At 41.7% G+C, this 71,394-nt stretch overlaps 7 protein-coding genes across 7 annotated transcripts in view; 5 read left to right on the top strand and 2 right to left on the bottom strand.

Annotated features, from left to right (window-relative positions):
* The window catches only part of LOC106600817 (eukaryotic translation initiation factor 1b), a 2,364-nt gene extending 1,696 nt beyond the window's left edge, over positions 1–668 (bottom strand). Inside the window, exon 1 of the mRNA XM_014192513.3 lies at positions 437–668. Within this exon, the coding sequence (XP_014047988.1) occupies positions 437–467 (31 nt within the window). The 5' untranslated portion in view covers positions 468–668. The remainder of the gene's footprint in view (positions 1–436) is intronic.
* A 15,379-nt stretch (positions 669–16,047) lies between these two features.
* On the bottom strand, positions 16,048–18,399 carry LOC106600818 (eukaryotic translation initiation factor 1b). The gene is made up of 4 exons (XM_014192514.3): positions 18,204–18,399; positions 17,057–17,220; positions 16,860–16,961; positions 16,048–16,665 (listed from the first exon to the last, which is right to left on the bottom strand). Exons 1-4 carry the CDS (start codon positions 18,232–18,234, stop codon positions 16,621–16,623), a joined length of 342 nt encoding a protein of 113 aa, XP_014047989.1. The 5' UTR covers positions 18,235–18,399; the 3' UTR covers positions 16,048–16,620.
* A 14,844-nt stretch (positions 18,400–33,243) lies between these two features.
* LOC106600778 (keratin, type I cytoskeletal 19) lies at positions 33,244–36,032 on the top strand. The gene is made up of 7 exons (XM_082973109.1): positions 33,244–33,642; positions 33,963–34,175; positions 34,672–34,754; positions 34,965–35,121; positions 35,289–35,450; positions 35,545–35,670; positions 35,808–36,032. The coding sequence occupies exons 1-7, from the start codon at positions 33,388–33,390 to the stop codon at positions 36,030–36,032; spliced, it is 1,221 nt and encodes a 406-aa protein (XP_082829235.1). The 5' UTR covers positions 33,244–33,387.
* Positions 36,033–36,143: 111 nt separating this feature from the next.
* Positions 36,144–40,094, top strand: LOC145850513 (uncharacterized). Its single transcript, XM_082973639.1, has 2 exons — positions 36,144–39,241; positions 39,478–40,094. Exon 1 carries the CDS (start codon positions 38,135–38,137, stop codon positions 38,507–38,509), a length of 375 nt encoding a protein of 124 aa, XP_082829765.1. The 5' UTR covers positions 36,144–38,134; the 3' UTR covers positions 38,510–39,241; positions 39,478–40,094.
* A 13,517-nt stretch (positions 40,095–53,611) lies between these two features.
* Positions 53,612–56,170, top strand: LOC106600816 (keratin, type I cytoskeletal 50 kDa). The gene is made up of 7 exons (XM_014192512.3): positions 53,612–54,119; positions 54,565–54,647; positions 54,757–54,913; positions 55,081–55,242; positions 55,359–55,484; positions 55,600–55,820; positions 55,928–56,170. The coding sequence occupies exons 1-7, from the start codon at positions 53,667–53,669 to the stop codon at positions 56,055–56,057; spliced, it is 1,332 nt and encodes a 443-aa protein (XP_014047987.1). The 5' UTR covers positions 53,612–53,666; the 3' UTR covers positions 56,058–56,170.
* Positions 56,171–58,906: 2,736 nt separating this feature from the next.
* On the top strand, positions 58,907–60,426 carry k1c1 (Keratin, type I cytoskeletal 50 kDa). The gene is made up of 2 exons (NM_001146363.2): positions 58,907–59,578; positions 60,331–60,426. Exons 1-2 carry the CDS (start codon positions 59,338–59,340, stop codon positions 60,357–60,359), a joined length of 270 nt encoding a protein of 89 aa, NP_001139835.1. The 5' UTR covers positions 58,907–59,337; the 3' UTR covers positions 60,360–60,426.
* A 9,223-nt stretch (positions 60,427–69,649) lies between these two features.
* The window catches only part of LOC106600815 (keratin, type I cytoskeletal 50 kDa-like), a 3,502-nt gene continuing 1,757 nt past the window's right edge, over positions 69,650–71,394 (top strand). Inside the window, exon 1 of the mRNA XM_014192511.2 lies at positions 69,650–70,281. Coding sequence (XP_014047986.1) covers positions 69,811–70,281 — 471 coding nt within the window. The 5' untranslated portion in view covers positions 69,650–69,810. The remainder of the gene's footprint in view (positions 70,282–71,394) is intronic.

Consider the following 71,394-nt stretch of genomic DNA (forward strand, 5'->3'; position numbering starts at 1 on the left):
ACAGACAAAGGCAAAAACCTACATTTATACTCGGTCCATTGTTGATAGCTAGTGCCAGAAATATAACCGACAGTAAGAACGAGTTAGACTCCCAAATCGGTATTGTACATTGATCAATGTATCCACAATAGACTAGTTTGATATACCGGCTAGAAATCCGCGTTGGGGCCTAAAAAAGGAAGTGAACTTCGGCCTAGTTGAAGTCTGATGGATATTGGCCAACATTTGTGAGAGAAAAAAAAGCTATTAATAGAACTTATTTCAATCGGGAGGAAATGTTCTATAAATAACCAGATGTTTCCTGAACATTAAAATCAAAACGTTATATTTTAGTTGGAACGCCGTCAAAATGCTTACAAATGCTAGCTAAAGTTAGCAACAGCCCTTCCCCCACTTTTTCGACCCCGCGTTAGCCGAGATGGTTGAAATGTCTTACCGAAAGTTTGGAGGTTCTGGATAGCGGACATACGATAAGATTTCCTTTCCTTTCGGATAATAATTGGTTAGCGATAGACTGGTCTGCTTAATTTGTTTCTCGTTCTTTGAATCTTCCTTTTCACTGGGACGACGTTTTAGTCAGCTGAAAGGCTCTCACAAAATGGAGATTGTTTAGCTTGCAAAGTAGAAAACAACCCTTTATAGCGCCTCCCCGCACGTAAGGACGTGCATCACGCCACACCCTATTTTACTGGAAAAATTACGTAATAATCTTGGTATTTCAGAGGGGAAAATATCAACACCTGGAACCTAGGCTACATAAAAACTATAGCACACATATCTAAATTAAATGTGAAGATCTTAGTTAATAAAACAATGTTCTTCGTCGATGAAACAATGGTCAGTGGTACATTATTCAATTTTAGGAAATATATTGAAAACAGATGTTTCTGTTTTTGTTATTTCTACACCTGCATTGCTTGCTGTTTGGGGTTTTAGGCTGGGTTTCTGTACAACACTTTGTGACATCCGCTGATGTAAGAAGGGCTTTATAAATACATTTCATTTTATTTGTTTTTAACTGACTAACTAAAGGCTTCTCCTAATGTGTAGTTGACCGAGCCCCCTCGAGAGAGTTGCAGATTACAGTAAAACATTCTTATGCCGACTATAAAATTTGTTGGCACCTTTAATTAATGCACCTTTTCTCATAAAGTCAATTTCAGCACCCCTCTTGATGAAGGCAGATTCAGAGGGGTTGGGTTAAATCAGGTCATTAAATCAGGTTAATTCAGGTCGCAATTGTAAATGAGAACTTGTTCTCAACTTGCCTACCTGGTTAAATAAAGGTGAAATAAAAAAATAAATAAAATGCGGAAGACACATTTCAGTTGAAGGCATTCAGTTGTACAGCTGACTAGGCATCCCCCTTTCCCCCTTTTTATCTCAAATGTCAACACGACCTCACTTGAAAACTCTAGCTGCTGTTTGTCTGTGTCTGATGGGACAGTGCTATCCGGCATCCTTGGGACATCCCTACTCTAAACTGTAATCTTAACCCCTTAACCTAACCCTAACCATTTAAAATGTCAACTTCAATGGGGTAGGGACGTCCCAAGGATCCCTGATAGAACTGGACGTGTGTGGTGAACTCCCAATGACTGAAATAAGGAAAATATCTGTTTTGCAGTGTACTTGAAATATGCAGCATGCAATCCGAATGGTCTTGATCGTATGAAGAGGTATCCTGTTGACCATATTTAGCCAATTTATAGAAAGCTAGCCAATGCTTAGAGTTTGACTAACCTAGACTGCTACTGTAAATGTAAATTTGCCTGCTGAGGCTAGTGTTTCATTAGCTATCTCTCTGTCAGTGAACACATTTTTGAATCATGATTTGGCATGATTATGGGGTGGTTTTGTGGACACAGATTAAGCCTAATCCTAGACTAAATTGCACTTTTAAACTGGACTAACTGAAATGGAATTTCTCAGACATGGTTGAAAATAGCCTCAGAGTTGCTCTAGTCAAGATTAAAAAAAATCGGATTCCCAGAAGGACTATTAGAGTAAATTTAGATTTAAGTGAAGGCTTAAATTAAACCTGTCCAGAGTCAGGTTTAACTTCAGATTAATGGATGTTGGCCCCCAGGGTGACCTTGGCAATGGAGTAAAATGGATTACCCTGGACTAATTCGATGATGATCAAAGAGCACCACCAAGGCCAGACAAAAGGACAGTTATGGACAGGAGCAACCCACTGAATGATTTTGATTAAATCAAATTTCCGTGACTATTTCCTTACGTACAAAGAAAATGCAGCTAACATCATTTGTTTGCTTGAGCCAAGGCTTTTATCTGACTCTCTTAGGGGAAAGCCCATTCCTCCTTCCCTACAAGTACTGATCACCTTGATGTTTTTTGGCATCTGCAACCTTCCTCGTGAAACAGGAGATTTGTGTGGTGTAAGTGAATTGACTGTATGCAGAATAGTCCACAAAAGTCTGCAATGCTATATGTGAACTGAAAGACAATTACATCAAGTTCCCTGATGCTGCTGCCCAAGCCAACTACAAGGTAGAGTTATATGAATATGAGAACTTGCCTGGAGTCATTGGCTATATAGATTGATGTCATATTCCCATTAAGTGTCCCTCTGCAGCAGATGCTGAGGAGTACAGGAATCGTAAATCTGGTTCTCAATAAATGTACAAAGTGTGTGCACTCCCACTTTGCAGTTCTCCAACATTGTTGCACATTGGAAAGGTACGATTTATGACTCAAGGATTTCCCAAAACTGTATGCTCAGCTTGAAGGAGGACAACATTGTGTAATAATACTTGGTGACAGTGGGTATGCACAGAAGAAATTCTTGTTCACCCCCTATCTTCATGCAATAGGACCTGAACAACAACTGTAGAACCCAGCTCATATCCGCTCCAGAGGTGTAGTGGAGCGCATGTTTGGTGTATGGAAGAGTCCTTTCCAGTGTCTCAGAAACACTTTGCGCTTTCAACCAAGAAGATGCTGCATTGTCAGAATTTCAACAGCAGAGCTTCACAATTACCTCAAACAGCATGGCTGCCCAGATCCTCGCATTGAAGATGAGGATGATCCAAACGTTCCCATGGTTGAGGCAGACAACAACACAAATGGACTAGCCTGCAGAGATGCTTTTGCTATGCAGGACTTCTTAAAACAAAGATAGCTCAAGTGATTGAAGCAAACAATAGCCAATATTGGGACCATGAACTGGTGCTGGTTCGAGAATAACATTGGCACTGCTGCTGCTTAATTTCTCTCTCCTCCTTCATAGTGTAAGGTTAAAATTGATTATGGGGGTCTTCTAAAGACCCCCACCATTGATTATGTTGTTATTAATTTGCTTATGTGCCATTGTACTTATGCTCACTCTATAGCTGAATATTGAGGCCTCTGTCTGTGTCTAGCTCTCTGCCAAAACCCGCAGCCCGGCGTCTGTGAGAAAAGGGACTGAGGGTGACACAGTGTCTGTTTTTCTCTGAAACAAAGGCAGATTTGCAGGCCACTGAGACAGGTTCTCAGAAACCTTGTGTTAAGAATAACTTGTTATTTTAGCTGCACATGCAGGTTTTGACATAGGAGATCACACCATCAGGTGCAATCTTGGGTATATAAGATCCTGTCTTTCTTTTGTTCGGGGCAGAACTCAGGAGAGGCATCAGTTGTATGTCTGATGTTTGATCATTGACTTCTGTCTACGGCTGTATTCTAATTAAAATTGTTAGGATGTATATATGCGCATTTTGAGTCTTCCTTATTTTTTAAGTAAATAACGGAGCCCAGAAAAGTGGAACCAACATTAGACAACTCAACATAAAGGATGTGCATCTTCATATCATGATCTTCTTTTAAATACATTAGTTTGCGCTCATGAAACTAATGTATTTCGCACCAGTTTCTCATGCATGCTCAGCCTCTGTCTTTGTCCTGCTGCCCATGTTAGTGACACAATCTTCCCTCCTGGCTGCTGCAGATGTAGTGAGCTGACCTTCATCCTGTCTTATCCCCTCCAAGCTATGGTGACCATCTGCCTCTAGAAAATGATTACATTGCTCCATTAGATAATATTATTTCTTCAAGAGTTGCATTCATTACATCATTTTTATTATGGAAGTGCAAGAGATGACTGACAACATTACATATTCCCTGCAGTCCAGGGATGGCACATGTTGAATGAATGTGGCCTACCAAATGAGGATTGGAACGGTCCCCCATCTGAACTGTCCAAATGGTGATCATCGGGGATATCTTCCAGGGGTTGCTGGCTCTCAATGATCCCGTTCAACAAGTCCCCAAGCTCATCTGTCTCTGGTCTTACCAGTCTTAAAACACTCCCCACGAGCAACATTTGTCTTTAAGTTGATTTCTATGTTTTTCCACAGGACCTTAGAAGACAAGACAATATAAAAATTATGTTAGTTATTATGTGTGATATTATGTGTTACATTTCTGTCTCACGAATACATTTAGGCCCCACTGTGTTGTTACACAAGAAAAAAAATGTAAAAGTGACTGATTTGTAAAAGTGGGCCAACAATAAATACAGTATCTTATCTGAAGTTGCTGTAGCGTCTTTTCGTGAACTTTTTAATTTGTGTTGAATTAATTACAAATGGTAGTCCAGACATTATTATTCTTGTTTTCTGTTGATGAATCATGCTATTTGTTCTCGATAATTGGGTGCTTTGACACAAATCACTTCAAGAGGGTTTTTTCAAAGTCACTGAAAATTATTTTAACGTTTTCATTTACCTCCGTCCATCGTTTGGTTTAGGATACTTGTTCCAATTCAACACAATGCTTATGTATTAGTGTCCCATCCCTGGTTTTTGAAGCATCCTCAGGTCAGCACTAAGTGCAAATTGTTAATCTAACAAGGCTTCACGTCAATAAAAGATTGACGAAGGCGAGAGACATGGACTGGAATCGAGGAAGGGAGTTTGGATGGCTAACAAAAAGCAGCATTCCTCAAGAGAGAGGATGGCTTTCACTTCAGGAGTGATGAATTCATGAACTTCTTTGACGAAAAGATCATTATCATTAGAAAGCAAATTACGGACCCCTCTTTGAATCTGCGTATTTCTCCAAAGCTCAGTTGTCCTGAGTCTGCACAGAACTGTCAGGACCTAGGATCAATGGAGATAATCAAGTTTTTAAATCCTGTATCTCTTGACACATTCATGAAAATAGTCATGGCCTCTAAACCTTCAAGCTGCATACTGGACCCTATTCCAACGGAACTACTGAAAGAGCTACTTCCTGTGCTTTGCCCTCCTATTTTGAACATAATAAATGACTCCCAATCCTCAGGATGTGTACCAAACACACCAAAAGTAGCATTAATGAAGCCTCTCTTGAAAAAGCTAAACCTTGACCTGGAAAATGTAAAAAATGATCAGCCTTTATCGAATCTCCCATTCCTCTCAGAAAAAAAGAAAAGCTGTTGCGCAGCAACTCACTACCTTCCTGAAGACAAATAATGTATACGAAATGCTTCAGTCTAGTTTTAGACCCCATAATAGCAATGCACTCGTGAAGGTGGTAAATTACCTTTTAATGGAATCAGACCAAGGCTCTGCATCTGTTCTCATGCTCCTAGACCTTAGTGCTGCTTCGATCACCACATTCTTTTGGAGAGATTGGAAACTCAAATTGGTCTACACGGGCAAGTTCTTGCCTGGTTTAGATCTTATCTCTCGGAAAGATATCAGTTTGTCTCTGTGGATGGTTTGTCCTCTGACAAGTTAATTGTACGTTTCAGTGTTCCTCAAGGTTCCGTTTAAGTACCAATATTGTTTTCACTATATATTCTACCTCTTGGTGATGTCATCCGGAAACACAATGTCAACTTTCACTGCTATGTGGATGACACACAACTGTACATTTTGATGAAACATGGTGAAGCCCCAAAATTGCCTACCCTGGAAGCCTGCATTTCAGACATAAGGAAGTGGATGGCGGCAAATGTTTTACTTTTAAACCTAGTCCCAAGAAACAAAGTGATCTGCTGTTGGATCTGACAATTAATCTTGATGGTTGTACAGTCGTCTCAAATAAAACTGTGAAGGACCTCGGCGTTACTCTTGACCCTGATCTCTCTTTTGATGAACATATCAATAATATTTCAAGGACAGATTTTTTGCATCTTCGTAAAATCAGAAACCTTTTGTCCAAAAATGATGCAGAAAAGCTAATCCATGCTTTTGTCACTTATAGATTAGACTACTGCAATGCTCTACTCTCCAGCTACTCGGATAAATCACTAAATAAACTTCAGTTAGTGCTAAACACGGCTGTTTGAAACTTGACTAGAACCAAAGGCTAGGGCTGATTTCAAGGTTTTACTGCTAACCTACAAAGCATTATATGGGCTTGCTCCTACTTATCTCTCCAATTTGGTCCTGCCGTACATACCTACACGTACACTACAGTCACAAAACGCAGGCCTCCTTATTGTCCCTAGAATTTCTAAGCAAACAGCTGAAGACAGGGCTTTCTCCTATAAAAGTACATTTTTATGGAATGGTCTGCCTATCCATTTGAGAGACGTAGACTCGGTCTAGACCTTTAAGTCTTTACTGAAGACTCATTTCTTCAGTAGGTCCTATGATTGAGTGTAGTCTGGTCCAGAGGTGCGAAGGTAAATGGCAAGGCACTGGACCAACGAACCGCCCTTGCTGTCTCTGCCTGGCCGGCCTCCCTCTCTCCACCGGGATTCTCTGCCTCTGACCCTATAACTGGGGCTGAGTCCCTGGCTTACTAGTCTTCTTCCATGCCGTCCCTAGGAGGGGTGCGTTACCTGAGTGGGTTGAGTCACTGACATGATCTTCCTGTCTGGTTTTGGCCCCCATATACTCAGCCTTGTCTCAGGGTAGTAAGTTGGTGGTCTTTGGCATCTGCTGATGTAAAAGGGGCTTCATAAATACATTTGATTGATTGATTGATTGATTGATTGATTGATTGAGATGGCGGAAGCAGAAGTGTTGCTTGAAGATGAAAGCGCATCAAGTACAGTTAGTGAGGAAGATGAGTGGACAACAGTGAAGTCCAAGAATGGAACGAAAAGGGCTACAATTGTTGTGGGAAATGAGTCTGAAGAATCATTGCTTGTTGGAGTACGATTTTTGGTTAAGGATGTTCATTTGGGAAACCCTTTTGAAGTCACTAGGATGGTGAAGAAGGCGTTGGGAAAAGTGGACGCAGTCAAAGTAATCAGGAATGGTGTTGATATCGTGTGTATCCAAAGAGCAAAAGGAGCGTGCATTGTGGCTTGCAAAAGTATCGACTCATGAAGTGGACAGCTTTGATTTTCAGAGCAGGGCACAGGTAAAAGGTGTTCTCTCTGGCGTCCCGTTGGACATTGATAATCAATATCTTAGGCAAAAAATTCAAGGAGTAGTCGTGCACGTCGCTTGACCCATATGGAGAATGGGAAAAAGGAGCAAAGTTGTATTATTGTCTGTATTATTGATGTTTGATAAAGAGTATCTACCACCCTATGTAAAGCTGGGATATAAAATATATGCCGTCAGAGAATTCGTGCAAAACCTAATGCAATGCAAGAAGTGTAAAAGGTTTGGTCACGTGTCAAGTGTTTGCAGATGGAAGGAATATTTTATTGTCTTTGAATGTAATATGTTGCAACTGTGGTGGGGATCATATTCCTGAATTCCCTAAGTGCCTTGTTAGGGTGAAAGAGGTTGCGGTGTCAAGGATCAGCGCTGCACAGCAAATCTCCTAGGTGGAGGCGGTGAAGAGAGTTGAAAGGGTAAGAGGCCACAGTTTTGTAGAAGATATGGCTGTGGATACATCGCAACCAGTTGCAAATGTTATACATCAATCAAGTGATCTGGATACATTTATTGTGAAGAAGATGGATTTCGTAGTATTTATAGCCACAGTTATTAATTATGTCCAAGAAGTCCAAAAAGTTGGACATCAGTATATCTGCAGCCAAGAACGTTTTGGGCCTCCAAGACTTAACGGCAAAAGAATTGCAAGGATTACTGTCGCCAGAAAATGTCCTTCCCTCAAAATCTTTTAAATATAGAGACCTGTTCTGAACAGACCCATGGCAACTAGACCCGATCCGAGTGAGGGAAGCAGCAGAAAATCTATTTTTTTAAATCTACTTTATTACAATCCCCTAAAGTCGATGTCTGTGCCTATGCGGAAATCTAATTAGAATAATAAACAAATTCCCATAAAAATGTGTCAGTTTATACTAGAGATATACATTTTTGTTGCATTAGATGCGTCTCAATCCACTGCATCCGCCTATGTCGCACTTCAGCATCTGCGGTGAAAGGTGACAGAGCTAGAGCGGTGTTTGTCATACCATGAGACATCCTGAAAAACAGTCTTCTCACAAAATCGTCTGTAGCGTCTGAACGGTTTGCTCTACGACCCCCACGAGCATCTTTGCACAAGTCTGAAGTATAGCTAATCTGCCAACTTCTGTCAGTAATGTCTGAACAGTTTGGGCTACACACTAATATGACCCCCTGTGGAAAAGTGAGAGTCTCACGATCATGTACATGTCGGTTGTCTTGCTCTAGGATGCCCACAGTTGAAATAATGAATGGAAATACAGGTATTTAATGGAGACTGTTTAGTGACAGCATGAATGACATCAGTGCCTTGATGACTGTATTAGGTTTACAATTGTCCTATAGATTTTTGTAATCTTAAATTATTTGTTGGAATAACAATAGCTAAAGCTCCCTGTCCCAGAATGACATGCTAAAGTGATAAAAGTGTTCTGCTCCTGCTAGCTAGCAACAGGTCTACTTGTTGTAGCTAGCTAGTTGCATTGCTAAGGTTGCTGTGTTGTAAGTAAAGTTGGGTATCAACTCTATAACTAAATAGATTACAAATATAAACATTCTTTACCTGATAGCAGTGCGTCAGACGGAAATGAGGAGGTGTTTTTGATGTAACAGGAACGTTATAGGCCTACTATGAGTTGGTATTATATTCGGTTCCGTTATGAAAAATGAAAATTCATCGGTATGTGATCTTGTGAGACATTGTGAGTAGATGCCCTTATTTTGAGATCAAAGCTAGAACTGCATGTCGCCACCTGTGCACATTTGTTCGTATTCTTTGCTAGTTAGTGAGTTATTAGCCCAGTTGTAGCTCATTTCTATTCAACAATGGGGGAGTGGTTACTTCCTACAAGAGCACAAAATGTGTGCATTTCTAGCCATCTTTGAAAAACAAGTCAGGTAAACAGCTTTTTTTTATGTCTTAAAGGGGTAGTGTTGTATTTTAAGACTGTCTTGAATAAGCTAAGTAGCCAATAGGCACAAGGTAGCATCATTTGTATGAGTTTCTGTAATAATGGGATGGGAATAATAATTCATTTTATTTTGTAAAGTGGTTTCTTGTCCCGTGTGGCTCAGTTGGTAGAGCATGGTGTTTGCAACGCCAGGGTTGTGGGTTTGATTCCCACAGGGGACCAGTACGGAACAAAAAATGTATGAAATGTATGCATTCACTACTGTAAGTCGCTCTGGATAAGAGCGTCTGCTAAATGACTAAAATGTAAATGTAAACAACACAGCATTTTCAGTCACCTCCTTGTCTGAAGGACAAATAGATAAACAGGTTAATGTCAAGCCCTGCATGGTTTTCAAGTCTCATGGAATGTAGGCCTACAATGAACCACACATTGGCTGCTAATGTAGGCTGAATGATAGAACAGCTATTTCCATGTTAAAATGTTATGGGATGCATTTTCTACATTGTTATTTATGGTAGGACAATCTGGTAGGCCTACATTATGATCCAATGGCAACAGTAGGCTACTTTGCCACTGTTAAAACTGTAACTTAAAGTGGGTACAGCCTCAGAGTTCACAGTAAACACGCACCAAAAGTAGTACCGAATTTGCACAATGTTCAAGTTTGCGCTCAGAGACCTGAAATTTGCTGTGCTGAAATTTTTGGAGGGAACATTTCCTATGACTATGTGGTATAACTATTTGTAGGCTATGGCCCAGGGGTATTCAACTCTTACCCTACAAGGTCTGGAGCCTGCTCATTTTCTGTTCTAACTGATAATGAATTGCACCCACCTGATGTTCCCGGTCTAAATCCATCCCTGATTAGACAGGAAGAACGAAAAAAGCACAGTGGAACTGAAACTGCTTAATATCATTGCAATGTTTGCGAGGAGAGCACTATTGCAAGTAGGCATTTGTATGCATTGTATTGTGTAGCTTACACGCTATATCATAAATCAACTGATTTGCTTGAACACATGGTTACAATATACCTTATTAAAGAATAAAATGAAACACAGGTGAACAATTCATAGAATTTATTTGCATAGATTAAACATGCTATCATATCAATTGACCAATTAGTGAACATAAATCATTACTACGTAGAAATGCAGGAAATTCCTTTTAAAACAGCCATAAAATCAAGCTTTTGGTGTTGTGTATTCATGCATCGCAATAAACTATAATCTAAATGCATTATGACCTCCAACTTGGCCCAATTCACATTTCCAATTTCCCACCCTGACATACCAAGCTAGAATGGGCCCTGTGTCTCAAACAATAGCCCATGTAGGCTAAATATCCCAAGCAGAGATACAGCAACTTCCAGAGAGGATCAGGCTCCTTGAGATTTGTGGTGGCCACTCTGGTTTGGGTGTCCTTGGTCGAACGGTGTCGTTCTGGGTTCCAATGCGCAAGAGGGGTCCGTAGAGTATTATTTTATAAAGGCAAACATATAGTGAATTAGGATTTTTTTTCAACGTTCGAATTAGCCAAAGTGGTCAAGCCTCAGACGGTCTTCTGTCGTGCACACACTTGTAGCCTATAGTTCTTCAACATTCTCAAAAGTGCCAGAGAGAAGACAGGGAAGAAACCACAATTTTATACTTCTAGACTGATATACATGTTTATTTGGTTTGTCATTCTATCGTTTTTCATGGAATTTTTGTGGAAATGAAATATCATTTATTTAGATAACATTTTCCAGAAATAGTTTTACCAGCTCTGTGTATTCTCAAATTGAAAAAAGCACTCCGGCAGCACCACACCCCTGCTGGATAGTTCACCATTTTTTATTGGTTTACTGTTTAGTATTTGGCAGCGTTCGCCTGTCCAGAAAACAAAAATAAAAGTATGTTGAAAAAATTAAGAATTGACATTGGTAACAAATGGAAATTTGTTCACAAGAAATAAATATACACAATATTTAAAAACCAGCTCCTCCCTCGCCACAGACCGATCATTTATTTTCTTCTGTTGTTTTATTTAGTTATGACATCCACCGCTCCCAGCTGTATAGCAATCAATTACTTCGGCGTCTCCCTGCTTTGCAAAACGTGCACACCCAAAGATTTTGGTATCGACACAGACATTGCTGACTCATGCCAGATCTTACAACGCCTGGATAAGTATTTTACGCATCAGCTAAACACATAATATGCTCCAGTAATCTGTTGCCAGACAGTCGATGACGTGGCATACAAACATTGGTTGATGCATGCAACGTCTGATCAGGGAACACAACCTTTACCTCTCCATTCTCTGGAGGTGCATCATGGGTAAACAAATACCAACTACATACACCGCCTGGTACAGAGTTTGAGACAGCGTTGTCATCAGCTGGGATGACCTCAAGGACCTTTTGTATAGTTCACATAGTCCTGTGGGTAGAATTGATATTGCAGCCAGGCCTAAGCCTAGTGTAAATTCACTGGTGTTATGGCTGCCTGACCCAAAGTGAACTCTACAAGCCGCACCTTTTGAATTGTCCTCAATGTAGCACCTTGTCAGAACAGTAAAAACCACAACATGTTACAACTCAAACTAACCTTTTGGCTGTATTTTGTAAATTAGTTGGACATGTGACATTTGATGCGAAAAATCATAGATGAACCTTTCTGCTCGAGGTGGTTATAAACATTTAACGCTGATCCTGTGCATCAACTTGTCTGTCTCTTGCCAGCTGCCTTTCTTTTCATACCTTGATGCTTTCTGAACTGAGTAGATTTACATATAATTAAAGCAGAATCTTCATCGCATGTGTGTTCAGACATGAAAGATTTCCAGATCACGTTGGGAGCGTTATTTACAGTACTTTACTATGATCTGATTATGCCAGTAGAACAATTAATTGGTAAACACACTGTAACTAACATGCACAGAAAAGGCAAACTCATCTCGGTTATGAAATCCATCACCTGACTTGACTACATTCTTTATAAAGTTGAACATGATGGGTGAATCTAAAAGCATGCAGATGCTGCTAACTGTAACACTATTTCATAGCCAGGTTTTGTTCCCTGCTCACAGGGTAATGTTTATGTGCTGCAGGTAACACTACCTGGCCGCTAGACCAGCCCCATGCAAGCACAACTCCTCTTAAAGGTCCAATGCTGCCATTTGTATCTCAATATGAAATCACTTCTGGGTAACAATTTTGCTAGGACGGTCTGGAAGTGATCTGAGTAGGGAGGGGAAAATGGAAAACTAGCTGTTATTGGCAGAAAGGTTTGGAACTCTTTCTTATTGGTCACCAGGCAGGTCAAAACTCAATCAGACCAAAATGTAAGGCTGCCTTTTCAAACAGCTCTTATGCTAAAAGGGCATTATCCAAATGTTAACAATTTCACAGTATTATTCCAACCTCATAGTGTAGAAATATATACTAAACACAGGAAAATCATGTCTTTGACTGCACTGGGCCTTTACCGTTAAGTAGTCCTTTCAAAACAACAGGAAATCAGGCCTTGCTGCTAACCTTTCCCTTAAAGGTAATCTTATGACAGTGACAAAAAAAGGATCATTAAGAGATTACGGTTGTTGTACATCATTGTCACACATCATTGTCACCAATATAGATTTGGTGTAGTGCAACCAAAGGAGAAAAAGTATCACGAGTGGCATTCTTGCTGTAAACAACACACCCATTGACACTCAATGATCTTGCAGTCAGCCACTGTTCATCCATGTAGTGGATCCTACAGTTGTTAGTGTCTTTTGGCACCCACAAAAAAAAAAGAAAGGAACTGACCTCAACTCACCAATAGGTCCTGACGCACCACTTGGGAAAAACTGGTGTAGAGATGGGGTGGCATCCACCAAGCCACCAGTGGCCTTTATCGTCAGTCACTTTTCATATCTTCACTTAGAAATAATCTCAAACTGGTCTGATAACATTTCCCCACAGAATAAACAAGTCATTAATCTTTCTGTGGCAATGTAAATTAATCTCATTATGGAAGAAAAGCTGAAAGTGATCTTTTGAACTTCATTAAATTCCAAGACTATATGCCGTCGATAGCTAGAATTTAGCTTGAACAGTTTTTACATTTACGTCATTTAGCAGACGCTCTTATCCAGAGCGACTTACAAATTGCCAGACATAACATGTAAAAGGTACCTGTCATTTTGGGTGGAAATTATTACCTTTCAACAACAAATTAGCTTTAAGCAATGTGTGAAAATTTCGGAACAGAATATTCTTCTGGTGACTTTAGGACAGTGTCCTAATTAAGCAAAAAGGCCCGAGAAGGTGTGGTATATTAGCCATATACCACAAACCCCCGAGGGGCCTTATTGCTATTAAAAACTGGTTACTAACGTTGTTAGAGCAGTAAAAAAAAAAAATGTTGTCATACCCATGGTATACAGTCTGCTATACCACAGCTGTCAGCCAATCAGCATTCAGGGCTCAAACCACCCAGTTTATAATAAAGAGCATAATGTTTTATTCAATTTACCACTTAAAATGTGACGTTTGATGTTGCGTTATGTATTTCACTTAACCAGTTAATGTATTTTTCACTGTAGGCAACTTAAAAATGTATTTATTGGTCCACTTCCTGAAATATATCTTTTTTTACACGGTATTTTCTCTCCATATAGACCTTTTTGACTGTGATCCTGCCTCCAGAACCATCCAATTTACATTTGAAAGACAGAAGAAAACGTAATTCCATCCTAGACATGCCCACAATAGTTTTTTTTGGTAAATCTGTGTAGTGGGCAGGGTTTCTTCACACCTACCCTTGCTTTCAAAAGACAAAAACATCTAACATTTTTGCACAGCTCAAAAAAGCCCTTTATAGCATCACATCAGACCCCAGGTTGGAGGGATGTTGACAGCAGTCTTGACAGCATCAATGCAGTTGTTCCGTGCCAGTGGCGCTAAGCAGCTCTCCCACGACCGCAGAGGGGAACACTGGAACAGTGTTTGCGGTGGTGCGGGAGGGTATTGGACCCGCATCTCAATGGGGTATGCATCTAGTGTCCCGGGGACCATGACAAAATTCTTAGACTCCCTGTGCATTAGCAAGAGGGAGAACATGGAAGATCTTAATGGTCACTTTGCATCCTACATGGAGAATCTAAATGAGATAACCTTACATTTGAGATGTGAAAAGGTTTCTTTTTTCACTGTTAGCCTAAAGAACTACCATTCACTTTCTCCTATCATTAGGTGTAAAAATCGAATGATATTCTGGTCAGATGCGATAGAACGGCAACCCGCTGCTTTCAAGTACAATCAGTTGCTCTGGCGTGATTCCTCTCTTAGTGGATAAAACAGTGAGAAGCCTACCTAAGATGTGTGTTGTATGAATGTGTAAGGCTCTATGTTGATGTCTGTGTCTCAGGTACACCAACTGGAGGCAGCCAACGCGCAGCTTGAGCTACAGATCCAGGAACATCGGGAGAGAAGCTCCCTTGGTGACTGTAAAGACATGGGTGGACACTTGGGGATGATCGATAACCTTCAGAATCAGGTAGGCCTACATGGGGATCTATCACTGAACACCTTCCACAGTTGACAGTCATTTTAAGTATCATCTTATGACCAGACGGCTCACTCTCTCGTTCCTTTGTGACCGGTCACCAAGTAGAATTCTATCCCATCCTTTCAGCAAACAGTAGTGGGAAGGAGGGAAAGTAGATAAGCGAAGGAAGGAAGCCACAGACATCAATTCAATAGAAACAAAATCTAATGGGGAAAACATTTAAACAGAGATATTGGCACAGCACTGAACAAAAATATAAATGCAACATTTTACAAGCTGAAATAGAAGATCACAGACATTTGCCATAAGCACAAAAAACGTTACTCAAATTGTGTGAACAAATTTGTTTACACCCCTGTAAATGAAAGGTTACTGAGGAGGTTGTCTGTAATGAAGCCCTTGTCAGGAAAAACTCATTCTGATTGATTGGGCTTGGCTGCCAAGATGGTAGGCCTACGCCCTCGCAGACCCACCCATTGCTGTAGCCCTGCCCACTCATATGAAATCAATAGATTAAGGCCTACTGAATTTATTTAAAATGGTCAGATTTCTTTTATGAACTGTAACACAGTAAAATATTGAAATTGCTGCAGTTATATTTTTGTTCAGCGTACATGACCAAAAGTATGTGGACACCTGCTTGTCAATCTCATGGGCATTAATATGGAGTTGGTCCCCCCTTTGCTGCTATAACAGCCTCCACTCTTCTGGGAAGGCTTTCCACTAAATGTTGGAACATTGCTGCAGGGACTTGCTTCCATTCAGCCACAAGAGCATTAGTGAGGTCGGGCACTGATGTTGGTCGATTAGGCCTGGCTCGCAGTTGGCGTTCCAATTCATCCCAAAGGTGTTCGATGGGGTTGAGGTCAGGGCTCTGTGCAGGCCAGTCAAGTTCTTCCACACCGAGCTCAACAAACCAGTCCTGTACGGACCTCACTTTGTGCATGGGGGCATTGTCATGCTGAAACAGGAAAGGGCCTTCCCCAAACTGTTGCCACAAAGTTGGAAGCACAGAATCATCTAGAATGCCATTGTATGCTGCAGCGTTAAGATTTCCCTTCACTGGAACTAAGGGGCCTAGCCCGAACCATGAAAAACAGCCCCAGACCATTATTCCTTCCCCACCAAACTTTACAGTTGGCACTATGCATTCGGGCAGGTAGCGTTCCCCTGGCATCCGCCAAACCCAGATTCGCCCATTAGACTGCCAGATGGTGAAGCGTGATTCATCACTCCAGAGAATGCGTTTCCACTGCTCCAGTGTCCAATGGCGGTGAGCTTTACACCACTCCAGCCGACGCTTCGCATTGCGCATGGTGATCTGAGGCGTGTGTGCAGCTGCTCGGCCATGGAAACCCATTTCATGAAGCTCCCGACGAACAGTTATTGTGCTGACGTTGCTTCCAGAGGCAGTTTGGAACTCAGTAGTGAGTGTTGCAACCGAGGACAGACGATCTTTACACGCTACTTGCTTCAGCACTTGGCGATCCCCTTCTGTGAGCTTGTGCGGCCTACCACTTCTCGGCTGAGCCGTTGTTGCTCCTAGACGTTTCCACTTCACAATAACAGCACTTACAGTTGACCGGGGTAGCTCTAGCAAGGCAGAAATTTGACGAACTGACTTGTTGGAAAGGTGGCATCCTATGACGGTGCCACGTTGAAAGTCACTGAGCTCTTCAGTACGGACCATTCTACTGCCAATGTTGGTCTATGGAGATTGGATGGCGTGTACTCTATTTTATACACCGGTCAGCAATGGGTGTGGCCAAAATAGCCAAATCCACAAATTTGAAGGGGTCTCCACATACTTTTGGCCATGTAGTGTATCAGGACCAGGGGAGATGAGGCTGCTGAGAGCTTCTAGAATCCGTGGACCTTGAGCTGCTCCTCTTTCGCCAGGCCAATCTGGAAGTGGGATGAGGGGAGAAGAAACATCACACAAAGGAACTTTGAACTCCTGTCACAGAACATTTACAAACAGGGGCTTTTCTATGAGAGCCATCTGTAGGGGCCATGACAGATGGCCACTTATATACTCCGCACTTGTGTGTACTACGCTGGGTACAATGTGCTATAGCAGGGAAAAGAGTCAAACCTACCTCAATCAGAAACGTGCAGATATTCTTGCGCTGGTCACCTTGCAGCTGAATCACTTCCCCATACTCTGGGTGCTCAATCACTGTCCCATTGCAGGCAAATTTCTGTTGACAAAGCAGAACTAGTCAAATGGCCATTAGAACAAATCATGGATCTTTCTTAGTATACCAGCTAGTGTAAACTCCCTGCCATAACATACCTTCTTAAAGGCCTTGACTAGCTTCTTCTTATCATAGTCGATGGCTATGCCCTGGACCGTGGTCAGAGTCTTCCTGCCGTTACGCTGCTGGATTCTTATGTGGATGTAGTCGTCAGTCCCAGATGGGAGCCTGTCATTACCCTTAGTTGCATCCGCAAATGGGTCTGTGGGGAGAACACCATTTAAAATCAAATCACTTTACTTAAGACAAAAATAGAGTTCAAAACAAACGTGTCATTTCTAAAATCACAAGGAAGCAACCTAAAGTGATAACTAGGATGTCACTGTTTTGTTTGACCTAGATAACAAAAATTGCAGGCTGATAAACTGGTGATGTAACGTCCTATCCACAAATCTCAGGCCCAAGTAAAACGCTGCTCAAATGCTGGCCAGCAGATTACTACATGGAATTTGGGATTTTTTACAAATCTCCCCCCCCCAAAACAAAACGGGTGACTAATCTACGCAGACTTTAGTTTATCTGGAATACTGGGGCTCGTGACACACGGTGGGAGGAAGCAAAATGTCATAATCCAGATAGCCAATCATTCCGACAGAACACAACAGGCAGAACTAGTTGAAATGTCGAAATGAAAGCATGAATGCAACTAAATCAGTAGGGGAATATCATTAGATCTAGCTATTTGGCTGAACTATTTATAGTTTCACCCTGAAGGGCTTCCTGAAGGAAAAAAAAATGTATCAGACAGATTGGGCAAAAAGTTACATTTATAATCGGTCCATTGTTGACACTGTGCCAGAAAGACAACCGGTAGTAACAATTTGCTAACCGTTGGTTAATGTGTCCACAATACACACTAATTTGATATATCGGCTACAAATCCGTGTTGCGACCAAAACGTCATCCCCTGATGATTTTCATAGGTGTTGGTCAACGTTGAATTAAACATTTTTTTTTTTTTTTTATAAACACCTGGCATGCTATTAATAACTTTTGCAATCTGAAGGGAATGTTCTCGATATAACTAACCAGATGTTTTATGAAGACATATTTAACAATTTATTATTAAAATCAAACGTTATATTTAGTTGTAACGTCGTCAACATGTTTGCAAATGCTAGCTAACATTACCAGCTGCCATTCCCCCTACTAATCACGTTAGCTGAGATGGTTGAAATGTCTTACCGAAAGTTTGGAGGTTCTGGATAGCGGACATACGATAAGATTGACTTTCCTTTCGGATAGTAACTGGCTAGCGATCGACGGGTCTGCCCAATTTATGTTTTTCTTTGAATCTTCCTTTACACGGGGACACGGGTGACCGGCTTTCACAAAATGGACATCGTTCAGATTGCAAAGTGGTACACAACCTTTTACAGCGCCTCCCCGAAATCATCGTCACCGACGTTTTTGACGTACGTATGGACGTGTGCTACGCCACCCTATTTTACTGGAAGGATGACATAATTATTTTGGTATTTCTGAGGGGAAAATATCCACTAGGCTGCTTAAAAAAATATAGCACAAATATCTAAATTAAATGTGAAGACCTTAGCTAACTACAAGGTAGAGTTCTACGAATAGGGGAACTTTCCTGGAGCCATTGGCTGTATAGATGGATGTCATATTCCCATTAATCAATCAATCAATCAATCAATAAATCAATAAATCAATCACTCAATCAAATTTATTTATAAAGACCTTCTTACATCAGTTGATGTCACAAAGTGCTGTACAGAAACCCAGCCTAAAACCCCAAACAGCAAGCAATGCAGGTGTAGAATTACGGTGGCTAGGAAAAACTCCCTAGAAAGGCCAGAACATAGGAAGAAACCTAGAGAGGAACCAGGCTATGAGGGGTGGCCAGTCCTCTTCTGGCTGTGCCGGGTGGAGATGATAACAGAACATGGCCAAGATGTTCAAATGTTCATAGACCAGCAAGGTCAAGTAATAATAATCACAGTGGTTGTAGAGGGTGCAACAGGTCAGCACCTCAGGAGTAAATGTCAGTTGGCTTTTCATAGCCGATCATTCAGAGTATCTCTGCCGCTCCTGCTGTCTCTAGAGAGTTGAAAACAGCAGGTCTGGGACAAGGTAGCACGTCCGGTGAACAGGTCAGGGTTCCATAGCCGCAGGCAGAATAGTTGAAATTGGAGCAGCAACACGACCAGGTGGACTGGGGACAGCAAGGAGTCATTAGGCCAGGTAGTCCTGAGGCATGGTCCTAGGGCTCAGGTCCTCAGAGAGAGAGAGTTAGAGAGAGAGGGAGAGAGAAAGGGAGAGAGAATTAGAGAGAGCATACTTAAATTCACACAGGACACTGGAAAAGACAGGAGAAATACTCCAGATATAACAGACTGACCCTAGCCCCCCGACACAAACTATTGCAGCATAAATATTGGAGGCTGAGACAGGAGGGGTCGGGAGACACTGTGTCTCCGTCCGAAGATACACCCATTAAGTGTCCCTCTGCAGCAGATGCTGAGGAATACCGGAGTCTTTAAAAAAAAATGGTTCTCAATAAATGTACAAAGTGTGTGCAACGATTTTCCAAAACTCCTCTTTGTGTGCTCAACTTGAAGGTGGACAACAGTAGTGTAATTATACTTGGTGACAGTGGGTATGCACAGAACAACTTTTTGTTCACACACTATCTTCATGCAATAGGACCTGAACAACAACTGTAGAACCCAGCTCATATCCGCTCCAGAGGTGTAGTGGAGTGCATGTTTGGTGTATGGAAGAGTTGTTTCCAGTGTCTCAGAAACGCTTTGTGCTTTCAACAAAGAAGATGCTACATTGTCAGAATTTCAACAGCAGTGCTTCATACTTACCTCAAACAGCATGGCTGCCCAGATCCTCGCATTGAAGATGAGGATGATCCAAACGTTCCCATGGTTGAGGCAGACAACAACACAAATGGACTAGCCTGCAGAGATGCTTTTGCAATGCAGCACTTCTCACAACAAAGATAGCTCAAGTGATTGAAGCAAACAATAGCCAAACAATAGCCATGTTTTGCAGAGGGGTCAAATACTTACTTCCCTCATTAAAATGCAAATCAATTTATAACATTTTTGACATGCGTTATTCTGTCTCTCACTGTTCAAATAAACCTACCATTACAATTATAGACTGATCATTTCTTTGTTAGTGGGCAAACGTACAAAATCAGCAGGGGATCAAATACTTTTTTCCCTCACTGTATGTATGATATTGTTTGTGTTAAATTTCTGTCACAGAAATACAGAACATTTAGGCCTCACTATGTTGTGTTACACAAGAAAACTAACATTTCAAAGTGACACTGATTTGTAAAAATGGGCCAACAATACAGTATTTTACCTGAAGTTGTTATAGTGTCCTTTTGTTTACTTTTTCATTTGAGTTGAATTCATTACAAATGGTAGTCGAGGTATTATTTTTGTTTTCTGTTGATGAATCATGCTGTTTGTTCTCGATAATTGGGTGGTTTGACACAATTAGCTTCGAGGATTCTTTTAAAGTCACTGAAATCCTTTGAACATTTTCTTTTACCTCTGTCTATTGTTTGGTTTAGGTGACTTGTTCCAATTCAACACAATGCTTATGTATTAGTGTCCCATCCCTGTTTTTGAAATCATCCTCAGGTCAGCACCAAGTACACATTGTTAATCTAATCAGGCTTCACAAAGCTTACCTGGTTAGTCCTTACTTACCTTAGTCTGGGACTCCCTAGTCTAGAACTAATTCAACTGAAGTTAAGCAATGTCTCAGAATGCCATTTTTTTATCTGGATTAATTTAAATAGAATTAGCCTAGTCCTAAATTAAACTCTGTCCATGAAACCCCACTATATGTCTAATTTCAAGCAATTAGCTGCAGGCTTAAAGAAACATTCAATCATATACTTTGCATAGAAACCCAAATAAAAGCATGTAGATACTGTGTAGAAAGATGTGTGTGTGTGTGTGTGTGTGTGTGTGTGTGTGTGTGTGTGTCATGTTCTTCTTCTTTGAGATTGGGTTGGCGGAGCGCATCCAACTTTTAGGTGCATACACGGCCACCTACTGTACTGGAGTGTGAGGCCATCCACAGCCTACTTACATTAAATTCCGGTAATACAAATTTGGGAAAAAGGAAAAGGAAAATGACCCTGCCAACAACTAAAACACCACCCATTCCACTATTTAACCCCGTCTAATCCTACTCCTGACTAACGGTCTGAAAGGACAGTACAATACCACTCAACACCCCCTGCAAATCTTCTGCAGTAAAATGCCTTCCCAAGAACTTCTCTGCAGCTGCCACCACAACCTCTATTTTCTATGATTGCTAAGAAACCCACCTTACTGAAGCACATATTATTCCCATCCCTCTCTATTGGTCTCTGCCTACTCACAGGAATCCTCTCAGTATCCCTCACCCTGTAACCATCTTCCTCTACCACTCGCTTCACTGCTTCAGCATACAACACTGTCTGTACTACTCTAACCCTGGCAAACTCAACCTGCTTTTCTCTCACCAGACACCTCCGATCTCCAGCCCTATGGGCACCCCCACAGTTTACACACACACATTTCTCCACCGATACTACATATTCCTTCATCTCATACCCTCCTGCACACTTCTCACATCTAGGAACCTCTATCCTATACACTACTGCAACATGACCATAAGCTTGGCACCTAAAACAACATAGTATTTTCGAAACAAAAGCTCTCACGGGATAACAAACACATCCTAACTTGACCTTGTCGGGCAAAGACTCTGCATCAAAACTCAGCAGGACAGCCAATGTCTTCTCCGTTTCATCACGCTCTCCACCGGGTCTGCGGCACATCAAACGGCGGGTGTCACAGACACCGGGAATCTTCCATTTCAGCTGATCCTCCTCAACACTTAATACCTCCCCCCATTATCACTCCTTTCAACGGCGCCCTGCTCACAGTTCTAGTCCATAGTCGTGTGGTCCGGAGAGCCCGCTCCCTCTGGACAGAAGAAACACAATAAATCATCAGGAGTCCATTTCGTGTTACTTTCACCAATTCAACAGTACCCAACCTTCTGGATCAACCAGAATACAAGGACCCATTCGCTCCACAAATTTCACTCCCACTGGGGCCAGAATCATACTTTTCATCATTGGGACAAGGCACGAACTCGGCGATCATCACCGCAGGTACTTCATCCTCACCTTCGTCAGGTCCCATCAATGAACTACTGGAGCACGTATCCCTCTTTTTGCACTTGACACCCGTTGCCAACTGTGTGTCATCCTTGCTAGAATGGAGGTTTAAAAACGACAGCTGCATATTAGAGGTCTTCACGGGTCCAAGTTCTGATATGGACCTGAGACTTTCCAACCAGGACCCGATATGCATAAATCTAAATTTTTAATATAGAGACCCGTTCCAAACGGACCCATGGACAACTAGACCTGTTCCGTATAGACCTGGTTAGACACAGACCCAATCCCATTCGAGTGAGGGAAGCAGCAGAAAAGGCATTTTTTAAGCTACTTTATTAACCAGAGCTGATAAAGCGCGAGAGGAGGAAGAGAGAGATGCCTCCCTAGCAGGTGGGGGAGGGGCTATGAGGGACCATCCTGTCAGCCAGTTATACGGGGAGCAGGAAAGGAGAGATGAGAAACAACAAACAACCAAGCCGACTCGCGCTATTTTAGACTAATAGCTGCCATAGCTAGGTTATTTATCATCAAATATGATTAAGTAGTACCTATCTTGACTGCATGAAACCAGGAGAAGCTAGTTAAGTTAGCTAGCTAGGCTAATTGAGGGTGTAGTGCATGTGCTTTCTCATCCTACAGTTACAAATAACAACCATTCCATTCACAATATTAAGTAGAAGCCTACCTGTTGGCTCTTGGTCGTTATAGCCTATCCTTATAATTTAACTTTAATTCCATCATTTTAATTCCATCGTCCATTGATTAGATATCTCCTAACTTTTGCCACACACGGAGGCTCTGTGACTGTGGCCTATTGCCACTTTGATTACTTATGATTGGCCAACAACAAGCTACATGCGCCACACTCCACTCTTGTGAAAAGCAAGAGCAGCAGCATAAATTATAAAATGTCTCTCTCGCTCTACTGCAGCAGTCGTGTTTGGATCTGTACAGGCCCTTCCCGACAAGTCAGTTAAAATTGCACATACCCGAAACCCGTGACAATCATATCAGATCTGACCCAGACCCGTGACATTATTTCCTGGATCGGGTCTCGGGCACAGGTGGATCCGTGAAGACCTCTACTGCATATGCATATTAGCCAACACAGCATATCCTACACATATGGCATATTGTCCATAATGTGCAAAATAGCAAAGGTGTCTCAGGCAGTATATAAAGTATCTACAGTTGAAGTCGGAAGTTTACATACACCTTAGCCAAATACATTTAAACTCAGTTTTCACAATTCCTGACATTTAATCAGAGTAAAAATTCCCTCTTAGGTCAGTTAGGATGACTTTATTTTAAGAATGTGAAATATCAGAATAATACTAGGGAGAATGATTTATTTCAGCTTTTATTTCTTTCATAACATTCCCAGTGGGTCAGAAGTTTACATGCACTCAATTAGTATTTGGTAGCATTGCCTTTAAATTGTTTAACTTGGGTCAAACGTTTCAGGTAGCCTTCCACAAGATTCCCACAATAAGTTGGGTGAATTTTGGCCCATTCCTCCTGACAGAGCAGGTGTAACTGAGTCAGGTTTGTAGGCCTGTTTGGAGGATATATTGGTACGGGTGTTATTAGGCCCGAGACAAAGTCGAGTGCTTGCAAACCGTGTCAATATTTCCTCCAAACACAGGCTTCTCGGCCATTATCACTTAAATATCACAAACCCCCGTGGTGCCTTATATTTCATCCTTCCATAAGCTTTAGCCAGCTGGTCGTACAAAGACGCAACCCAGTTGTTCAGTCTTTTTTCTGTATCTATGGACGCAACCCTGTCGTTCATCCTAAATGTTCCATTGCCATACAGTCACATCAAACAGCGCAGCCAGAATAACAACAGTAGCTGCATTTGCATTAGTTTAAGCTGTTTTCTAGTGACATTTATTTGGAGACATCCATAACAATGAGCTAATGAGGCACGATTTCGCCTGGCATAGAAAATGTGGTCTCTCGTCAGGACACGGTTGTTCAGAGTTGCTAGCCAACAACACATCCATCTTTTTAAACTGAAGCTGGAAAGACTGTAAACTAACTGCACTTCGTTTTATTTGACCTCTTTTTCAATTGACATTTCTTTGTATATATCCATAAAAATGATGCTAGCTGATTCATGATTTCAACTGGCTGAGAAATGATGCCTGCCTGTTGTCTCACACATAAACAAAGTATCTGACATTTTATTCCCATTTGAATTTGGTTGTGGTTTTAGATGGTTGAAAGCCTAGCCTAAATTCAACTTTTGTCTGTTTTTTTCCCGAGAGGGTGATTATAGGTTGTAATCTCATTGTCGTAGGGTAAAGTGGACCAAAACGCAGCAGGAATATGTGCACTCATCTTTTTATTGAGGACAAAGGTAAACCAAAACGTACACAAAAAAAACCACAACGACAAATAACAGGCCGGTAAGGCAACAAAGCTATACCCAGCACAATATCCCACAAAAAAAAAAACAAGAAAACAAACTCCTACTTATAGGACCTTCAATCAGAAGCAACGATAACCAGCTGCTTCCAATTGAAGGTCCAACCCCAATAAACTAAACATAGAAATAGACTAGACAGAACATAGAAATACACTAACATAGAACAGTGCCCAAAAACCCTGGAATACATAAATCAAACACCCCTCTACATAGACACACACCCCGAACCACATAAATCAAATACCCCCTGCCACGTCCTGACCAAACTACAATAACAAATAACCCCTATACTGGTCAGGACGTGACGCTCATTGATCAACGTCTCAACCAAATATTGAGTATAAAAAAAATCTTTCTCCATACCACTTGAATCTAAAAGGAACAACGTCAGTTTACTCCTTCTAGTTGAATAGTTATCCCTTACTAAGTTAAAGTAGTTGCATAAGTATCTGGGGACCATATTGTGGACAATCTTATGTATAAGACACAATTTGTTCTGAGCGACTCTCTCCTCCACTTTAACCCATCTAAGGCTTTCAATGTGGGAATAGTCAAGATGCGTAAGTGCTGGAAGTTTAAGAATAATCTTGACTAATTTGTGCTGAGATGTCGGCAATTCATTTTTTATTATCTTGGGGGCACTATTGTACCAGGAATAGCATGCATAGTCAAAGTGGCACTGAACAAGAGCCCCTGCCAACGTCCCCATTGCATTCTTGTCCAGATATTCTAGCAAGGAACCTAATTTTATGGTTCACTTTGGCGATAACATTTTGTGCAATGCTCTCACCTGGTGTAACAATCTTTAGCTAACTCCAATTAGTGGGGATAATGGGTTATGTATTATTCGTCAGCATGAATGAAATCAGTGAGTCCTGCTTCGATGACTATTAGCTTTACAACACTTGTCCTATAGATTTTTGTTGTCTTAAATTATTACTTGGAATAATTAGAGCTAAAGCTCCCTGTCCCGGAATGACATGCTCGTAGTGATAAAACGATCTGCTCCTGCTAGCTAGCAACAGGTCAGGAACAAACAAATGACTTTGCAGTAGGCCTATATAGCCTAATAGGCCTATGACTATGTGGTATAGCAATTTGTAGGCAGTTTTTTTGTATAGACGCACTGCGCACGTCTATACAGAAGTAGCCATTCTGGCAGCTTTATGAGACTAGTCCAACTGGTGAGCAATCAGCCCCTTGATTACTCACCAACCACAATCAGCCCCAATTAGTCGTGGTCTGAGAGTCCGTCAAGACCTGGCACATCCAGCAGAGGGAGCCACCGCTGCGTGATGTAGACTCTGTCGGTAGGTCACCAGTCTCTCCCTGGTGGCTAACCTGCTGTACGCCACACTGCATAGAAATGCAGGAAATTCATTTTAAAATCAAGCTTTTGGTGTTGTGTATTCATGAATCGCAATAAACTATAATCTAAATGCATTATGACCTTCAACTTGGCCCAATTCACATTTCCAATTTCCCACCCTGACATACCAAGCTAGAATGGGCCCTGTGTCTCAAACAATAGCCCGTGTAGGCTAAATATCCCAAGCAGAGATACAGCAATTTCCAGAGAGGATCAGGCTCCTTGAGATTTGTGGTTTGGGTGTCCTCGTCAGAACGGTGTCGCTGTAAGTAAGTGGTCACATATTGTTCTGGGTTCCACTGCACAAGAGGGGTCTGTAGAGTTTTATGCGCAAGAGGGGTCAGTAGATTTTTATGAACATCAAGGCAGACACACGGTGAATTTTGTTCTGATTGGCTAAAGTGGTCAAGCCTCAGATGGGCTTCCGTCGTGCACACACGTAGCCTATAGTTCTTCATCATTCTCGCCACCGCCAGAGAGAACACGGGGGAAAAAAACACCATTTACATACTTCTGGACTGCCAAACATATTTATTTGGTTTGTCATTCTAGCGTTTCTCATGGAATTTTTGTAGTAATTAAATATTATTTATTTAGAAATTTATCAGAACGAATTTTCCATAAAAAGTTTTACCAGCTCTGGCATTGTCAAATTGAAAAAAAGTGAGGGAGCACCGCTCCTCTTCGCTCGGCAGCAGTACACCCCTGCTGGATAGTACACAATTTTTTTATTGGTTTACTATTTAGTACTTGGCAGCGTTTGCCTGTCTAGCTAGAGAACATAAAAGTATGTTGAAAACATTTGCTAAAATTGACATTGGCAACAAATTAACATTTGTTTACAATAAATAAACATACACAATATTTAAAAAACAGCTCTTACTCGCCAGAGACCGATCATCACGAAAACAAAAGCAGATACGATGCCCCAACCCATCTCCTAATAGGTTTGCATGACCTGGTCCCCCAGCTGTTGCCTGGGTGGTAGGAGTTAGCACTCGATTTGCAATTGAACGCTAAATGCCCCTCTCAACAAAAAAAAGAGTCGGAAAAACAACAACAATGAAATGCACGTGGTGGATACAAATGAACTTCTAATCATTGATTAACAAAAATTTCAACAGCCATTTGCATCAGAGGCTAATGGAACAATGTCCTGGTGCTGTCTTTTTTTGGTCTGTCTGATCATTTTTCTTTTCTGTTTTATTTAGTTACGACATTCACCACTCCCGACTGTATAACACTCAATTGCTTCGGCATCTCCCGGCTGTGTAAAACATGCACACCCAAAGATTTTAGCCGCTGCTCAGACGTAGCTGACGCATGCCAAGTCTTACAATGCCTGGATAGGTATTTCACGTATTAGCTAACCACATAATATGTTATAGCATACTAGCAAATCTGTCAGACACAGTCGATGACTGGGAACACAACCTTTACCTCTCCATTCTCTGGAGGTGCATCATGGGTAAACAAATACCAACTACATACACCGCCTGGTACAGAGTTTGAGACAGTGTTGTCATCAGCTGGGATGACCTCAATGACCTTTTGTATAGTTCACATAGTCCTGTGGGTAGGATTGATATTGCAGCCAGGCCTAAGCCTAGCGTAAATTCACTGGTGGTATGGCTGCCTGACCCAAAGTGAACTCTACAAGCCGCACCTTTTGAATTGTCCTCAATGTAACACCTTGTCAGAACAGTAAAAACCACAACCCGACATGTCACAACTCAAACTAACCTTTTGGCTGTATTTTGGAAATGAGTTGGATATTTGACATTTGATGTGAAAAGCCGTAGATTAACCTTTCTGTCCTCTGCATCAACTTGCCTCTCATCTTAAAGATTGCCAGATTACTTTAGGAGTGTTAGGTATTTACTTCCTCTGATATCATTATTCCAGTAGCAGAATTCATTGGTAAACATACTGTAACTAACATGCACAGGAAAGGAAAACTCCTCTCTGTTAGGAGGCTGAACGAGACGATGGACTCCATCACCTGACTTGACATGACTTGTCTACTTTCTTTATAAAATTGAACATAATGGGTGAATTTAAAAGCATCCAGATGCTGCTAACTGTAATAATAATACTCTATTTCCTAGCCCTAAATAGTAATAGGACTTGCAATGGAGAGAGAGACAGACGGAGAGACCATGTTTTGTTCCCTCGCTCACATGGTAATGTTATGTCCTGCCGGTGACATTACTTTGCCGCTAGAACAGCCCCATGCAGGCATAACTCCTCTTAATGTTCTTTTGACCTTTCCAAAGAACAGGTCTTTCTGCTTACCTGATTTGGCCTCGTTTTAGATTTGGTTAATTAAGAAATGCCAGCAGACATGACTGATTTCAAACATGAGTTGGTTTCGGGGTGTGGTTTGATGTGGGTGTCTCATGTGTGTGTTCGGCGACATAGACTAATTATTTTGTCAATTAGCTTCAACTGGCTTCAACTCACTGGTGTGCGGTTTGAGGTTTTTAAGTCTTGAAATTAGGAATTATTTGGAACATATTCTCCCATGTACATTGTGTAATTTACCGATGGTCCCTAACTAGCCTCATAGAGATATCCAAAGTTGACCCAAATGTATAATGGGCATGACGATTGGGTCGCATGCAGCTGCACTCCAAATTGATGATTACTTGTGTGCTGCCAGCTGTGGGCATGTGGGCAGGATTGAAAAAAACCCAACCTTCATTTCCATTGTGATGCAGTAACAACCACACATCTCACAAAACTCAATTTTGGATGAGACTGACTTTATGACCAAAATTATCCTATTTACACTTTGTAGTCAATTTTGACAGTAGGATTAATATGTCTGACTCAAATCGATGCCACATAGGTTGTTTTCTTCATGAGAACTTGTTTTTTAAGGGAAATTGCTCTTTAAAGGTCATCTTTTGACAGTGACAAAAGGATAATTAAGAGATTATTCCTATCATACATCATTGTCGCCAACATAGTATTGGTGCAGTGCCACTAAAGGAGAAATAAAGTATCATGAACGGCTTTTTAGCTGTAAACAACACACCCATTGGCACACAATGGTCTTGCAGTTAGCCACTGTTGTTTGTGTCTTGTTTTGTTTTGGGAATTTTCAAAATACTTTCAATATTATTAATTTTCATGTCGGCTCTTTGCCTGTAAATGTCCTTGTCCGAAGCGAAGGATCCCAATTTCAAACTCTCCAAAAAAAGTATTTAAAATTGGCAAAAATTTATATTAACTGAAAAATGATGGTATGTACACTGAACAAAAATATAAATGTAACATGCAACAATTTCAAAGATTGCAAACTGATTTACAGTTTGCAATCAGTCAATTAATTTAATCAGTCAATTAAATTAATTAGGCCCTAATCTATGGATTTCACATGACTGGGAATACAAATATGCGTCTTTTGGTCACAGGAATTGTGTACAGATCCTTGCGACATGCGGCCTTGCATTATCATGCTGAAACATGAGGTGATGGTGCGGGTGAATTGCATGACATTGGGCTTCAGGATCTCGTCACAGTATCTCTTTGCATTCAAATTGCCATCGATAAAATGCAATTGTATTCATTGTCTGTAGCTTATTCCTGCCCATACCATAACCACACCGCCACCACTGAACATTCTGTTCACAACATTGGCATCAGCAAACCGCTCGCCCACACCATGCCATACACGCTGTCTGCCACCTGCCCGGTACAATTGAAACCGGGATTCATCCATAAAGAGCACATTTCTCCAGCGTGCCAGTGGCCATCAAAGGTGAGCATTTGACCACTGAAGTCAATTATGATGCCAAACTGCAGTCAGCTCAAGACCCTGGTGAGGATGATGAGTACGCAGATGAGCTTCCTTGAGATGGTTTCTTCAGTTGTGAAAAGCCGCAGTTTCATCAGCTGTCCGGGTGTGAGGCCGGTTGGACGTACTGCCAAATTCTCTAAAACGTACGTTGGAGGAGGCTTATGTTAGAGAAATTAACAGCTCTGGTGGATATTCTTGCAGTCAGTATGCCAATGGCATGCTCCCTCAAAAAATGAGACATCTGTGGCATTGTGTTGTATCACAAAACTGCACATTTTAGAGTGGCCTTTTCCTGTCAGGTGGATGGATTATCTTGGCAAAGTAGAAGTGCTCATTAAACAGCTCATTATATTTTTGTTCAGTATAGTTTCTTGCTATAGCCCTCTGTGACTTTAAATAATATTTCTCAAAACTTAGATTCCTAAAAGATGTGTCCGGAGATTTTGTTTACTACTTCATTTACTAAATGAATCAGGAATGAGCAGGGTCAGCTATACCATAAGGACCCCTTATTCATGTCCTCATTACATGTAGTGCAACAAGACCACTCACTTTTGATAGATTTAAAAACATAAACATAAAAACACAACCATAAACTGTCAACTCCGTCTTCCTTATAGATTAAAATATGCAATATGCATTTTGGTACAAATATGTTACATCTAATTAGGTTTTAGAGTCATATAGCAACTGAAGAGGAACCAAATTGTTACTGAATGAAGAAGAAAAATGTAATTTTTGTAATCTCCGTAAAATATCAACTCGGACAGATTTTTGTCTAACGTCAACTCCGTCAGAGTGCTGAAAGATTTGATAGAATGGTTATGTTTTTATTGGGGATTTTCAAATGATTCATTTTCTATATTTTACAAATGCCACTCCGTCAGTGGCTTGTCAACTCCTTCACTGATGGCTAACCCCCTTGCTAACCCCCTTTTATCTTTTTGTTGTAATCAATGCACTGCAACTTATGCTTAAACAATTATTTGTATTATAAGTATTTGCTGTGCTAGACCTAAGGGATAACATGTTTTATAAATGTTATTTTATGTTCTAAATCTAGAAAAACATGCCAATATTCTAAAGAAATTAGCCCTGGAGCATGTAATGGTGCTATATATATAAATTACATTGAACCAATGTGGAATAGACATTGAATTGACGTTTGTTCGCAGTGGGGTACATTTACCTGTTAATATATACTGCTCAAAAAAATAAAGGGAACACTTAAACAACACATCCTAGACCTGAATGAAAGAAATAATCTTATTAAATACTTTTTCCTTTACATAGTTGAATGTGCTGACAACAAAATCACACAAAAATAATCAATGGAAATCCAATTTATCAACCCATGGAGGTCTGGATTTGGAGTCACACTCAAAATTAAAGTGGAAAACCACACTACAGGCTGATCCAACTTTGATGTAATGTCCTTAAAACAAGTCAAAATGAGGCTCAGTAGTGTGTATGGCCTCCACGTGCCTGTATGACCTCCCTACAATTCCTGGGCATGCTCCTGATGAGGTGGCGGATGGTCTCCTGAGGGATCTCCTCACCGACCTGGACTAAAGCATCCGCCAACTCCTGGACAGTCTGTGGTGCAACGTGGCGTTGGTGGATGGAGCGAGACATGATGTCCCAGATGTGCTCAATTGGATTCAGGTCTGGGGAATGGGCTGGCCAGTCCATAGCATCAATGCCTTCCTCTTGCAGGAACTGCTGACACACTCCAGCCACATGAGGTCTAGCATTGTCTTGCATTAGGAGGAACCCAGGGCCAACTGCACCAGCATATGGTCTCACAAGGGGTCTGAGGATCTCATCCCGGTACCTAATGGCAGTCAGGCTACCTCTGGCGAGCACATGGACGGCTGTGCGGCCCCCCAATGAAATGCCACCCCACACCATGACTGACCCACTGCCAAACCGGTCATGCTGAAGGATGTTGCAGGCAGCAGAACGTTCTCCACGGCGTCTCCAGACTCTGTCATGTCTGTCACGTGCTCAGTGTGAACCTGCTTTCATCTGTGAAGAGCACGGGGCGCCAGTGGCGAATTTGCCAATCTTGGTGTTCTCTGGCAAATGCCAAACGTCCTGCACGGTGTTGGGCTGTAAGCACAACCCCCACCTGTGGATGTCGGGCCCTCATACCACCCTCATGGAGTCTGTTTCTGACCGTTTGAGCAGACACATGCACATTTGTGGCCTGCTGGAGGTCATTTTGCAGGGCTCTGGCAGTGCTCCTCCTTGCACAAAGGCGGAAGTAGCGGTCCTGCTGCTGGGTTGTTGCCCTCCTACGACCTCCTCCACGTCTCCTGATGTACTGGCCTGTCTCCTGGTAGCACCTCCATGCTCTAGACACTACGCTGACAGACACAGCAAACCTTCTTGCCACAGCTAGCATTGATGTGCCATCCTGGATGAGCTGCACTACCTGAGCCACTTGTGTGGGTTGTAGACTCCGTATCATGCTACCACAAGAGTGAAAGCACTGCCAGCATTCAAAAGTAACCAAAACATCAGCCAGGAAGCATAGGAACTGAGAAGTGGTCTGTGGTCCCCACCTACAGAACCACTCCTTTATTGGGGGGTCTTGCTAATTGCCTATAATTTCCACCTGTTGTCTATTCCATTTGCACAACAGCATGTGAAATTTACTGTCAATCAGTGTTGCTTCCTAAGTGGACAGTTTGATTTCACAGAAGTGTGATTGACTTGGAGTTACATTGTGTTGTTTAAGTGTTCCCTTTATTTTTTTGAGCAGTGTATATATATATATTTTTTTGTACCCCCCTTTTTCTCCCCAATGTTGATCTTGTCTCATTGCCACATGACTCGACCTTCGGGAGACGAAGGTCGACTCATGCGTCCTCTGAAACATGACCTGCCAAACCACGCTTCTTAACACCCGCCCGCTCAACCTGGAAGCCAGCCGCACCAATGTGTCAGAGGAAACACTGATGACCGAGGTCAGCCTGCAGGTGCCCGGCCCGCCACAAGGAGTCGCTAGAGCGCGATGAGCCAAGAAAAGGCCCCCAGGCCAAACCCTCCGCTTACCCGGAAGACGCTGTACCAATTGTGCGCTGACCTATGGGACTCCCAATCACGGCCGGTTGTGATACAGCCCGGGATCGAAACCGGGTCTCTATTGACGCCTCTAGCACTGCGATGCAAGACTTAAACCGCTGCATCACTCGGGAAGCCTGCGATTCAAAGTAATTTCATTGAAGTGTGTGCCCAATGGGTATTTTTTACTGTAGGAAACTTAATCCAATTTATTGGTTCACTTCCCAAAAGAAAACTGGTTTTACAAGGGATTCTGTCTCTGTATTGACCTTTTTGACAGTGATCCTGCCTCCAGAACCATCCAATTTACATTTGAAAGACAGAAGAAAACATAATTCCACCCTAGACATGCCCACAAATGTTTTTTGTAGATCTGTAGGCCTATAGTGGGCAGGGTTTCATCACACCTACAATTACTTTCAATAGATACAAATATGTAATCTCTTTGCAGTTTGCACAGTTAACAAAAGCCCTTCATAGCATCACATCAGATCCCAGGTTGGAGTTGTGTTGACAGTAGTCATGGCCGCATCTGCGCAGGAGATGGCACCCTGGCAGGTGTACCTTGCCAGTGGCTCTAACCGGCTCTCCCATGATCACAGAGCGGGACGCTGGAACAGCGTTTGCAGTGGTGCAGGAGGATATGGAACCCGCATCTCAATGGAATATGCATCAAGTGTCCCTGTGAGCATCACCAACGTCTCAAACTCCCTGTGCATCAATGAGAGGGAGAATATGCAAGATCTTAACGATCGCTTCGCCTCCTACCTGGAAAAGGTAAATGAGATATCTTTTCACTTAATCTTTTTTTCAAACGGCTCAGCTGAAATAATTTCCTTTAACAAATGTAGGGTTTTCTTTTTTGTGATGTTAGGAGAAAGTTAGTTGTATATTCGTTGAGAAATCGAAGGACGATATTCTGGTCAGATGCGACGGCCACCCACTGCTTTTAAGTACACTCGGCCTTTTAGTTATGTACACTCGGCCGTCAGTTGCTCTGGCATGATTCCTCTCTTAGTGGATAAAACAGTGAGAAGCCTACCTAGGATGTGTGTTGTATGAATGTGTAAGGCTCTATGTTGATGTCTGTGTCTCAGGTACACCAACTGGAGGCAGCCAACGCGCAGCTTGAGCTACAGATCAAGGAACATCTGGAGAGAAGCTCCCTTGGTGACTGTAAAGACATGGGTGGACACTTGGGGATGATCGATAACCTTCAGAACCAGGTAGACCAACATGGGGATCTATCACTGAACACCTTCCACAGTTCACCTTCTCCTGATTTTCATTCTCCTCTTAAGCATCATCTTGTGACCAGACTCATTCTCCTGTTCCTTTGTGACCTGTAACCTCTGATTTAGAAAAGACTTGACAGATATAGAATTCTATCCCATCCTTTCAGCAAACAGTAGTGGGAAGAAGTAAAGGCAAATAAGTGAAAGAAGGAACCCACTGGGCACAAATGTCAATTCAACATCTATTCCACGTTGGTTCAATGTAATTTCATTGAAATGACGCTGAAACAACATTGATTCAGCCAGTGTGTGCCCAGTGGGAAGAAAGGTGTAACAGAGTTGTGGGATGCAGCCAACATCTCATGGGGAAAACATTTAAAAAGGCGCAGGTCTTGGCACAGTCCTTTTATGTCAGGTTTTGACCTGAGTGCATGTGCTTTTAAGTTAAAATGTTAGATTACTAATTTTATTGGAACAGTTTAACTGCATCACTGACTTGCAATGACAAAGATTGATAGTAAACATGCTAATGAAAGGTATTATCTTCTGCCTATCTGTGTTTCTCCTATAGATTTCTGAATGGTACACAACCCATGCCCAACTCAGGCTGCAGGTCGCCAATACTCAACTGGAAGTCTATGACTATAAATACAAGTTAGTTTGTTTATAGTGTATATGTGTGGAACCACTGTGTTCTGTGGGTCCACCATGAAGGATTACGCAAACAAAGGCATGAATTTTGGTCACAAGTAAATTGTGTTATTTTCCTTGTTCATGTGATCTTTGAAAGGTCACACGTGTATGGACAAGAATGAAATTCACACAAACACACACACTCTAAAGTTCATCTGCTGTCTGGTATAGGTGTGAACAGGAGGAGAGGCGTCTCTTGGCAGCGGAGGCAGAGCTGAGCCACCTGCAGAGTATTCAGCATGAGTTAATCGATAGGGAAGGAGATCTGCACATCCAACTGGATGGAAACCTAGAGGAAATGGACCTCCTCAAGAGCAACCATGAGGAGGTGGGGTCCTTATACTGTTTCAATGACAGGTTTTATATTGTATTGTTCCATAGGTCTAGTACCATTACGGCACATACTGTTTGCATTGATTTTCTATTGTCAATGTTGTTTCAGAGCTTTTGGAAACAACAATGACATCCACGTTTGTATTTCCTGTGTCTGTATAGGATGTGCAGGGAGTGATGGCCCAGATGTCTGGGTTGGTTAACGTGGAGATGGACTGTGCTCACTCAGTGGACCTGAATGAGAAACTGAGTCGCCTAAGGGAGCAGTGTGGGGCGGTGGTCCTGAAGAACAAAACAGAGGCTGAGAGCTGGTTTCAGAGCAAGGTGGGCTACTGTCAACACAAACACTGAGTCATGAAGATGTTATAGATACAGAATATATGATAAGATATTCTCCATGTTTGTTTTGACCCTTCAGGTGGACAGCATGAAGACCCAGGTGACCGTCTGTTCCATTGGGTCCGAGGTCGGGCAGACAGAGATAGATGACCTAAAGAGAATAGTCCAGGACCTAACTCTGGAGTTGCAGCTATTGGAGACCCAGGTAATAAACCACATACGCCCAGTAAATGTACACAATGAAGTTTGCAGTCTTTTTTGTTGCACTGAAACTCTGGAGACAGAATCAGAGATTTACAGGTTTAAAATGGCTGCTCTTTCACTTTACTCACTCGCTTACAGAACCTGTCAACGGAGAGGGACGAGATGGAAGTGAACGAGCGATACAGTGTTCACCTCAGTCGGCTTCAGCAGCACTTAGACAGCCTGGAGGAGGAGCTGCTGCAGCTATGTACAGCCACAGAGCAGCAGGCTGTCCAATACCTGATGCTACTGGACATCAAGACCAGGCTGGAGAGGGAGATTGCTGAGTACAGGAGACTGCTGGATGGAGGGGGAGCCAGGTAAGACCAAGAAAGGGGTTGTCACTAGTGATTACCCAAGAAATGGGAGCTTGTGATTTGACAGAAGCTAAATTCATGTCTGAGTTCTGACAGATATTTTTGTCTTCAGCAGGAAATCAAGCTCCAACGCCATGGCTAGTGTCACGTCTCACTGTGCAATGAGCAATGGAATTGCCTTCCAACACGTCTTCATGCCAATTCAGAGTTCCTCCATTAGTGTACCAAGAGCAAGTGTGCCAAGTATTAATGAGACCTCAAGAGAGACCTCAAGCAATTTAGAAAACGGAGGACAAGTGGTAGGTGCAGCCATTGGGGAGCAGGTTACCCGTGTGCAGAAAGTGTTTCTGCATAATGCCTCTGATAAAACAGTGCAGAGTGTACAAACTACCAATCAGGTTAGCACTGGAAAGCACTGTATCTCAACAACTCAGATTAGCGAAGATGCATCTCAGATTAAAGACACAGAAGTTGTTCAGACCACTAGTAGTGATGTTGATGTTACCAATGTTAACTGTGGAGGACAGACTGCTAGCAAGGTGAATGAAGAAGAGATAAGCATTGCCAATGACACAGTACAAGTTAGCAGTGAGGAGGCCGTAGTGGTGGTTGGTGTCAGTGATGTAAAAAGCACAGGTCAGATAAAATGTAGGGAAACTGAGATCCAGGAGAGAAGAGTGGAAAGTGAGACTAAGATTGACAGTGAAAATCAGATTGTTAGTACTGTGCATGATGCTCAGATTATCTCAGCAGAGGAAGAAAACCAATTCAGAAGTGAGGAGACTCAGATTGACAGCACGGAGGTTACGAGTCAGATGAATAGTTGTCAAATTGAAACTCTGATTAGTGGAGCTCTGAGTGTTTTGGAAAGTGTTGTTCAGATAAACCGTGTAGGAAATGGCAGTCAGATCAGCTGTGTTGAAACTGGAGCACAGCTCTGCTCCTTGGAGATAAACATCACAGAAAATGAGGTTCAGCCAAGCAGTCAGCCAACAGAGGTAATTATCACCCAATCGGAAGACAGGTTTGACATGAGAAATGCTGAACATGGAGAGCATGTTATTATAGAGGAAACTATCATTGAGGACATCAGCTGTATATCCAGAAAGAGTGACGCTGTGGAGAGCAGCAGAGTTGAAAGCGTAGGACCGGTTGATGAGCTGGAAGTCGCAGCTGTAGTTGGTGATGAAGAAGATGAAGGTCAAACAAACTGTGAGGAGAGTAGAGGTCAGATAAACATTGCTCAGGGTGGTGACCTGACTAGCACAATCATAACAACAAGTGTGGTTGAAATGAAGAGTGCTGATGAGGCTGATGACCTGACTAGAAGTGTGGTTGAGATGATCAGCACAGAAATATCAATGGCATCCAGCCCTGTGGAATCTGAGGTTCCAGTTGTCCACAGGGAGTACAGAGCTCAAACCCCCTTGATGGAGAGTGAAGGTATGATTAGCAGAGATGTTCAAATGATTGACCACGTCTCTACAGGTGACATAAGCACTGTGGAAACTGTAGTAGTCTCGTTCCCATCCATGTGTCAGACTACTGACAGTGATAATGCTAATAGCATGGTAAGCGAGGCTAAGGAAACTGGGATCCAGGTGAAGAAAGTGGAAGGTCCAGTTCCAATCAGCAGTGCAGAACATGGGGGTCTGATCACCAATGTTGTACAGATTAGCAGCGCTGCAAGTGACAATACGATCAGCAGTGCCACAGGTGTAGCGGTAAAAGTGCCAGCTAGCACAGTGGAGATCATCAGTGATATGAGAAGTGGAAGCCTGATAAGTACTGGAGGTACGACTAGTGTAGGCAGTGGTGGTTTGATCAGCAGGACAGAAAGTGGGTATATGATGAATAATGTGGTAAGTGGACAGATGATAACTAGTGCAGGAAGTGGACACATGATAACTAGTGCAGGAAGTGGACACATGATAACTAGTGCAGGAAGTGGACACATGATAACTAGTGCAGGAAGTGGACACATGATAACTAGTGCAGGAAGTGGACACATGATAACTAGTGCAGGAAGTGGACAGATGATAACTAGTGCAGGAAGTGGACACATGATAACTAGTGCAGGAAGTGGAGGAAGTGAAGAATGGATGGTTTATGGTGGAGGTACAGGAAGACTCAGTGGTCCAGGTAGTGGAGGCAGACTCAGTGGTCCAGGTAGTGGAGGCAGACTCAGTGGTCCAGGTAGTGGAGGCAGACTCAGTGGTCCAGGTAGTGGAGGCAGACTCAGTGGTCCAGGTAGTGGAGGCAGACTCAGTGGTCCAGGTAGTGGAGGCAGACTCAGTGGTCCAGGTAGTGGAGGCAGACTCAGTGGTCCAGGTAGTGGAGGCAGACTCAGTGGTCCAGGTAGTGGAGGCAGACTCAGTGGTCCAGGTAGTGGAGGCAGACTCAGTGGTCCAGGTAGTGGAGGCAGACTCAGTGGTCCAGGTAGTGGAGGCAGACTCAGTGGTCCAGGTCGTGGACATAAGATAAGTGGTACCAGTGGTGGAGATCAAATTAAATGTGATAGTATCGGCAGTGGAGTTTGGACCCATGTCAATTCCGAAAGTGTCTCTCAGTTTAACAGAAACGCGGGCAATGAAAGGACTGGTAGACTTAGCAGTGCAGGAAGTGGAGAATGGAAGGTTTATAGTAGAAGTAATGGACAGATCAGCAGTGCAGGAAGTGGAGAATGGAAGGTTTATAGTAGAAGTAATGGACAGATCAGCAAGGCAGGAAGTGGGGGAAGAATCAGCAGTGCTGGAAGTGGGGACATGATCAGTAGTGCTGGAAGTGGAGGTAGACTAAGTAGTGCAGGTAGTGGACATATGATCAGTAGTGCTGGAAGTGGAGGTAGACTAAGTAGTGCAGGTAGTGGACATATGATCAGTAGTGCAGGAAGTGGAGGTAGACTGAGTAGCAGTAGCACAGGAAGTGGAGGTAGTGGACATATGATCAGTAGTGCAGGTACTAGTGGACAGAGAATTAGTAGTACACAGGGTGGTGTCAGGATCAGCAGTGGGGGTAGTCGAGTGATTACCAGCAGTGGTGGTCCAGCCAGCAGCCCCAGCAGAGTGACCATCAGGAACACAGGAAGCGGAGGCGGTGGAGGCAGAGAGCGAATCAGCGTCTGTAAAATGGCTGCCCTCTCCATATCAGCTGCCGTGAAAGAAAGAGAAAAGGCCCAGGAGGTCCACCGGGAATCCTACACAAAACAGGTGTCAGGTGAGAACCCCAGTTTTCAAAGTGGATTAACAGAGACACGTTTTCAGCTCGACTGTTCTTGTAAAGTCGTATTCAATATAAGATGAATGATTATGATTGATAAAGTACATGGGTGTTCTTCACAGTGCATTCTCTCACTGTCTCAATCTCTCAGTTCATCCTGTCTGTTTCTTTTTCTTTCCTTCGCTCCCTCTCTCATTCTCTTTCACAAGTCTCTCTCACTTTGCATTCCCCAGCCACCAGTCCTCAGGTCCAGCGGTGGGTGAGGACATCGGTGGAAGAAACTGTAGACAACAGTAAAACTGATGACGACACTGTGCCATTCTGAGTGGACAGAGGAGCAAGGCATAATAACAAAATAGTCACACTACTTATAGTTAATACATATCTATTACATTGCGTTCCATCAACGGAGCATTAATACCTTTAAATGACCAGTATCACAATGCACCTTCATGTTAGAAAACATGTTTTCACAGGATCTCTGTCTGCAATCATTCCTGTTACTGTGCCTTTCATCCTTGCTGTGAGTAAGTAATGCACTGAGTTTTCTGTTTGAACAGTAATCTATAAAGTTCTGAAATATACTCTGACGTAGTTATAGGGATGAAGGGGTGATGGAATTTGTTCTACGCCAAACAATTTTATCTTATTGGATTCGGTTTCCTTGTAAAGCGCTTACACTTACATTTATCTAGATGGCAGTATATGCATTTCGGTGATCAGTTGTGGAGCGAGTCAGCTAGTCATCTCAATTGACACATTTATGCAAGTTAGTATAACTTTTAGATTTTATTTTAGTAGTTTGAAATCAATGTATCAAAGCTTAAATAAAGCTTCTGATGACTTATTACTTTATATTGTTTTTAATGATGAAGAAAATATTTTGTTGTTATTACATGACACTTATGAACACAATTGTTCTGAAATATTATTCTCATCTTATTTGGTTTTATTGTGATACATTTCAAATGTGTATTTGAAAGTGTTCTTATAATAAAGTTATAATGAAGTTTTACTTTATTCAAACATGAATCAAACTGGCTTTGGGTGTGTTCGTAAATTCACTCTGGCTATCTACTCCGATTTCAGAGCACTGAGTGTAAACATCGGCAAAAAAAACCATAATTAAATTGTTTCCAGCAGCACAGTTACAGTCACCAACGCTCTAGATAACATGAAAACAGCTTAACCAGCTCTGCTACAGTTGATTGAAATGGTCAGAGTGAAGTGCTCTCTCATTTGTGTCTGGAAGTAGCTAGCAAGCTAGCCAACTTTAGCCAGTTAGCTTGAGTGCTTGACTGCAGTTGTGAGGTCAGAACGCTCTGATCAACTCTACTCCTCCGCCAGAGCATCCAGTGAGCGCTCTGAACTGCTCCTGACAATGCTCTGAATTTAGGAATGCCCAGAGCGCACTCTGAGTGAATTTACGAACGCACCCTTAGTTGGCTCATGCTATTTAATTCCAATGACACAGTCTAAACAGCTGACAGAAAAAAACATGTTTAGTGAGGTAGTAAGGCACTGTCTACACTACAGAGCTCAGGCCATGAATGAACAGTGTTTGGGAAGCTACTCTGAAAATATACACTGAAAAAATATATAAACGCAACATGCAAACAATTTCAAAGATTTTACTGAGTTACTGCAGTTCATATAAGGAAATCTGTCAATTGAAATAAATTCATTAGGCCCTTATCTATGGATTTCACATGACTGGGAGACAGATATGCATCTGTTGGTCACATATACCTTAAAAAATAAGGTAGGGGAGTGGATCAGAAAACCAGTCAGTATCTGGTGTGACCAACATTTCCCTCATGCAGCACGATACATCTCCTTCGCATAGAGTTGATCAGGCTGTTGATTGTGGACTGTGGAATGTTGTCCCACTCCCCACTCCTCTTCAAGTTAATGGATGTTAGCGAGAACTGGATCACGCTGTCATACATGGGTGACATGTCTGGTGAGTATGCAGGCCATGGAAGAACTGGGAAATTTCAGCTTCCAAGAATTGTGTACAGGACCTTGCGACATGCGGCCGTGCATTATCATGCTGAAACATGAGGTGATGGTGTCAGATGAATGGCACGACAATGGGCCTCCGGAGCTCTTCACGGTATCCCTGCGCATTCAAATTGCCATCAATAAAATGCAATTGTCCGTAGCTTATGCCTACTCATACGATAATGCAGGGTTTCCCAAACTCGGTCCTCGGAATCCCAAGGGGTGCACATTTTTCCCCCCTAGTACGACACAGCTGATTCATTATTAAGGTATCTTTACCTCAATGTCTGGGATTTTATATTTCAGCTAATGAAACGTGGGACCAACACTTTACGTTGCGTTTATATTTTTGTTCAATGTATTCAAATATATATTTTTTGCTTGGGAGGAAATGTTGGCTGTGCATTTGGCCAATGACAGGCATTCCACATTTAATCCCACCCATATGTGAAAATCAAAATTTGTACTTGTTTTTTAGTTTAAATGCAAAAACGATATAACAAAAATCGAACAATTTTTTGGTTTTCCAGTTTTTGTCCAACAATAAAACATTTATTATAAAACGGGCAGTTTTCTCACTCATTCATGCTCCATTTTAATGCAGAAAAGGACCTGTAACACTACTGTAGATATACTTCTGCCATCTCCACTTCCATAAAAAATGACTTCCCTTATGTAACACTGTCATCTGCATACTGCAGAGCTATCCACACACTCCACACTGCCACCATGCGTCGCTGCGACACACTTCTGTCATTTCTCTCTACCACACTGGAGCTTTTAACATCATGCTCTCTACACTCAGAATTCTATCGTATGCTGATACTTCCACCTACAAGATAATAACTGAGTTCTGTATGTGTAGATCGATTTTTTTAGGTTAGATACATACGATTTCAGGCAATTAAAACCATAGTGATGTAAGGAAGTAGGATGTTGCATAGAACGATTGAGCAGCGACTTGAGCTACTCGTTCATTCATCAAAGGTCCGGGATGACATGAGGCAAGGCCAGAATGGGAGTAGATGAATGGGAGGGATTGTAAGCACCTGGAGGTGGCTCATCAAAATGTCCATGACTTGGTATGGAGTTGACTTTTGGTATGTAATGGGCAGGATAAACAAATATGAACACACCCCTTACACACAGCTCAAAATAACATAGGCACAAAAGCAGCCTGTGTGTGTTAATTACATGCCATTTATCACATGCCATTCTTTCAGCCCCACACTCAAACAACATACAATGAAGCAGCGGAGTTCTGCGTGGGTAAGGCGATTTAATGTGCATTGAAGGCTGCTTCTTATTACTGTTAAATAATGCTATTGTTCAACATGACCGTTCAAATGAGAACTTGAAACAGTTGCGAAACTTTGCCTGACACTATACTGACACAAAAGGATTAAGCTGAACTTGATGACAGTACAAGTCATTGTGATTGAGAGGAATATAGCATGGGAGTGACGCTTCACATCAAACGACTTCGTTTGAAGTGACACCAGTGTCAAATGCAAATGAGTCAATGACAGACAGAAGTTAAAGATAAAAACCTGTCTGTTCAGAATCTCTGTGGTGGGAGGTTTCTCTCTCTGCACCTGTAGAAACCTCAATCATGCCTGTGGTTTCATAGCCACTCCATTGCCAAAGGATGACCAATGAACTGGTGATGATGATTCACTACTGCAGTTTGCTCGGCAGCACAATTCGGTGACTTTCAAGGAGATATACAGTACCAGTCAAAAGTTTGGACACACCTACTCATTCAAGGGTTTTTCTTTATTTAAAAAATGTTCTCCATTGTAGAATAATAGTGAACACATCAAAACTATATATGGATAACATATATGGAATCATGTAGTAACCAAAAAAAGTGTTATACAAATCAAAATATATTTTATATTTGAGATTCTTCAAAGTAGCCACCCTTTGCCTTGATGACAGCTTTGCACAATCTTGGCATTCTCTCAACCAGCTTCATGAGGAATGATTTTTCCAACAGTCTTGAAGGAGTTCCCACATATGAGCACTTGTTGGCTGCTTTTCCTTCACTCTGCGGTCCAACTCAACCCAAACCATCTCAATTGGGTTGAGGTCGGTTGATTGTGGAGGCCAGGTCATCTGATGCAGCACTCCATCACTCTCCTTCTTGGTCAAATAGTCCTTACACAGCCTGGAGGTGTGTTGGGTCATTGTCCTGTTAAAAAACAAAAGATAGTCCCACTAAGCGCAAACCAGATGGGATGGCGTATCGCTGCAGAATGATGTGGTAGCCATGCTGGTTAAGCGTGCCTTGAATTGTAAATAAATCACAGACAGTGTCACCAGAAAGCACCCTCACACCATCACACCTCATCCTCCATGCTTCACGGTGGGAACCACACATGTGGAGATCATCCGTTCACTCTGCATCTCACAAAGACACAGCTGTTGGAACCAAAAATCTACAATTTGGACTCATCAGACCAATGGACAGATTTCCACCGGTCTAATGTCCATTGCTCATGTTTCTTGGCCCAAGCAAGTCTCATCATCTTATTGGTGTCCTTTAGTAGTGGTTTCTTTACAGCAATTCGACCATGAAGGCCTGATTCACACAGTCTCCTCTGAACAGTTGATGTTGAGATGTGTCTGTTACTTGAACTCTGTGAGGTATAATTTATTTGGGCTACAATCTAAGGTGCAGTTAACTATAATGAACTTATCCTCTGCAGCAGAGGTAACTCTGGGTCTTCCTGTCCTGTGGCGGTCCTCATGAGAGCCAGTTTCATCATAGCGCTTGATGGTTTTTGAAACTGCACTTGAAGAAACTTTCAAAGTTCTTGAAATGTTCCGAATTGACTGACCTTCATGTCTTAAAGTACTGATGGACTGTCATTTCTCTTTGCTTATTTGAGCTGTTCTTGTCATAATATGGACTTGGTCTTTTACCAAATAGGGCTTTCTTCTGTATACCAACCCTACTTTGTCACAACACAACTGATTGGCTCAAACACATTAAGAAGGAAAGAAATTCCACAAATTAACTTTTAACAAGGCACACCTTTTAATTGAAATGCATTCCAGGTGACTAATTCATGAAGCTGGTTGAGAGAATACCAAGAGTGTGCAAAGCTGTCATCAAGGCAAAGGGTGGCTACTTTGAAGAATCTCAAATCTCAAATATATTTTTATATGTTTAACACTTTTTTGGTTACTTCATGAGTCCATATGTGTTATTTCATTGTTTTGATGTCTTCACTATTATTCTATAATGTAGAAAATTGTTAAAATGAAGAAAACCCCTTGAATGAGTAGGTGTGTCCAAACTTTTGACTGGTACTGTACATGAGCTATCGCAAACTCACACGCTAATGGTAAGGATGTCTGTAGGGTTAGAGCTATTCTTTTGTCCAAGGAATGTTTTTTATTACAATTTGTGAATTAGTTGTGCAGACTGGTGCGGCTTCCGCTTCAGTGTGTTTAAGCTGTGCCAGCACAGAAGTGATTTTATTGAAAATAATTAGGCATCATGGACGGACATGATTTGATTATTGGTGTTCTCCAAGGCTGTCACGAATGCTAGGAGTGGTGGTAGGAGTCAGGCGCAGAGGTAAGGAAAAATTAGATTTATTTTCTCTGGTACGACACGGTCGACACCAACACAACAGGCGTGTGAACAAAATTACCAACCCATACACAACGGGCACACAGTCCGGAAAGAAAATAATCCAAGCAGATCGCCAAGCACATCAAACAAGCACACTGACGATACAATAATCCCGCACAAACCTGGGCGGGCTAAACAGGCTTAAATAACCACAAATCAACACACACAAATAAGGAACAGGTGCAAACAATAAGACATACCAACAGAAAAGGAAAAAGGGATCAGTGGCGGCTAGTAGGCCGGCGACGACGAGCAGGCAGGGGAGCCACCTTCGGTGGGATTCGTGACAAAGGCTCTGTATTGGGGCCCGCTAAATTCACTTTTAACATTTGCAATCCCTGGTTGAGGTTTGGCATGTTAAACCAAACTTCTCAGGCTTCATTCTCAAAAAGGCAAACATGATGTAGGCAAATCCCAGAGAGAGAGGTTCACTACTGTTAACTATTATCCCAAATAATTGCACATGGACTGGGGACAATGGACTGGGGACATTTTGACAACAGATGCCAAATAGCCTACTCAATCATGATATTGTAATTGTTCAAATCATAAAAGACCAGAGATGGTCTTCTTTATCATTGCTGTAGTAAATCTTATCAGCAATCCAAGTTGCCATGGACCAGCAAAAATGTCCCCACCCCTCCCCCCATACACACACAAACTCTCTCTCTCTTTTTGTGTGTGTGTGCGAACCAACCCTTGTGTATGGGTGTACCATTGTGTACATGCTGTTTTATGTGTTCATTTTTAGATTAGATGTAGACCAGGGTTAGCTGATCTGTTTTTGTAGGAGCCCTAGCTGTGCCTTCTGTGGGAAGAGATAGCTTGTAGCTTCATCCTTAAAGCTCACCCATCTGTTTTTCTTATCTGCGGGGGTGAAAAGCATCTGGCTCTCGCTTTGATTGCTTGCATAACACTGTGGGCGGATGAATTCACCATGCACGCACAAATAAAAAGCAGCGCAAATCTGCTGTAGAGCGTGGAAAGGTCAGGTATTGCATACATTCCTCACTTAAACCGACCGTGTCAGTTACAATGCTCCATTGACTGTGTGTCACCAGTTCTTGTCCCATCCATACTTCAAAAGTTGTTTTACTTCATGCAGAGGCACGTTGCCAAAGCTTGCAGTTAAGCCTGAGGCAAGAGGAAGTAGCGTAAAGTTTTGTTTGGATTACTGCCAGAAATCAAAATAAAGACAAGCACCTACTTTAAAGGTTAAGGCTTGTTCTGGCATGATCATATTGAATTCAATAGACATAAAATAGTATCACTTGGCTTTTGAGAAAAGCGGGGTTAATCACATTTTACACTGCTTCACCTGTTCTCAGTAACTGATATAAGATATACAGGTTGGTCATAAGTAGGGAAGGCTAGGACAGGAAGTGGTTTACAGGTTTTCATGAATGGGCTGGGATGCAGCCATAGAGTCGACATTCAGACTGTGAATCACAGGTTAACAACCACTTCTCTTATCTCAGTAAGACCCAACCCTCCCTCCCACTCAGTCTCCCGACCCACACCTCCCACTAGTCACAACCAATGTCATTTATTCTTAAGACTCTCTTACCAAATTGGTATCTTGCGAAACATCTGTGTACATGTTTATTCTGATTTGTGGCATAGGCCAATAACTGTGCATGGCTGTAATTCGTTTCATTGCACACAGCTGTTAAATGATGTAGAAGCAGTTAACAGACAAATCATCTAATAATTCAGTGGTTCATCAAACAACTCAACTCCTTGCTATGGGATCAAGTGCTGCAGCTTTTTTTCAGTGGAAGGTTGGGCTCGATTGCTTCACTTGCTAGGCCCTTTGTTACATGGAATATTGCTGAAATCCAAGATGGAGAAAAGACTGGGCTTAATCAAATGGGACTGTTGACATCACACTGCCTGTATTCATCTTTTACAACATCTCAATCGCGTTTATATTTGTTCACTCCTTTTAGACCAGTTTCTACTGCACCATTAGTGTCAAAAACGTATTGTTCGTTCCACGGTAAAAGTGTCAAGTTAATTCAACACTTTAGTTACTTAGATGGAAGTGGTAAGGGGATCATGCATGACATTTCCTTATATGGTAAAGATCCCCCTTTCCAAAACTGCAAGGAGCTCACAGAGAAAGCCCACGCCTGATGAACATCTTGCAAATGAATGAGACAAGATAGAACAGCCTTAACCAGTTTACTCCAGGGTTTAGGTTTGACATCTCTAAATGTAACCCATTAGATTTACTATTTTTTTTAAAGCAAGTTACCATAAACTATCACTATGGTTACAGAGTATTAATATGCTCCGGCTGAACTATTTAGTTATAGAATATACACTGAGTGTACAAAACATGAGGAACATTCCTCATATTGATTTCCAGCCACTTTTGCATTCAAAACAGCTGGGGCGTGGACTCTACAAGGTGTCGAAAGCGTTCCACAGGGATGCTGGCCCATGTTGACTCCAATGTTTTCCACAGTTGTGTCAAGTTGGCTGGATGTCCTTTGGGTGGTAGACCATTCTTTTTACACACGGGAAACTGTTGAGCGTGAAAAACCCAGCAGCGTTGCAGTTCTTGACACACTTAAACCAGTGTGCCTGGCACCTACTAACATACCCCGTTCAAAGACACTTCAATATTTTGTCTTGCCCATTCACCCTCTGAATGGCACACATACACGATTCATGTCTCAATTGTCTCAAGGCTTAACCTGTCTCCTCCCCTTCATCTACACTGATTGAAGCGGATTTAACATCAATTTAACATCAATAAGGGATCATAGCTTTCACCTGGATTCACCTGGTCAGTCTATGTGATGGAAAGAGCAGGTGTTCCTAATGTTTTGTACACTCAGTATAGTCTATGTGGCTGAAAAGTGAAGTGACCTAGAAGTTGGCATAATTAGTTCCAACAGAGTAATGGGCTTGTGAGAGTGAGAGTTTGTGAGAGTATATAAGGGAAATGTAGAGAAAAAGTAAACATCTCATGCATCCTGTCTTTACAAACCAAACATATTGATACAACGGTAGCTAAGATGGGGAGAAGTCTGTCCATAATAAAGCGTTACTCTGCCTTCTTAACAACACTGTCAACAAGGCAGGTCCTACAGACCCTGGTTTTGTCACACCTAGACAACTGTTCAGTATTGTGGTCAGGTGCCACAAAGAGGGACTTAGGAACATTTCAGTTGGCTCAGAACAGTGCAGCACTGCTGGCCCTTAACAGTACACGGAGAGCTAACATTAATGATATGCATGTCAATCTCTCATGGCTCAAAGTGGAAGAGAGATTGACGTCATCACAACTTGTTTTTGTAAGAAGTGTTGACAAGCTGAATCTACAGAGCTGTCTGTTTAAACTACTAGCACACAGCTCGGACACCCATGCATACCCCACAAGACATGCCATCAGAGGTCTCTTCACAGTCCCCAAGTCCTGAACAGACTATGGGAGGGGCACAGTACTACATAAAGCCATGACTACATGGAACTCTATTCCACATCAGGTAACTGATGCAAGCAGTAGAATCAGATTTAAAAAACAGGTAAAAATACACCTTTTGGAACATCGGGGACTGTAAAGAGACACACACAAAGGTACAAACACACGCATACGCATACATTGTAATATTTGTTGTAATAGTTGTATGGTGGTATTATACATTTTGTATTGTACATTTTGTATTGTAGATATGTAGTGGTGTAATAATGTTATATGATGTACTGTTGAACCTTTTGTTTTATATGTAATGTAAGTGCTTTAATGTGTTTGGACCCCAGCAAGAGTAGCTGCTGCCAGGGATCCCTAATAAATACAAATACAAAATACAAATATTATAATACTGTATTCAATAGTGCAGTCAAGTAGCAAGGCCCTTAAACCGGACAAACGCCAATACCATTGTGCCTGCTGGGATGGTATGAATTGATGGGGTTGAATCAGAGAAAGGCTTGTGGAAAACAAATGGCTGCATAGGCAAATAGGCATGTGGTGGCTTTGCAAATAGGGATCCAATTTGACTTGAAAATAGGGTGTGTCACAGTTTTTATCGGTGGCATGAGTCGGGGGAAAAAAGCTAGCTCTCTCGTTCTTTCTCTGTGGAACCATAAAGGGAAATGCATGCATTACAGATTGGTTAATGTGTCAAAGAGAGAGGCTCCAGACTGCTTATCTAACTAGAGCCACCATGCAATGATTTATGACAGAAACGCCTCTTTCTTCATACAAACCAGCATTGTCACTGAGGCGGAGAGTTTCAAAATGCTTGGATTATCTGCACTGATGTTAACATGATGAAATGTAATCCAATCTGGGTTTGTTGAACACTCTACTCTGTAATTAGGATGTGTTCAAGAGTTGTAGTCAATTTGTAGTGGGGATAAACACTGATTGTTAGCTCTGAAGTCATTCATTCGCACCAGTTTTTGGATGGAACACCAACACGTTTGTGCATCCTCTGTAGTTTCATGGCTCTACACTTGGTCTTATTACTAGACAGAGTGATGTGGATTCCAACAACAGCTTATTGGGTACATTTGCATGAAATCATGTCAGCGATGTTTATCTACATTGTTTCAAATGGAATTCCGTAATTAGTGAATTACTCTAAAATGCACAGATGTAGCTATTCAATAAATGTATAAGTATTGATTTTGTGCATGTCCCTTTGTGTGATTAGACCTTTAGTATTGTATCCGTTTGTTCTTAATTAGTCTACTATCTGGACTAGTTTAGCCTGACAGCAGTTTGCTTGAGGCCTCATGCACAGCGTTTCCCTGTCACTGATTTAATAGCACTTCGGTCGTTAGTGTCCATTCTTAGTCTAGATGGGAGTGGGGATGGGTGTGGCAGAGGATGTTGAGAAGGGCAAAGGTTACTGTGTAGGCAACATGTCCAGGAAGGGTCAGAAAGTTACATTATCTTTGGGACTGGGTCATTCAGCTGTGGAGAAACTACCCATTTAATGTACATATTAGTACATTGGACTGAACATTGTACTGTACCTTGTAATGTGTTTATGTCTTTATGTTTGGCGTGTTTTCTACACCTCTATTCTGATTACAAGGAACATTTGTTTATGGACACTAATTTAAAGCAATTAAGCAATAATAATGGAAAGTAATCAATACTGTTATTCTACTTTATTCTAAAAAGCTCCACAGAGGGATTTTACAATGCTTTCAGGCATCAGTTTATGTAACCTAATGGAGGCCAGCTTTTTGCTGCACAAACTGTCTGTCAACGAGTGAAAATGAACTCGTGGGTTCAGAGGCCTACTTTACCCTTCACTGCAAGATAGCTATGGCTCCAGACTTACTGCCTGCAGCTCCTTACGCTTCAACTAAGGATTACTATGACAGAGCTGAGGAAGCTTAGGCATCTTGGTTGGCCTGTCACTCCAGTCACTCAAGAGATCAGTGGTAAAACCCTGAGTGTGCTCAGTCCCCTTCCTTTTAAATATTCCTTTTCAAACCTTCTAAGGCAAATAACTCCGGATTGCGTGTTCAGAGCATATAGGCTAGTTCTTTAAAAATCAGCCAAGTCAGCGAATGTTTGAGATAGTTTCTGACAGGGCCAGGTGCCTTGCACTGTTTGTATATAGTGTTTTAATGTTGAGATAGGTTAAAGTAAGAACCAAGACTTGAGATCGGTTAGCCATTTCAACCGATAGATTTTTCAATTCTCTGAGGGCCGGGTGTTGACACATAGGTGGGGCATGTCAATGTTTAACCCACAACATTTAAAGGTTATAAAAGCTTGTTTGTGTTACTAGGAAACTAGGAGTGACTGATAGTGACTGCAGAAGTGATTTCTGGGTAACAACTACTGTTACATTTAGTTTTATCTTACTTTTTGCATTATGATTGTCAAGTGCTATATACCACACATTGCAGTGTGCACCCTTGTTGATTTTTTTCTAATCTTCCACAAGTCAAAAACACCTTAAACCAACTTAAGCCCTGTAGCCTCTCTTATAGTGACACACCTCACAAACCAGATCTAGCAGTCCCACCATTAACCTGTTAGGCATGTTGCCTTTCACTCAGTCACACCACATATTCATAATGAATAGATTCCTTAACGCATGCTTTAATTGTTCCCATCCCCATAGTTTATATAAAGGATTATGAGAGCTTTAAAATGGTTGTAGGCTATACCTTACCTATAAGTACAGCCACTGTAAATCATGGCTCTATGTGAGGAGATGAAAGGATCAAACAAAAGGCACCCTTTTCAATTACTGGCCATAAAGACTGCAATATGGGATGTTTTAGAGGTTTTCATGTGTTGCTCACAGTGGTGTAAAGTAACTAAGTAAAAATACTTTGCGGTACTACTTAAGTAGTTTTTTGGGGTTTATGTACTTTACTATTTACTCCACTACATTCCTAAAGAAAATATGTACTTTTTACTCCCATACACTTTCCTTGACACCCAAAAGTACATGTTACATTTTGAATTCTCAGGCAGGACAGCAATATGGTACAATTCATGCACCTATCAATATAATGTCTTGTCATCCCTACTGCCTCTGATCTGGCACACTCACTAAACTCAAACACTGTGTTTGTAAATTATGTCTGACTGTTGGAATGTGCCCCTGGCTGTCCGTAGACAGCTTAATACAGGCGTTTACAACCTTTATGCCTGGAAGAGGTATTTTCTACACCACTGGTTGTTGAAATGATTGTTAAAAGACAATAATCTTCACCCTCATTCACCTTTCTCTCAGTCCCAAGTGTTTTCTCGCTTGGCCTGAAACACTAAGTGCATTTTAACATGCAGAGACCCAGCCAGGTGACAGGAGAGATGCATTCCTGTGACACATACAACAGATATACAATACAATACACAACCAAAACAATGAAGGACTAAGTAAAAACATGGTTGTGAATAATGTAACACACTGAATGCATTTATGGTATGAAAGAGTATGGAGCTTATAGACCAGTTACAGTTAGTGGGGAAAATGTGAGTTTGGTGTTTCCACTGTTCTACCGTCAGTTACCATCAGACTCAATAAATGTTAGCCATGGTAAAGCCACAAGATGCAGCGACAGAGGAAGCTTAGAGAGAGAAGACAGAGAAACGATTGTTTCAGTAGGACAAAGTGACAATTCTTTGGCTGACAGGGATCCTGCTGGACGAATCGTAAAAGAGACTTTATTTACACATAACATTTAGAGAGGGTTTGTTTAAACGACCTCTACTGCGGATGATAAATGAAGAGGCCTGTATGGGGCTGGGGACCAATCTTGCGTGACCACAGGTTAGACTGGTTTTTGTACAAGCAGAAACCTGCAGGGGTCCACAACGAAACTAATCAGATGAAACCGTGAATGAGATATGGGTTCAGTCAGTGTACATAGAATTATACAAGTGTTACGACAATTATATACAAACCCTGTAATCAAAGAGACTAAAGAATAATTATCTTGCGGTAACAAACATATTTTGATGGCAAGATAGGTAGAGGATGGCATGTACCGGTAAATAACATATTTACATGCCTGCATCATCGATGAATGAACATTTTTTAAGATCCATGTCATCCCCTTACGCAGAGATTCAGCAGCTGATGATGAGAACAGGCAAGTATCATCTTGTCTTAAACATTTTTAGGTGTAAGGGCTTTATCTAATGCTTCACATCAAGTTTTGGCTTTGCTCCTCCCTCGTTAATGATTTCAGGTGCACTTGAGGCTGTTAGCAACGCAACATCGTTAGCTTATAACCACAAATGTAATGGTAGTATTTTAACTATAAAGATGGTGAAAGGTAGCTCAGTAGCTCAAGGCTTGAGCTGTGGTATGTTTTCCTATTCAGACAGACACAGGTTACAAACAACAATTCAAAACGTATAAATGGCATTAATAAGACCCAATAGTGTGGCTTAATTTCATGCCAATTCTTAATAACTTATAGATTGATTATTAAGTGAGTGTAACAAAAACTCATGCTATCTTAGACTGGATCGGCTTTTGATTAATTTGTTTATTAGGGAAAAACACTAATTCAATGCAATCCATGCACTGTTATCATTGTTGATTCAAGATTATACAGCGCTTAAGTGTGATTCTGCAGGCAATGAATAGTGTGTGTTGTTGACCAAAGAACTGGTTTACTTCGTAATCCAGGTGTGCACATTGCAAAGCTGCTGCCAGAACATTTTGTGAATCCAGGGCACCACATTCCTTCATGGAAGGCTGAGTTGTAAGTAGTTGTTGAAAGTTGGCATGGAGATGGCCTTGACTTAATGAGCTATCTTTAGCCAGTCCACACACACTTCTCATCATTAGTGTCCTACTGCCACAGCTAGGATGCCGTGTGTAATCAGGGGGAAAGTTACTCTTTAACCAAGGCGCAAGCTCTAAATTGTGTTTTAAGTCAAATTTATATTAAAGATGAACTTTCAATGGTTTAGTGTGTTTTAATCCTGACAGTACATTATTAAGCATGTGCTCTGCAGACTGATACTCTCTGACGAGCAGAATACATGACGATTGATAAGAAATGACATCTCAGAACACGCTGCCCTTTCCCACACCCCCAAGCAATTGACAGATTGAGTCTGTCATGCCTGTGTGCGCGCGTTTGCTTTTTATGACTTAAATAGAAGACTTTGGGGAGGTGTTCCTCCCACGCCTTTTATTATCTTTTCCCTCCCACCTCTAACCCCCCCCCCCCCCCCCCCCCCCGTGAAGTTGTATAAAACAACCAGCCCTTTTCCTCCACTCTTCACTAAGTCCTCTCCAGCTAGAGCAGTAAGACTCAATCAACATGTCCTTCTCCAGCAGCAGCTTCATGTCCTCTGGTGGATCCATGAGGGGAGCACCTATGGGCTTCTCTCACCTCTCCATGTCTGGAGGTGGCAGCCGCATTGGTGGCATGAGGGCCGGCAGCGTGTACGGGGGTGCAGGTGGCTCTGGGGTCCGCATCTCCAGTTCCAGTGCATCCAGGTCCTTCTCTGCTGGTGGTGGTTTTGGCATGGGTGGTGGTGGAGGTGGCTTCAACCTGTCTGATGGCCTGGACCTGCACGTGTCTGCCAACGAGAAGGCCACCATGCAGAACCTGAACGACCGTCTGGCCACTTACCTGGACAAGGTCCGCTCCCTGGAGACGGCCAATGCTGATCTGGAGCACAAAATCCGCATGTTCCTGGAGGCCAAGACCTCCCCCACTGGTCGTGACTACAGTGCCTTCCATCTCTCTATCACCGAACTCCAAGGCAAGGTATGTCAGTCAACTCGTTTACAACTACAGTACACCATTATGACTACTTTTACCACTTGTTTATAAAGGCTGGGTTTTACGGCCACTGATAGCTGTTACCTTACTATTGTGGAAGAGGAAGTGGAGTGCCAGTTACTCCAAGGCACAAAATAAACACCACTACTTAGTAAGCCTTCACCAGTAACCCGATAATGTCAAGGACAATATCATAAATCTAGTTCATGGCCATTACCGCGTTGATTATTCTTAAATGTAGCTTTATCATTAATACCATTGTGCACTGTGAATGCAGTGTATGTATCCCCAGGGTCATTGATCTCTGGTTCAATGTCAGACACACTAACACACCCAAAACTGCCTCAAAATCAGATCAAGTTTATAGCGCCATTCATTTAATCACTCCAGATAAAACTGTTAAACTCCAAAACTTAATTTTCTCTTTCAGATCCACGATGCCACACGCATCAACAGTGGAATCTACCTCAGCATTGACAACGCCAAGCTGGCAGCAGATGACTTCAGGGTCAAGTGGGTGACATCATGAATGATCACAATAAATATGCATCAATCCATACTGTCTTCAATAGATAGAGTATATCTTTAGTCCAGTAAACAAAGCTGTTTTGATTTTGCTTAGGTATGAGAACGAGCTGTCCATGAGGCAGTCTGTGGAGGCCGACATCAGTGGCCTGAGGAGGGCGCTGGATGACCTGACCATGGCCAGATCTGACCTGGAGATGCAGATTGAGGGGCTGAGAGAGGAGTTGGTCTTCCTCAAGAAGAACCACGAGGAGGTGAGTCTGAGTGACTATAGATTTAGTCAAACAAAAGTAATTGCCAAGCTTCATGACTATTTGTCATCAGCTGATTGGGGGGGGGGGGGGGGGGGGGGATCATCAATATCATGCATAATGAGTAATGCATGACTGAGGTTGACCCAGACTATCCATAATTCCTTTAGGAGCTGTTGTCCATGCGTGCCCAGATGAGCGGCCAGGTCCATGTGGAGGTTGACGCTGCACCACAGGAAGACCTCAGCAAAGTCATGGCTGAGATTCGCGAACACTACGAGGCTGTCGCTGCCAAGAACAACAGAGAACTGGAGGGCTGGTTCCACGCCAAGGTAATACTGTTTCTCATTATAAAAATGATTCCATAATTTAGGTCCACGATATCCAAAATGTCCCATCAATTGAATTGTTCATGTAAAAACATTATTTTGGATGGTGTTTTCCACAGACCGAGGCGCTGAACAAGGAGGTCGCAATTAGCACAGAAGTTATCCAAACGTCCAGATCTGAAATCTCAGAAGTCAAACGTACGCTGCAGAGTCTTGAAATCGAACTGCAATCACAAATAAGCATGGTAAGACTGTTCAGAAATCAACCAAAATGATTTTGTTTCAATGTCTGCCACTCATCAATGAATTTGCTCTACTACTTCCTGATGTTTTGTTTTGCTCTTCATTTCTCTCCAATAGAAATCATCCATGGAACATACCCTCGCAGAGACAAAGAACAGTTACTCCATGCAGCTGTCAGGTTATCAGATGCAGGTGACCAACTTGGAGGAACAGTTGGTTAATCTCAGGGCTCAGCTGGAACGGCAAGGACACGAATACCGGATGCTGCTGGACATCAAGACCAGACTGGAGATGGAGATCGCCGAGTACAGGAGGCTGCTGGACGGAGAGGCTAACAGGTGAGCTTTGAGTCTCATGCCTCGTGTTTCAATTGGCATAGACATACAGTCAAAAATTGTCCACAGAATGATGGAACCTAACAGCATAGTTTTTTTTTGCTCTTCAGCATGTCATCCTCATCCTCATCCTCGTCCACAACAACACGCAAGGTGGTGACTATTGTGGAGGAAATGGTGGACGGCAAGGTGGTCAGCTCCACCAGTTCCTCTGCTGGGACACTGGTTGCCTCCCCATGAGAAACATCTTGAACCAGAAATGTCACAACAAAGAACACCATGTCGCTGATGACTGCTGTCAAACTTTCCCAAAGAGATTAAGAAATAAACGTGCTCTGAGCTGTTGAAACTGACTTTTCGTGTCCTGGCATTTTCTACTTCACATCAACTCAATACACATTTCCTGAGCATTACCTGTTCATCTAACTCTGGTAGCCTTTCCTTTTGATGTCATGTTTAACACTGACAGTTAATTAGGCTATATGGCAAAATACACTCTTTCACTTGCAAAATAACATAAACTTAAAAAATGTCTGACCAAATACTGGAAACTCAGCAAGAGGATGTTGCATGCACAAAGTGAATACATAGTGGGTCAATTTCCGCAACAACTAAGAGTGTTGAAGCGCAAGGCTAAACTTCTCAGCTGTTTTGGTCCCGTAGCTACCACTTTGTAGCAGCGTGAAGTTCACCCGTGGACATGCGCAGATACTCTGTGTGACTGTATAAGAGCAAAGTATTGCATCACGCTCATCTCATTATCTACGGTGCTGTTTGTTGCAACATCATCTCGCTATCTTTACCTTTAATTGCACACACAATACATTTATTATAAGCTAAGCCCTTATCATAGGCTATTTAAGCCCTTTGTACCCTATAAAAGGCCTCACCCCATAAATGTACAATAATGATGTCTACACTGCAGTTAACAATGTAATATGTCTGCTTACACCATAATTAACCTTTTGGTGACATACTATAAAGTTATGGAACAGTAAATAAACTGATTATATCTGGTCAATTGAAAGTCAAACAAATACTGTAAACATAGTAATCAGTTGTTAAGTCTAATTGCAGTCTATTTGAAGATGACCTTTGTCCATTTAACCCAGTTGGCCATTTAATGGTGTGTGCACTCAACGACAAGTGTCAATTATTCATATAAGATCCCCATTTATCAGCTTTTCTCTTTCACTGTTGGATTAAACAATTAATACCACAAACAGTGTTTTGGAACTTCAGCCAACCCAGTAATCTGGGAATCCCTTGGCAGTCAGACAAAACAAACGAATGAAGCTTACCCAAGTGACAAAACAATGCACAAACTGTAACTTGTAAACAATGTTTCTCATGGAAAAACAAACAAAATACGAAAGAGACTATTACAGAGAACTATAAGACACACTGACCCATGTCAGTGGATAACTTGATTTACGAATCAACAGTCTGAAATACAAGTGTGGAAATCCACTCTCTGCAACAATCGCCAAAATCCGCTATCTGCAACAACTGACAAAATTCACTATCTGCAACAATCGACAAAATTCTCTATCTGCAACAACTGACAAAATCTGCTATCTGCAACAATCAATGAAATCCACTATCTGCAACAATTGACTTCTGGACTAACCAAAGCCAACATTGTAGTCGGGCTGTAAAATGTACACTATCGTTCAACAGTTTTTTTGTCGATTAAAATAACATCAAATTGATTAGAAATACAGTATCAACATTGTTAATGTTGTAAATGACTATTGTAGCTGGAAACTGACGATTTTTTATGGAATATCTACATAGGCGTACAGAGGCCCATTATCAGCAACCATCACTCCTGTGTTCCAATGGCATGTTGTGTTAGCTAATCCAAGTTTATCATTTTAAAGGCTAATTGATCATTAGAAAACCCTTTTGTAATTATGTTAGCACAGCTGAAAACCATTGTGCTGATTAAAGAAGCAATAAAACGGACCTTCTTTAGACGAGTTGAGTATTTGGAGCATCAGCATTTGTGGGTTTGATTACAGGCTCACTCAAAATGGCCAGAAACAAATCACTTTCTTCTGAAACTCGTCAGTCTATTCTTGTTCTGAGAAATTAAGACTATTCCATAAGAGAAATTGCCAAGAAACTGAAGATCTCGTACAACGCTGTGTACTACTCCCTTCACAGAACAGCGCAAACTGGTTCTAACCAGAATAGAAAGAGGAGTGGGAGTCCCCAGTGCACAACTGAGCAAGAGGACAAGTACACTAGAGAGTCTAGTTTGAGAAACAGACGCCTCACAAGTCCTCAACTGGCAGCTTCATTAAATAGTACCCGCAAAACACCAGTCTCAACGTCAACAGTGAAGAGGCGACTCCGGGATGCTGGCCTTCTAGGCAGAGTTCTTCTGTTTACTGTCTGTGTTCTTTTGCCCATCTTAATCTTTTCTTTTTATTGGCCAGTCTGAGATATGGCTTTTTCTTTGCAACTCTACCTAGAAGGCCAGGCCTCCGTATGCCAATGTAGATATTCCATAAAAAATCTGCCGTTTCCAGCTACAATAGTCATTTACAACATTAACAGTGTCTACACTGTATTTCTGATTTATGTTATTTTAATGGACAAAAAAATACGTTTTTCTTTCAAAAACAAGGACATTTCTAAGTGACCCCAAACTTTTGAACGGTAGTGTAGGTTATAATCAGAATAATCAGTTAAATCCTAAAGGAAATAGCAACTTAAAGGTGTGGCCTAATGCTGGATTCTTCTGAAACTATAGGTGCAGTGTATGGACAAAGAATAAAAGCCAAGGCTCATGTTCCCTAAACAAGGACCAAACCCAGTGCATAGTTGGATCAGGTGTCAAACAGCTTGCTTCAGGAAATATTTTTCAAGGCAAAGCAGCAGGACACGCAACCAGTGTTCTACGGTTCACAATGTTCAGCGGTTGTTGCTCAGCAATGCTCTGCATTTCTTTTACCAATGGGGAAACTCTGCAATGGACTATGGTGGTCTCCTTGAAAGTAATATCTGCAAGTTTGAGACAGTAAGCTTACTACCCAACAATAGCTGATGTACAAATGAAAATAAATCAAATAAACAGCAGTGATTTGGGGATTGTTGTTACTGGTGCTCTGTCACAAAATAGAACATTGTACAGTGCTGCTGCAGGGAACCTCAGTCTGCACTCGCTAGAATTTGGGTTGTGCCAAAATGTATTTGGCAAATAAAAGGAATTACATCGGCAAATGACAGGAGTAGCAAGGAGTGGAATGTTAGCTAAAAAGACTGCCACCCAGACTAGGGTATACTACTATTTCTAGGCCCCTACCTACCTGCTTTATTGACATGTTTCTTATTTTTTTCCCTGACTTACCGGTCTTGTGCTGTATGGATGGAATTTTCCACACATTCACCTGTGTATAAACCTCAAACCCCCCTCTCCCTCCCTCATTGTCTGGCATAAAAGGAGCCGTGTCCAACCACTCTGCACTCATTCCCCTCCAGCCAGAGCAGTACGACAGCAGCCTCCGTCACCATGACCTCCTTCTCAAACCGCAGCTTTGTGGCCTCTGGTGGATCCATGAGAATGGGCTATCCTCGCTATTCCGGTGGTAGCATGGGAGGTGGACAGATCAGCGCCATGAGGGCCGGCAGCGAGTATAGGGATGCAGGTGGCTCCGGGGTGCGCATCTCCAATGCCTCTAACACTTGCTCTGCTGGTGGTGGTTCTCCCTGGAGAAGGCCAACGCTGATCTGGAGCATAAGATCTGCATGTTCCTGGAGGCCAGGACCAAGACAGAATTTCATGACTGGACTGCCTTCAAGGTTACCATCCATGAACTCCAAGACAGGGTAAGGCCACCAATTCCAGGCTTAGATACTATAAAATTAACATCTGGCAGAAAGCGCTATATAGCAAAGAAGTAACATTGTACATAGGAAGACAGATTAGTGTAAAGTCTATATGAAAATGAGAGGTCAGTTTAAAGCAAATGCACACTGGGTTTTTTCAATGACAAACTAAAAAATGTAATTCTGTTGGCAGAGCAACGTATTGGTTTATTTATTTTTAAGGGTGTTGTTTTGGAGGGGTGCAGTCAGTTTTTTTTTAGGAACGGGCGGTTTCTCAGATTTGACTACTTGTCCCAATAATGCCCAATGTTTGTGAATATGAGCTGCATCAGCTGGAAGAGATTCCAGACCAAGTTTCCCGTAAGGATTATTTTTTTCTTGTGTCTCGAGCCACACCCAAACAGAGCTCCGCAGAGTCAAAACGTTTTCACTAAGGATGAGGGGGTATTTAGAAAGGGATACTTCAATATTTAGCTGAAGAATAAATGTACGCTATATTTTAGTTCAGCTGTCAGTATGTGCATTATAGCTAGTTTTGCTAACATGCTTAAAATAAAATAAAAATTATGTATTTTGTCATTATCAGCTGCATGTAAGCAGATACATTTTTGTCCAGTGCAACCACAAAGCCTACATAGAAATGCCTCTTTCACAATAGATTTTTCCTATTTTTTTACCTATAGTGATCAACTTTCCATCAGATGACCGCAGCTATTTTGAACCGCCATCTTGCCCTCTGCTGTCTTCTATTCCATTGTGGAGCTTTCACTGTGGTGTATTTACAGAGCTCCGTTCTCCTAACGTTGGAAACACACCACTACACCCACTACACACTGCCAAACAATGCTTCTGGTCCACAGAAGACTTTCTATGTGAAATCTGATCTCAGTAATCCACCCATAAAATCGGAGACATACCTCTGTGCCCTCTTTCAGATCGTTGATGCCACTCATTTGAACGGAGGGATCAATCTGGCCATTGACAACGCTAAGCTGGCCACAGATGACTTTCAAGCGAAGTGAGTCTGAGGATAACTGACACAGAACAACCACAGGGTGGGACTAAAAGACATTTCATGTTGTGCCTAGATAGATTATTCTCAAAATGTGTTATACAATAATGTTGAAATCAATCACTAATTTAGACAATAAACATACACTGCATATGGCAGAGAAATATAATCTTTGCTTGCATAAATGATCAGTAAGATAAAATAGCTGACATGAAAAAAAGTTAGAACTAAGAACCTTGTTGATGCATTGATGTTACAAAGGTATGAGAATGAGCTGGCTAGGAGGCAGGCTGTGGAGCCCGACATCAATGGGCTGAGGAGGGTGCTGGACGAGCTGACCTTGGCCAGATCTAACCTAGAGATGCAGATTGAGGGGCTGAGAGAGGAGTTGACCCACCTCAAGATGAACCACGAGGAGGTGGGTTTGACATAGACCTCAAGCAGAGGCTATGGGGTGAACGTTGCTATGATTCAACTTTAGGCTACTATGTGATGATGAGGCACAGGTTTGAATATTGACCAGATATATGTTAATGCTTTCTTCCCAGGACCTCTTGGCCATGCATAATCAGATGAGCGGCCAGGTCAACGTGGAGGTGGACGCTGCACCACAGGAAGACCTCACCAAAGTCATGGCTGAAATCCGCGACCACTACGAGGCCGTCGCTAACAAGAACTGTAAAGATCTGGAGGGCTGGTTCAATGCCAAGGTTATACTGCATCCTTTCTTTCTGGCCAATGACATGTTTATGTTTTCCAGTTATGGTCTTCAGTGAATGTAATCAGTAATGACCCCCTACGGCCTGCTGTCTTTCATTCACAGTCAGAAGAAATCAACAATGTCGTGGCAGTCAGCACAGAGACCCTCCAATCATCCAGATCTGAAATAACTGAAGTTAAGCGCACGCTGCAAAGTCTAGAAATCGAACTCCAATCCCAACTCAGCATGGTGAGATAAACATAAAATACAAAGTTGAAAAATGGTATACCTATGCACTTACATCCAGTCGTCTATAAAAGCCTCTCTCTCTGTCTGTCTCTATCTCTCTTTCTTTCTTTCTTACTTATTCCTGTCAGAAAGCATCCCTGGAAGGCACCCTGGCTGATACACAGAGCCGCTATGCCAATATGCTAGCCGGCTACCAGAGGCAGGTGACCAGCCTGGAGGACCAGCTTGGTCATCTTCGTGCTGACCTGGACCGCCAGGGCCAACAGTACAGAATGCTACTGGACATCAAGACCAGGTTGGAGATGGAGATCGCTGAGTACAGGAGGCTGCTGGATGGAGAGTTTTCCAGGTGAGCCTGGATCTTTACATAAATCATAGAAAAACAATGGTCTTGAAATGTGTGTGGCAAAAATCATTGAGCCAAAGTAGGCCTTCCTAACAATATTGTCTCTGCCTCCACAGTCCCTCAACCGCCATCACCACTAATACCTTTTTGCAGAAGGTGGTGACCTATGTGCAGGAGATTGTTGACGGCGAGGTGGTCAGCACCAACTCAGACGCTGTGCAAGAGATCGTGGATGAGGATAAATCTTGAATTGGGAGCCACACAGAACAGAACACAAACCCTCTGATGTCTGCTGTCAACCTTGCTCAGAGCGATTAAGAAATAAAAGTGATCCGAGGTGATGAAACTACATTTTTGTCTCTTGCGCTTTTTTATTTAAAAAAATGCTTACATCAAAACTGTTTCCTATAAAGTAGTGACAATTTAACAGCTGTGGTTGCCATCGAGATGGTCAATACCAATTCTAAAATGTCACCACGTTTCTTGCCCTTGGTAAATTTTTTATCATTTAGTGTTATTGAAGGCCCGCAGTCAAAATGCGATGTTCCAGTGTTTTATATATATTTCCACGCTATGAGTTTGGAATAATACTGTAAAATTGTGAAGATGATTTTAATGGCATTTTAGTGTAAGAGCTGTTTGAAAAGACCGCCTGAAATGTCAGCCTGTTTTAGTGGAAAGAAGTTTTGGCAAACCTGGTGACAGCACTAATAATTAGTCATTAGATTAATAAGAAAGAGAGTTCCAAATCTCTCTGGCAATAACATTTAGTTTTCAGTTTTCCACTCCCCACTCAGACCACTCCCAGACAGTCTAGCAAAATGTTTGTTTATTTTGGACAATTGTAATTGAAAACAATCACAGTAAGGTACTTAATTGTTAACCAGAAATTATTTGATAGTGATATAAAAACAGCTGCATTGGACCTTTAATGCAATCTCAGCCATCCTGTCATAGAGCAAACAGGGAGCATCGCAAATAGCCAGGACGGCAGCCAGGCAGCCAGAATAAGTAAGGTAACAAGTAAGTCTTCAGTTTAGTAAGAACATATGTATGGTCCTGTAAGTGAGTTTGGCACATGCCACAGACTTCCTGTACTGCATGCTGCAGACAACCGATTTGGAATTTAAAACATAATTTTTTTTAATCAATAGTTCAGTTCACAATTACACATTTTGCTTTATTTGACAAACATGCAGTTCCAACAAAAGTTACAATTATATATATGAATTAAAATATTTTGGGAATTTTGCAATAAACCAATAAATTCATTTCTGTGAAATCTCTTTTCAAAAACAGCACTGAAATTACCACATTAAAATATTCATAAGACTAGCACAGGGATATTTCTAAATAGAAACCTCTCATATTACAATGTCCAAAATAAATTGTTGATTGTTTGGAGGTGTACAGTCAACCGACAGTAAATATAATTTGGAGAGTGTTACAGTGGACTGGTCAAGAACATTCTAAATTCTAGTTTCTCTACTACATTCTTGAATTTTCAGGCTTTCTTCAATATGTTATTTGGAAAATATCCAGTTGTGTAAAAATACTTAATTAAAAATACTTTGAAGTACCACTTAAGTCATTTTTTGAGGTACCGGTACTTCACTTTACAACTTATATTTCTATCAACTTTGACTTTTACTCTACCACATTCCTAAAGAAAATAATGTACTTTTTACTCCATATATTTTCCCTGCTAAAGTACTTAGCAGGACAGGAAAATTGCCCAATTCACACACTTATCAATAGAACATCCCTGGTCATCCCTACTGCCTCTGATTTGACTGACTCACTAAACACAAATGGTTTGTTTGTAAATTATGTCTGAGTGTGCCCCTGGCTATCTGTGAAACACAACAGGAAAATCGTGCCATCTGGTTCACTTAATATAAGGAATTTGAAATTATTTATACTTTTACTTTTGATACTTAAGTATATTTTGCAATTACATTTACTTTTGATGCTTAAGTATATTTTAAACCAAATACTTTTAGACTTTTATTCAAGTAGTATTTTACTGGATGACCCATTTTCTAATAATTTTACTAAAGTACAACGATTGGGTACTTTTTCCACCCCTGCAAATATCACTGATTGAACATCTTGATATATACATTAGGTCTAAGGCTATATGTTGAGACAGGTAAAACAAGTGCAACAGAGTGCAAATACTTACAGTCTGTTCTTACAGTACCAGTCCAAAGTTTGGACACACTTACTCATTCAAGGGTTTTTCTACATTGTAGAATAATACTGAAGAGATAAAAACTATGAAATAACACATATGGAATCATGGAATCAGTAAACAAAAAAGGGTTAAACAAATCAAAATGTATTTTAGATTTTACATTCTTCAAAGTAGCCACCCTTTGCCTCTTGATGACTCTTGGCATTCTCTCAACCAGCTTCATGAGGTAGTCACCTGGAATACTTTTCCATCAGTCTTGAAGGAGTTCCCACATACGCTGAGCACTTGTTGGCTGCTTTTCCTTCATTCTGTGGTCCAACTCATCCCAAACCATCTCAATTGGGTTGAGGTTGGGTGATTGTGGAGGCCAGGTCACCTGATGCAACAATCCATCACTCTACTTCTGGGTCAAATAGCCCTTACACAGCCTGGTGGTATGCTTTGGGTCATTGTCCTGTTGAAAAACAAATGATCGTCCCACTAAGTGCAAACCAGATGGAATGACGTATCACTGCAGTATGCTGTGGTAGCCATGCTGGTTAAGTGTACCTTGAATTCTAAATAAATCACTGACAGTGTCACCAGGAAAGCACCCCCACACCTCCTCCTCCATGCTTCACGGTGGGAACCACACATGCGGAGATCATTCATTCACCTACTCTGCGTCTCACAAAGACACGGTGGTTGGAACCAAAAATCTCAAATTTGGACTCATCAGACCAAAGGAGAGATTTCCAACGGTCAAATATCCATTGCTCGTATTTCTTGGCCCAAGCAAGTCTCTTCTTATTATTGGTGTCCTTTGGTAGTGGTTTCTTTGCAGCAATTAAACCATGAAGGCCTGATTCACGTAGTGTCCTCTGAACAGTTGATTTTGAGATGTGTCTGTTACTTGAACATGACTTTTTGGCTATTCAACACCCTAATATTGCCACTTTCTATACTTTGCCGAAATTACACAAGAATGTTACAAAACCTCCATGCTTCACGGTGGGAACCACACATGCGGAGATCATTCATTCACCTACTCTGCGTCTCACAAAGACACGGTGGTTGGAACCAAAAATCTCAAATTTGGACTCATCAGACCAAAGGAGAGATTTCCAACGGTCAAATATCCATTGCTCGTATTTCTTGGCCCAAGCAAGTCTCTTCTTATTATTGGTGTCCTTTGGTAGTGGTTTCTTTGCAGCAATTAAACCATGAAGGCCTGATTCACATAGTGTCCTCTGAACAGTTGATTTTGAGATGTGTCTGTTACTTGAACATGACTTTTTGGCTATTCAACACCCTAATATTGCCACTTTCTATACTTTGCCGAAATTACACAAGAATGTTACAAAACCTCCAGGGCGCCCAATTGTAGCGGGCATTGACGCAGTAACAGCCCCTCTATCTACTTTGTTGACTTTTTTTATTAGACCACTCGCAGAACAGCTCCCCTCCTTTGTAAAGGACACCAGCAGTATGATCTCTATCATTGAATCTCTCAATCCTCTCCCTGAGAACACCATGTTAGTTACTTTTGATGTTGAGTCGTTATACACTAATATTCCACACGAGGGTGGTATTGAAGCTATGGAACATTTTCTTCTGCAATGTGACCCTAATGAACTACCTTCCAGTGGCTGTATTATAACATTGGCTGAAATAGTACTCACACATAACTGTTTCATGTTTCTAAATTATTTCTTTATTCAGACGAAGGGTAATGCTATGGGATCCCCCATGGCTCCTAACTATGCTAATTTGTATGTGGGTTACATGGAGAAACAGTCTATTTTCAATCCTCTCAAAAATGTTTTCTTGCCTAACATCATTATTTGGAAACGGTATATTGATAATATTTTTGTTCTATGGAGGGGTGATGCAAAACAGCTCCAGGCATTCCATGCTTTTCTTAACTCCTGTTCTGAACATTTGAGATTTACTATGCAATCTGATACACGTCAAATCCGTTTTCTTGATCTTCTGATCTTGTGTGAAGATAATGTTCTATATACTGATCTTTACAGGAAACCTACTGATCGTAACAGTTTGTTCAGGGCTGACAGTTGTCACCCACTTCCCTTGAAAAATAGTTTGCCCTACAGCCAATTCTGTCGAATCAAAAGAATTAGCAAAAAACAATCAGATTTCGACAGAAATATGGCTGAGACGCAAAGAAAGTTCAAGGAGAGGGGGTACAAAAATGATTGCCATTGATAAAATTCAAAAGAAAACGAGACATGACCTTTTTCAAGGTCAGTCTCGCAAAAAGACGCATTCTTGCGTTCTAACTACCCGCTATTCAAAGTGCTTTGAACAAATTAAGGGAATCGTTCACAAATATTGGCACATTCTAAAATACGATGATAGTCTCGGTAATGTGTTTTCAAACCTTCCCTTGGTTGTATTCTCGCGGGGCAGAAATCTCAGAGACCAATTGGTACACTCTGATTTACCACCCCAAGATATTCCTGAACAACGCCTATTTGCGCCCCTACTGGATGGAAATTACAAGTGTAATGGCTGTGCTCAATGCAATGGCACTTATAAATGTAGATCCTTCAAACACCCACAAACAGGGAAATCGATCCCAATTAAAGGTGTTATTACATGCTCCACTAAGGCAGCTATTTCTCTTATAACTTGTCCTTGTGGAAAAAATGATGTGGGTAAAACAAAGCGTGAATTAAAAGTACGTATCTCAGAGCATCATAGCACCAATAGGTGCAAAAACTTGACTTACCCAGTTGCGGCCCACTTTTTGGAAGCAAACCACTCGATTTCGTCTCTGCGTTATATTGGCATCGAACATGTCACCCTCCCTAGGAGAGGGGGTGACCTTAATAATTTATTGTTGAAACGAGAGGCTACCTGGATCTTTAACTTAAAGACCTTTGCACCCTTCGGTCTCAACATAGACTTAAGCCATTCTTGTGATTATTGTGACTTTGCCATTGTAATTGTTTGTAAGCTTCTGTAGTCTAAAATGAATCTATGATCGTATGCTATCCATTTGTTTTTTTGTATGGTGTTCTTTGTATGACATTTTTATAGTTGTGAATTAACCAATGATATTAGGCCAAACTTGGCCATGATTACAGACACCTGTGTGTCTTTTGACACTATATAAACGAGTCACCCTCAGTGTTTGTGATCAAACCCTGATGAAGACAGCTTGGCTGTCGAAACGTTGGATATAAAAACGTTGCATCTGAGCTCCGCGAGTGTGCGGCTCTCCCTTATTTTCAAGCTTTCTACTCCGCTAGCCAGCACCTCGCCTTAATACGTGTGCGTTTCTTCTTCTTCTAACTTGAACTCTGTGAAACATTTATTTGGGCTGCAATCTGAAGTGCAGTTAATTTACTATTTCTGAGGCTGGTAACACTAATGAACTTATCTTCTGCAGCAGAAGTAACTCTGGGTCTTCCTTTCCTGTGGCGGTCCTCATGAGAGCCAGTTTCATCATAGCGCTTGATGGTTTTTGCGACTGCACTTGAAGAAACTTTAAAAGTTCTTGACATTTTCCGGATTGACTGACCTTCATGTCTTAAAGTACTGATGGACTGTCATTTCTCTTTGCTTATTTGAGCGGTTCTTGCCATAATATAGACTTGGCCTTTTCCAAATAAGGCTATCTTCTGTATACCACCCCTACCTTGTCACAACACAACTGATTGGCTCAAACGCATTAAAAAGGAAAGAAAAGGCTACTTTGAAGAATCTCCAATATAAAATATATTTAGATTTTTTAAACACTTTTTTGGTTACTACATGATTCCATATGTGTTTTTCATAGTTTTGATGTCTTCACTATTATTCTACAATGTAGAAAATAATACAAATAAAGAAAACCCCAGGAATGAGTTGGTGTGTCCAAACTTTTGACTGGTACTGTCTGTATATAAGTAAAGCACGCATGGTGTGTATTCAGGGCTCTAAATTGTGACCATTTTGGTCGCATATGCTCCTAAATACAATATTTTACTATGCAACCTGGAATTTTAAGTTGGGAGCACTAGTGCTCTAGCCCAGGTAATCATTTTAGTAATCAATTTAAATGATACAAAATTACATGTGAAAAATAACAAATAATTAAGGAGCAACAATAAAATAACAGTAGTGAGACTATATACAGGGGGTACAGGTACAGAATCAATGTGCGGGGGCACCGGTTAGTCGAGGTAATGGAGGTAATATGTACATTTAGGTAGAGGTATAGTGACTATTCATAGGTAATAAACAGAGTAGCAGCAGAGTAAAATGGGGGTGGGGGAGGGGACAATGCAAATAGACTGGGGAGCCATTTGATTAGATGTTCAGGAGTCTTATGGCTTGGGGGTAGAAGCTGTTAAGAAGCCTTTTGGACCTAGACTTGGTGCTCCGGTACCACTTGCCGTGCGGTAGCAGAGAGCACAGTCTATGACTAGGGTGGCTGGAGTCTTTAGCAATTTTTTGGGCCTTCCTCTGACAGCATCTGGTATAAAAGTCCTGGATGGCAGATTGATTAATGATTATGCTTCTCTGTAGCGCAGCCTCTGAGTGCCATAGAGAAAACACTGAGGATATATTCGTGACCACCATGGTTGCACCATTACTTCAAAGAAAACGTCTTGTTTCTAGCCCATACCGTTAAAACTTTATGGCCGTATTACCGCCGCAATGTTTTTTTCTTTCTGTCGTGGATTGACCAGACTGCATTTTACATACAGTATATAAATCATGTCACAGCCGTTTTAAACTACTTGCGGGCCGCTAACTACTTGTAAATAACCTTGTTGTTATCATGTTATATCATTAGCTAGATAGCTAGCTAACAACCTGCCAACTTTACCAGTAGTAAGCAAACATTTGGTGGCACAGAAAGAAAGGAAAAGGGATAATTCTTCATTAATCCCACACCAGTGCTACCAATGACATTTTTTAAATTTAGAATCCTGTTTGTGTTTAATGTTTGTTGACAGTTTTATACCTCAAAGTACGACTTCTGTGTTACTTTTGCCGAAGAAAATGTCCACAATATAATTTTTTAGCATTTGGATTAAGTGCTGCGCCGTCAATTCAAAATATTTTAATCAATTATGTGCACTGGAATGGTTGTTAAGTAAGCAGAAGACATTAATCATAGTATTTTAAGAACACATTCAAGCTTCATGTGCCTTTCTGATTTTGTCTTGAACAATGTTCAGTAACATCAATATTTCTTACAAAAATTATCTAGATCACTCAAGGGAGTATTGCACAGAGCTGGAGGAGTATTGTGAATTGACCTTTGGGGGACATTGGAGGCCCTAAAGGGCACAAAAGGTGGACTGGTCTCAAATCACATTGTCGCTTAACCTGTCTATCAAGAGAAAGATGTCCAGACTCACCCAGATACAGTACATTCCCCACAAGTTCTCTTAAGATAAGTAGCCTACTACCTGCAAAAAACAATAGTACCTGTTTGGCCAAAGATGCAAGTCCTAAGAAAGTCATGATTTTGTTGTGAAACAGGTTAGAATTTAGATTCCACAGATCTTGTATTGACTCTCCTCCCTGCCCATACCTGATTAGTGAGCCTTTTCATTTGTTTTCGTTAGCTTTTGGCTAAGGGTGGAGTGATTTCACAGTATGTCATCTGGGTAGAGCCCCCTCTCCTCTCCCTCATAAAAAGGCCTGTGTCCAATGACTCTTCACTCACTCACTCTTCTCTACTCAGACCAGACAGCAACTTCCGCCACCATGACCTCCTTGTCCAGCAACAGCTTCATGTCCTCTGCATCTCTGGGCTCCTTTCGCCACATGTCCATGTCTAGTGGAGGTAGACACATCAGCGCCATGAGGGGCGGCAGCGTGTACGGGGGTGCCGGTGGGTCCGGGGTGCGCATCTCCAGTGCCTCCAGCACCTTCTCTGCTGGCAGTGAGGCTGGTGGTAGCTCCAGCCTGGCCGACGCTGTCCACCTGAACGAAAACAAGAAAGCCACCATGCAGAACCTGAACGATCGTCTGTCCTCCTACCTGAACAAGGTCCGCTCCCTGGAGAAGGCCAACGCTGATCTGGAGGTGAAGATCCACCAGTCCCTGGAGAAAAAAGCCACACCTGAGGCTCATGACTGCACTGCCTTCAAAGTCATCATCAGCAAACTCCAAAACCAGGTAAGTCCCCCAAACAATCCTCTGCTAAACAGGTAGCTTCTATTGAACAGAGTCAGACTGTTGTCAAGGGAATGGTAGAGGGAATGTGGAAGAGGTTTAGAAAAATGGGCCTTAGTGTCAGTATAATGGTGTGAGCGTCGTCATGCCCTCTGTGCTCCCCTTAGATACAAAATAATAAACATTCAGAAAAGACTGTTGCTTGGATACATACATTTGTTTTTAATCAATTTGAATAGTGTTCATTGACATCAATGGATAAACTTAAAGCCATTTTATGCACAAAATGAAGCACAACGTTTATATACTTCCAACTCTGTTGGATTAGACTCCTCAGTAAGATAAAGCTGAGTGGGTATTTTTGCATCAAGTGTTTTTTTCTGTTTCCACTCACTCTGAGCCACATCCAAACCACAGGAGGTTGGTGGCACCTTAATTAGGGAGAACGGACTCATGTTACTGGAGTGGAATGGTACCAAATACATCAAACACAAGGTTTCCAATGCCAATATTATGAGCATCAAGCCTCCTGTGATCCAAACTGAGTTTCCCTGAGGCCTATAGACTTATGTTAAAAAGGGGTTATTTGGTAAGGCATGCTTCTTTTCTTCATTTTTGACATAAAATACTTAAAAATCTCTAGGAATTCACCGACATTTTTTATTTATGAAAGCTATTCCCAAGTATTTCCACTCATGAATAGAGAGACATACAGTATGTGATCATGTACCAATGTAATCAAGGTTTGAAATGGTTAGGTTTTTGTCAAATACAATATCTGTTTGGGTTTCTTGCGTCAATTTGCAGAGTATAAATGATTTAAAATTATGTTCCAGCCCTCCGACCATCCGCTCAAGAAAAAAATTGGCCCTGTCTTAGGGGTTAATATATGCTTGGTTCTCATTCTGTGTTGTTAAACTTTTGAAAATGATCCAAATAACGCCAGGCACTGTAAAACAAGAGTGAAGACAGGCTACCTGAGCCTGTTTCATGTCAAATTGAATGAGTTATCTCTTTTTGCATCCCATGCAACCCATATTAGCAGATTTCAGAATAGTTTCTGTTTATTTTACAGTAGGTTTGTGTAACTCTCTGTACAGTTGTGATCCAGATTAC

This window comes from Salmo salar, chromosome 03, assembly GCF_965601325.2.
Source record: "Salmo salar chromosome 03, fSalSal1, whole genome shotgun sequence".
NCBI lineage: Eukaryota > Metazoa > Chordata > Actinopteri > Salmoniformes > Salmonidae > Salmo > Salmo salar.

Coding starts and splice junctions, on each gene's coding strand:
- LOC106600818 (XM_014192514.3), bottom strand. CDS start 18,234: ATGTCCGCTATCCAGAACCTCCAAACTTTCG. Junction 16,962..17,056: donor TAGTCAAGGCCTTTAAGAAG/GTATGTTATGGC, acceptor CTTTGTCAACAG/AAATTTGCCTGCAATGGGAC. Junction 16,666..16,859: donor TCTGCACGTTTCTGATTGAG/GTAGGTTTGACT, acceptor TCCCACTTCCAG/ATTGGCCTGGCGAAAGAGGA.
- LOC106600778 (XM_082973109.1), top strand. CDS start 33,388: ATGGCCGCATCTGCGCAGGAGATGGCACCCTGGCAGGTGTACCTTGCC. Junction 34,176..34,671: donor CTCCTCTTAAGCATCATCTT/GTGACCAGACTC, acceptor TTTCTCCTATAG/ATTTCTGAATGGTACACAAC. Junction 35,451..35,544: donor AGAGCTGGTTTCAGAGCAAG/GTGGGCTACTGT, acceptor TTGACCCTTCAG/GTGGACAGCATGAAGACCCA.
- k1c1 (NM_001146363.2), top strand. CDS start 59,338: ATGACCTCCTTCTCAAACCGCAGCTTTGTGGCCTCTGGTGGATCCATG. Junction 59,579..60,330: donor GAGCATAAGATCTGCATGTT/CCTGGAGGCCAG, acceptor CCTATTTTTTTA/CCTATAGTGATCAACTTTCC.
- LOC106600816 (XM_014192512.3), top strand. CDS start 53,667: ATGTCCTTCTCCAGCAGCAGCTTCATGTCCTCTGGTGGATCCATGAGG. Junction 55,485..55,599: donor TGCAATCACAAATAAGCATG/GTAAGACTGTTC, acceptor TCTCTCCAATAG/AAATCATCCATGGAACATAC. Junction 55,821..55,927: donor CTGGACGGAGAGGCTAACAG/GTGAGCTTTGAG, acceptor TTTGCTCTTCAG/CATGTCATCCTCATCCTCAT.
- LOC145850513 (XM_082973639.1), top strand. CDS start 38,135: ATGGTGGAGGTACAGGAAGACTCAGTGGTCCAGGTAGTGGAGGCAGAC.